Raw genomic sequence first — 72,089 nt, 5'->3', positions numbered from 1 at the left:
TTTTTAAAATCGGTTAACAAATGGCTAAGTTATAGTGGTTTAAGTCTGAAAGCCCCCACAAAAAAGCTATAACTGAATTTCTCACAATTTTCAAAATAAATATTGAACAAAACAAAAAAACATTATATTTTTGAAAATTGTGAGAAATTCAGTTATAGTTTTTTTGTGGGGGTTTTCAGACTTAAACCACTATAACTTAGCCATTTGTTAACCGATTTAAAAAAATAATAACTTTTTCGAAAGATATTATTCACCCCTTTAAAAAGGTAGAAGGATCACTAGAAATCCGTTGTGAGAAAAAGAAGATATGTCTGTTTAAATTTGAAAATGTAAGAAACCCAGATGTTCGCTACTTTTAGTGTTATAAAAAAGTAAAACGAAGTGATACAAACGAACTAAAGGCATTGCCGTTGTCCATGGATCCCAACACGATATAATTTTGCATTAAAACGCTTAAGTATTTTTCTGTTCAACTTTTGTAGCACAATGTCATTTATCGACACTTTCCGAAAAATTTGCACATTCTTAAGGCCAAAACTGCCTTAAGGAGCGTTCCAATGCTTTTGCGATGTATTAGAGAGTTTTCAATTACTGTCTTGGCTACAATTTTTGTCTTTGTGTTGGATCGAAAATCTCAATGGTTTGGCTGTTATATGCCAAAATATGTAAAAAACGTCACTAAAAAACTTAAAGTCAAAATCGGGAGGCTCGATTTTCACGGTAGATATATGGTCCAGTGGACTTTTTTGCTCAGTTCAATCCCAGGAATCAGAAACGCGAAGGGCTCATTAAGGTTTTCAAATCGCCCCGGCCTAGTATGTATACATATATGTATATATAAACATACATATACACATACATACATGCTTAAGTTGTTTTGATTGACGAATTGATTGAATTACAATTATCTTGTCGAGTCTAGAGGTAGAAGTAGTAGAAGGGTTGCTTCGTTACGTTTGGCAGGTTTAGCCGTCGGCAGTGGATCGGCACGTATATGGTAATATTCAAAAATGTTTTACAATCGTTGAAGTTGAGGTTCACCATTTAATAAGTCGCGAACTGTGAATATATTTTATACAATATGAATATATTTATATTAATTGAAGTGTTTTAGCCGGGGTCGCATAAAATGAACCATAACAAATAATTTATGTGGAAGCTGTGTTGGTGGTAATATTAAAAAATGTGTAAAAATGTGTTGAAGTTTACAAGTTTTTTTGTGTTCTTTCTTGATTTCTGGTCAAACCGCGGAAAATTCAGAACTGAGCTCAAAGAAAGAATTGAAGAACACCCCTTGGGCAACATGGTTCTAATGTATGACTTTTCGATTTATACACGGCATCCCCCTAAAATCGATGCTGACATTTTGAAGTTTTGAAATCTGGGTTTTTTGAATTTTTCTTATAATTGAAGGGCGCAACCAGATAATTACCAAAACTATTTATTGGATTGCAGAACTCGTGATTCCACGTCGTTTGATGTATATCTCATGAGTGTGCTTCATACAGCTCCCTAGTAATAGGAGTCCAAACTCGAAATTTTGGTGCGTAAATTTTCTTTAAAACCCTATTTTTTGGCTTCAAAAGTTACAACTGTGACTCAGGTACCCTTGAACCCCGCGTGATTTCAGTTTTTTTACGCGCCGGATCTAATGAACCCTTCCGCTTTCAAATCCATCCACTAAAACGGCGATTATAGATACCTTGAAAGTAGGAAATTCTGCAAAATTATATTTTGATGATTCCGCGCATTGATCCGCGATTTTCTTTGGTTATTTTTGCATAAATGGAATCCTTTATACGCGATTATATTATTTTCCAAGACCGTGTGGCATAAATTACCGAGATTCTTTAGTAATATTCGTATTTCGTATAAAATAGAATTTGGTAGCACATCCGCGGTTCTTGACGAATTTGTTTAAAATTTGTTATAATGACGTATTTTTTATAGGCGGTCACTGAAATCGGATGCGCCTTATAATCTTATGTACATCGCGCAATTTTTACCCACATAAAGGTTTTTTGAACAGTAAGATGCAGCTGACGGCACACTTTGGCCGCTGAAGGAAAAGTGGAAAAATCGCTACATATTGATAGAGATGCACTCGCTGTATCTGAAAAGCGCATGCGCCTTAATTGATTTTAACGAATTCGAGAATTTTACGTTTTTTAACTTTTATGTTTCTTCTTTGGTTGTAATTTCAATATTACTTTCTATTTCATAATCCTATTGTTTATCAAAGTAAGCAAGTACACTTTCGGGTTTGTCATCGCATTTCCTTGAAGAAGTTTCAGCGAAGTCCGTCAATCCTTGCATCGAAATTTAGCGAAGAAGTAGAATAACTCCCAAAAATGTTTTTTCTATTTTTACAGTGTTTTATTTAACTTGCTTTGGTGTGTGTTTAGTTCAAATCTGGTAACTCATTTCTAACACAGTTGCAGTTTACCAATCGAACTAAAACTTTGCACACTTTTCAGATATGAATGACAATACATGAATATGAAATCAAAACCAATATTGGTCCATTTTTACACTGTTTTATAGTGTTTTATCTAATTTGCTTTTCAAATCTGGTAACTCATTTTTCACATAGTTGCAGTTGACCAATCGAACTTAAAATTTGCACACTTTTTAGATTTGGATGACAATACATGAATATGAAATCAAAACTAATATCGGTCCATTCTTACATTGTTTTTACGGTGTCTAACTTGACCCCCTTTTCAAATCAGGTAACTGATTTTTAACACGGCTGCAGTTGACCAATCGAACTAAAACCTTACACACTTTTCAGATTTAGATGACAATACGTGAATATGAAACCAAAACCAATATGGGTCCATTGTTTCCTATAGCCCCCATATAACGGTAACACCCGATTTCCGGTATTTTGCTTTTCAAATCTGGTAACTCATTTTTCACGCAGTTGCAGTTGACCAATCGTACTTAAACTTTGCACACTTTTCAGATTTGGATGATAATACATGAATATGAAATCAAAACTAATATTGGTCCATTCTTACAGTGTTTTTACGGTGTCTAACTTGACCCCCTTTTAAAATCTGGTAACTGATTTTTAGCACGGTCGCAGTTGACCAATCGAACTAAAACTTTGCACATTGTTCAGATTTAGATGACAATACATGAATATGAAACCCAAACCAATGTGGGTCCATTTTTTTTCCTATAGCCCCCATTTAACGGTTCCACCCGACTTCTGGTATTTTGAGGATTTTGTCTTTATTTTTAGCCCGAATTGGCTGTAACTTGGCATTTGGAGTTCTCAATAGTTCAGGAACATCCCCACTAAAAAGTGTGGACGTAGGTCAAGGTTTTATATAGCCTCCATATAACGGTACCACCCAATTTAAGCATTTTAATCTACATTTTCTGCTCAAATGAACTGTAATTCGGCATTTGGGGTTCTCAGTGGTCAAACAAATTTATTTACTAAAAATTTAAAAATAAAAAATAATTTAAAAAAATAAGTTTCAGTGTTTTATTTCGAAATACACTTAAAACTAAAAAATAATTTGCCGCTTAGCCTCAATAAATATATTCTTTCTCATGATAGAATCTCTCAAAAAAACGCTTGCCGTTTAATTTTGCCACCATTTATAATTTAAATGCAAGCGTTTTATTTGAGAGATTCCATTATGAGAAAGAATATATTTATTGAGGCTAAGCGGCAAATTATTTTTTAGTTTTAAGTGCATTTCTAAATAAAACACTGAAACTTATTTTTTTTTAAATTATTCTTTATTTTTTTCGTATTGAACAAAAAATATATTTTTGAAATAATATTCCAACAATAAGTTTTCGTCTTTTGTTGTTGCTGTAATATGGCAGTTATAAATCCTATCGTTAAAATTTTGGTCTCATATTTTTCTACGCGTTGTCTAGAATCTGTACGTATTTTTAATTTATTTTTTTTCGAGTTTTATTTGGACTCTAAATTAGAATAAATTAAATTTACTCCAAGATTTTTTCAGTATTTCTTGATTTTCCGCGAAAATAAAAATACATTTAGTAAATATTTAGGCATCTACGGATAGATATTAAATGCTGTTAACGCTTTATATATACATTTTCTTATTACAGCAAAAATGGAATTTTTAAATATTTGTTCTTTATAAGGGAATAAAACCCCCCATAACTTTGGAGCGCAGCATCCAATTTTGTGAACGCGAACAGATTTGAAACCATGACTTTTTTCGTAATCTATGTTCCAAAAACTGCGGATGTGCTCGCAAAAAATTATTTAAAATTTCTTCCAATGGAATTGCAAAAGAAATTTGAAATTTACCATATACTCAAGGTGTCATGGTGGTCAGTGGAATGGTGGGAATAGTACGTGGTATTATTGTTATTATCTTGCCGAGCCAATTGAATTACTCATATCAGTGCCTGCAGTGAGCTGCTTGTTACAGATTTCGCGGGTGTGGGCGTATTGCTTTGCTAAACGGCTCAATGTTCTTGGAATTATTTTTTTAATTTGTTGTTATCAGTGTCAGGTTTGAGCATGGTATACATTTTGGGCTAGGTATGAATTAAGAGGTTGCTCTGCAAATGAAACTGTCTATTAATTTAGATCTAGCTATTAACTGTGATGTGACTATAAGCATGGACCTGGCTCGGAAATTGCTGCAACCTTGTTGCTTATGAGATTAAAGACAGCCAAAAACATAGATCAGGATATAAGTGTTTGCTTAGCGCAGGGAAAACTGAATACTTATTCACACATCAATATAGCAGCAAAAAGTCTACAGTTGTCTAGAAAAGACCTCAAGGGATCTTCTGTTGTTTCTATAATACCTCAGGATATCTTCCGTTCGCCATAGCAGATCCCAAAACGTCTTCCCAAGGTCTAAAAATTTCTTCTATTGACTTCACGATACCTCCAGAGAAGTCCCTTGGTCTAAAGGAGGCCTCGAGAGGTCGCCTGTCGTCCAAATAATGTCTTCTCTTTTATATAGCAGACAGCAAGAAGTCTCTGTTATCTACAGAATACTTCAAAAGTTCTTCTCTTGGCTACAGAATGACTTCAATAGGTCTTCTGTAAAAGTAATTCTATTTTGTCTATAGAACACCTCAATTAGTTTTTTGTTGGCTATAGCACAACTCAGGAGAACTTCTCTTGCCTATGGAATAGGTCTATGACATGTTGATCATAGCAGACCTCAAGAAGTCTTCGGTTGCCTATTAAAAAACGTCAACTGGCTTTTTGCCTCAGAAGTTCTAAAGAGATCTTCTGTTGAGTCTAGAAGACGTCAGAATATATTTTGATCAAGAAGCCTTCTTTTGGCTTCAGAAAAACTCAAGAAGCATTCCCGTCTCTATAGTCCTCTTCTGTTGGCCATAGCAGACCTCAAGAGGTTTTCAGTTGTCCACAGGAGTCCTTAAGAGGACTTCTGTAATCTATAGAAGATCTCAAAGAGGTCTCCAAGAAGAGGTTTACGTAGTGTACAAAAGATTTCAAGAGGTCTTCCTTTGTTTTCTATTGTTTATAGGAGACCTCAAGAGGTGTTCTGTTATCTACAGCATACAGCAAGTGATCTTCAATTGTCTACAGAAAACCTGAAGAAATCCTATTTTGTTTACAGAAAAACTGAAGAGGTCTTCTGGTGTGTTGTGGACCACAAAGCTACTTCTGTTGTCTATAGGAGATTTCAAAAAGTCTACGGATGTCTACAGTAAACAACATCCAGTTGTCGTTTGTTGGTTGTAGAAGACCTCAAAAGGTCTTCTGTTGTCTGTAGTACACCTTTAAATGTCTTCTGTTGTCTATATAAGCTCTAAGAGGGCTTCTGTTCACCATAGCAGACCTTAAAAAGTTTTCTAAACAGGCCTCGCTTTTCTCCTGGTCAAGAGGACTTCTGTTGTACTGAAGAACTCAAGAGATATTCTGTTATGTAGACTTCAAAAGGTCTTCTGTTTTCCACAACAGACCTAAAGAGATGTTCAATTGTGTACAGGCGACCTCAGGATGTCTTCTGTTGCGTATAGGTCTCAAAAGTGCTTCTGTAGTCTATAGGAAACTTCACAAAGTCTACGGTTGTCCTGGGGTCTTCTGTTGGCCATAGCCAGACCCCAAGAGGTCTTCTGTTGTCTATAAAGGTATTCTTTTGTCTACAGAGGGTCTGAGACAGAATATCCCAGGTGGTATTTTGTTTTCTATTGAAGACCTCACGAGGTCTTCTCTTGGCCATAGAAAACTTCAAATTATCTCAAAATACCGCACCATAGGAGATCGAAAAAGGATTTCTATTGTCTACAGAATACCTCAAGAGGTCTCCTGTTATATATAGAAGACCCCATTAGTTATTCTGCTGTTTATCGAAAATCTCAAGAGGTCTGCCGTTGTCCACAGAAAACATCAAAATGTCTTCTTTTTTATAGAAGACCTCGAAAGTAAAAAATCAGCAAAATCATGGCAAATTAAGATCTCAAAAAGTCTTCTGTTGTATACAGAAGGTTTTAATAAGTTTTTTGCTGCCTATATCAGACTACAAGTGGTCTGCTGTTATTTACATAAGACTTTATGATCTTCCTTGAACCTGATAAATGTTGACCATACCAGCCTCAGCTCATTTCAAAGAAGGTTGTCGTCGTTGACCATGTGTAGGTGATATCGCAAAAGTCGCACTCTTTATAATTTCTATTCATTGTAGTAAATGTTGGTCGGTCTCATCAATTTGTTCTTCTCTTTTTTACACCCTCCTCCATAATATGGAGGGTGTAATTAAATTTGTCATTCCGTTTGTAACACATCGAAATATTCATCGGAGACCCTATAAAGTATATATATTCTTGATCATGGTAAAATTCTAAGTGGATATAACTATCCGTCCGTCCGTCTGTTGATATGATCAAGATCAGCTCGCAATTTTTAAGACAGAGCTGTGTAACTTGTCTTCGTTGTCTTTGTTGGCTGAAATTTGCTATTTAATCTTCTTTGAAGGTACGAAATATTACCCCAAAAATTTGCAGTACAGGTCCACACCTTCATATAGCCCCCGTAGGAAGGTACCTCCCGTTTTTCTGTATTTTGAAGGTTATAGCCACAATAATCCAATGAAATGGCTGAAACTCGGTATTTAGTCTTCGTTGGGGGTATTCAACTTTCCCCTCTAAATTTGTCGATATAGGTCCACGCCCACATATAGCTCACATAGAACGGTGCCTCCTGATGTTCGGTAGCGTGAAGGTTGTTGCCTCAAGATTCATCTGAAACGGGTGAAATTTGGTAATTTGTTGGCACAGGTCTACGCCATAATACACTCCAATAGAACGATACATCCGATGTTCGGTATTTTGAAGGTTTTAGCTTCATTATCATACCGAATTGGCTGAAATTTGGTACTTACCTCTCGTTGGGGTATAATTTTCTTGGTATGGGTCACAGAATTTTATTGGTATGGGTCGAAGCCGTCATATAGCCCAAAAGGATCAGTATTTTGAAGGTTGTGGATTCAACATTCCTCCGAAATTGCTTTAACCTGGTATTTAGTCCTCATAAAACTCTCCGAATGAAATTAGTCGATATAGGTCCACGCCTTCATATAGCCCCCATGGAACGGTACATCCCGATTTTCGGTATAGGTCCACGCCTTCATATAGCCCCCATGGAACGGTACATCCCGATTTTCAGTATAGGTCCACGCCTTCATATAGCCCCCATGGAACGGTACATCCCGATTTTCGGTATAGGTCCACGCCTTCATATAGCCCCCATGGAAGGGCACTTCCCGATTTCCGTATAGGTCCACGCCTTCATATACCTCCATTGAACGGTACCTCCCGATTTTCGGTATTTTGAAGGTTATGGCCATAATAATCCATTGAAATGACTGAAATTTGGTATTTAGTCGTTGGGGGTGTGTAACTTTCCTATCTAAATTTGTCGGCATAGATCCACGCCTTCATATAGCCCCTTAGAACGGTACCACCCGATTTTCGGTACTTTGAAGGTTATAACCTCAATATTCATCCGAAGTGGCTGAAATTTGGTATTTGGTCATAGTTGGAGATATAAAACTTTTCCTCCGAAATTTATTGGTATAGGTCCACGCTTTAGTACATTCCCGATAGAACGATACCAACTGATGTTCGGTATTTTGAAGGTTTTAGCTTCATGATTACACTGAAAAGGCTGAAATTTGGTACTTAGCCTTTATTGGAGGTATAACATTTTCCCCCATATAGCCCCCAAATGACGGTACCTTCCGATTTCCGGTATTTTGAAGGCTATGACCTCAATATTCCTATGAAAGTGCTGAAATTTGGTATTTAGTCCTCATTTGAGGTATAACATTTTCTATATGAAATTTGTCGGTATAGGTCCACGCCTTCATATAGCCCCCATATAACGATTTGTTGGTATGGGTCCACGCCTTCATAAAGCCCCGAAAGGACGGTAAATTCCGATTTCCGGTATTTTGAAGGTTGTGGCCTCAATATTCCTCCGAAATTGCTGACATTTGGTATTTAATCCTCATTTTGGGTATACAATTTTCCATATGAAATTTGTCGGTATAGGTCCACGCCTTCATATAGCCCCTATATCGGTTCCTCCCGATTTTCGGTATTTTGAAGATTGTGGCCACAACAACCCACCGAAGTGGCTGAGATTTGTTATTTAGTCTACCCTTTCCGACTGAATTTCGTCAGTATAGGTCCACGTTTCGATATAGTCCCACAGAACCTCCCGATTTTCGTAATTGCAAAGGATGCGACGTTAATATCAAACCGAAATTACTGACATTTGTTACTTAGTCTTTCATGGGGTTGTAAAATGTTCCAGAAAAGAGTTATCAGTCTAGGTCCACTTCTTCCTATACCCCCCGTATAGGTTAGGTATAGAAGCGTACCTCATGATTTAAGGTATTTTTTAGGTTTTAACCACATTATCTCTCTGAAATATCGGAAATTTGATATTTAGTCTTCTTTGAGTCTAACAACTTTACGCCATAAATTTGTTAAATTTGGTAAATATCGACGTTTTGATGTAGCCCCCATAGAACGGTATCTCCGAATTTCGGCATTTTGAAGGTTAGCGACATTGTTTTACCGAAATAGCTGAAATTTGGTATTAAGTATTCTTCATAAACGAAAGGAAATTTTTTGTTCCATTTTACTTCAACAACACTCGTGGTGGCGAGTATGCCAATTTGGGCCGGCCGAACTTAAAGTAGTTTTTACTTGTTCTCTTTATAATCCTAACTAATCAAATTTTGTTTCCTTAGTAATTTCTTATTTTATTTGCGTGCTAATTGAAATATTAATGTCCGAATAATTAAATAAATAAATATTCGTTAACAACCATAAAATATAAGCATTTTAACCATTTATTCAAATCATCCAGAATGCTAATATTCCTTTCATATTGGCTTGCTAAGCAGCACGGCTTCAAAGTTATGCTTTCCGCAAAATGGCAATAATAATGATAATCATAAAAATAATTAATAAATTTTAATTACATATAAAGAGGAAAATGTGATTATATGATATTCTAAAATATTCACATAAAAGCCATAAACAACATGAACACATCACAACACAGCACATGTGAACAGATGAAGATTCAAAAGACCATACCGACCATGACCTACCACCCCCAACACGAGTTATCGAATGGAAAGCAAACATAAACACACCAGTGTATTTGGTTTTATTGTAGAAGTAAACTGTAAAGACAGTATAAGGATAATATTATCCTTATAAGCACATCATCAGCCAAGCAGAAACCGCAAAACATGCACATACCAACATACACTTCCACCCACAAACACAGCGGAATCATGTAGGTGGCATGTGGCGTAGGCAAGTTTTTTAGAAAGATGAATGAAATTATAGTTCGTTCCTCTCAGCTTCTTATTCGCTCTCCCCCTCTTTTCCTCTGTACTGCACACAAAGATCAAATCCAGTTACAAATAGTTTTCAACAAACAGCAAGTAGCTGCTCACTATTATGTATGACGGTCGCGTAACTTTCAGGTCATTAGATGTCATTGTTTTTTCAGTCATGTCAGTGGATTTTAACACATGATTAAATCAATTTAGACAGCTAGACAAAAGGGACACAAAGGACTTGAAAAACAACATAAAGATGTGAAATAAAACATCATACAAAGTGACAATTAAAGACAACCCGAGAAATGAAATGCGTTCATATTTGCTAATTTGTAAAATGAAATTATGTTAGTGTCTGAAAACTATTAGCCATAAAATATAATTTAACAATCACAAAAAGGAAGATAATTGAATTTGGACACATTGTTGGGTGATAAAAATTACAAAATGAATAATCAAGACAGACGACGAAAAATCTTAGTGATTCATGGGCAAATTATGTCCTTTAAGTTATGTTGGTGAACAGTTAAAGCTAGAACCGAAAAGGTTTCACCAATAGCTGTTTCCATTTTGTAAACTGTTTTTATTTCAATAAATAATTGACACCGTTGTATGGGGAGAGCACAAATACGTCTGCACTTTTCTCCAGGGAAGTTTTCTGACCACTGGAACTCCAAAATACAGATAAAAGCTGGTACGGCTAAATTAGCCTCCATATACCAATCATATTTTAAGGAAGTAATGCGACTATATAAAACCTCAATGATAAACTGCAACCGTTTTTAAATGGTTTTATTTAGCTCACCCCGTTTGTTTTATTATTTATTCTTGGGTCAAATTTAGTAATTCAAATTTCACCCTCTTCCTGTCAACCGATTAATCTGAAATTTTGTATACACTTTGGATTTTGGTGACAATACAATTATATTTATTCATTATCATTATAAATTCAAGATGGCCGCTACAAAATGGCGGATAACGTAGGTTTTATCAATCCCATCAATATGGGTATCAAAAGAAAGGGCTCAACAAGCAGAATACAATATACTACAAAAAATTGAAATCCAAGATGGCGGCCGCTACAAAATGGCGGATAACGTAGGTTTTATCAATCCCATCAATATGGGTATCAAATGAAAGGGCTCAACAATATACTATAAAAATTGAAATCCAAGATGGCGGCCGCTACAAAATGGCGGATAACGTAGGTTTTATCAATCCCATCAATATGGGTATCAAGTGAAAGTGCTCAACCAGTAGAATACAATGTACTATATAAAATTAAAATCCAAGATGGCGCCCTCTACAAAATGGCGGATAACTTAGGTTTTATCAATCCCATCAACATGGATATCAAATGAAAGGTCTCAACAAGTAGAATACAATTTACTATGCAAAATTGAAAGCTAAGATGGCCGCCGCTACCAAATGGCTGATAACAATTTTTTATCAATCCCACCAATATTGGTATCAAATAAAAGGGCTTGACAAGAAGAATACAGTGCACTATACGACCTCAATATTTAAGATGGGCGCAGCCACTAAATGGCGTACAATTAAGATTTAAATTTAGAAATTGAATCTGTAATTTAGGTATCTGATTAATCCAGCCTGAATCCACCACCACCACGGTACACCACCCAAGTTAAGGCGAAAGGTTAAAACGCGCCAAGAACTGTATGGCATTAGGGTGGATAAAAATGATATGTCATTAGCGTTTTCCCCTCAAGACTCAGGCGCATCTTGTACATAGCCCTGTCCCTTTATTGGACCTCTGGGGGAGGTCGACCGTTTAAATGTCCATTACTCGTGGGAACAAAATGGAAGAAAAAAAAATATAAAAAAATACAAACACAAATAAAACAGAAACTGCAACACACAAAACGAGCTAAAGAAAGTGAAGGTGATAGAAATAGTCGATTACAGAAACGACGGGAACAATTAGCGTCAAAAACAGCTGAGCAATATGAGGCCAGGTTAAAAGAGCAACGTCAGCGATATACACAAATGACTGCGTCAGAAACGCCTGAAGAATATGAAGCCAGGTTAACAAAGCAACGTGAGCGATACACACAGATGATAGCGTCAGAAACGCCTGAAGAATATGAAGCCAGGTTAACAAAACAACGGGAGCGATACACACAGATGTGTGTTGTCTTTAATACTGTCATGGGCTTCAACAATACATAAAATGCAGGGCAGCACAGTGGATCACGCAGTCGTATACTTAGGTGCGAAACTGTTTGAAAAGGTCAAGCCTACGTGGCTCTTAGTAGAGTAAGATCTTTGCAGGGACTACGTATAGAGGAGTTGGACTGCAATAAACTAGCGGGCAAGAATGAAGCACTAAATGAATTAAACAGAATGCGAAATAAAAACTAAAAACTAGAAAATAAAAATAGGTAAAAAAAAATTTTAAAATTTAAACGGTTTTATGTTAAACATACATTGCAATGTTTAAGATAAATGTACTAAAAACCAAAAAAAGTAATAAAATAGATACAGTCGTGGGAATTATAAACATATGCATAGACTAGACTAAAATAAAACCGTGGGGCATGTCAATTGTCTACAAATTATCGACTTAATGTGCGATAAAAGAATCGTTTAATTCGGCGTTAGGCATTTGGCCCGCAGACGGTGAGGATATTACTTACTATTTTCTTGCTCATGGAAATTCCAATAGTTATACACTCCATGTAAATAAAAGAGATGTTTCAACTAGTTTATCGTTGGACATTCACACTGCTGGATGGCGTGGAATCGTTTCACTTCTCGTAGTTTGTCTTTAATCGATAAAGTACTACTCGCTCACCACTATGAAACCCTAAAACTCGCTTATAATCGAGCTTGCTAGCTTGCTTGCTCATTCTATCCCTACTTATCACACGTCCATCGCTGTCGGTTGAACAACTGCCTAATTATAGTGTAACATTACAAAACGAACATTTTAATCAACGATTGTAGACAATTGACGTGCCCCACGGTTTTATTTTAGTCTAGTCTATGCATATGTTTATAATTCCCACGACTGTATCTATTTTATTATTTTTTTTTTGGTTTTTAGTACATTTATCTTAAACATTGCAATGTATGTTTAACATAAAACCGTTTAACTTAAAAAGTTTTTTTACCTATTTTTATTTGTATAATTTTGCTGAAAACATCAAAATATCAAAAATTGTGGAGCTATGGTTATATAGGGGTTTATACAAAAACCTAGACCGATAAAGTCATCATTGAACTTGACCTGTCCGCAAACAAAAGATATATTTGTCAAAATTTTAACCCCCTATCCCAATTCGATTGAATGTTAGGGTGAATGAAAGAATGAGGGTCACTGATAGAGAGTTAGGAAGATGTACCAAAGAGTTTTTGGTAATTCGACCTCTAAGTGTACGAAAAATACTAAAATTTACCAAATTAAATACCAATTGTATATTTTGAACGGATATAGCTAGATTCTTGGAATTTGGTATGGAAATCATGGTTGGGAAGTGGTGCTTCTAATTGGAAATGGTTTGGGAAATTCGTACTCGTGTTTACGAAAAGTACTAAATGGTACAAAATTTAGTATAATTTAAATTTGGGTGAACGGATAGAGGTGGAAACCTGAAATTTGGAATTAAAATTACTTTTGAAGTGTAGCTTTAATATATGAGGGAGGTTTTGGAAATTCGTACTTATGTGTACGAAAAGTACTAAATGGCACTAAATTAGGATTTGGGTGAACGGATACAGCTGAAAACTTGAAATTTGGAATTACGATTAGTGTTGGAGTGTAGGATTGAGGTAGTTTTGGAAATTCGTAATTATAGGTACGGAATGTAATAAATGGTACTATATTTGGAACAATCAAGATTTGGATGAAGGGATAGAGCTGCAATCCAGAAATGTGGAATTAAGATTAATGTTGGAGTGTAGGATTGAGGAAGCATTGGAAATTTGTACTAATGGGTACGAGAAGTACTAAATGGTACTAAATTTTGTACAATTTGGATTTGCGTGAACGGATAAAGCTGGAATCCTGAAAATTGGATTTACGATTACTGATAGAGTTAGGGATTGAGGAAGTTTTGGAAATTCGCACTTATACGTACTTTATGCGTAAGGAAAGTACTAAATGGTATTAAATTTGGTACAAATTGGATTTGGATGAACGTATTGAACTGGAATCGTAAAATTTCGATTTAGGATTACTGATTGAGTTTTGGATTTAGGAAGTTTTGGAAATTATAATTATGAATTTCCAAAACTTCCTCAATCCTAACTCCATCAGTAATCTTAAATCCAAATTTCAGGTACGAAAAGTACTAAATTTGTTACGATTTGGATTTGGGTGAACAGATAGTGGTGGAATCCAGCAATTTGGAATTAATATTAGTTTTGGAGTGTAGGATTGAGATAGTTTTGGAAATTCCTACTTATGGGTACGATTTAAAGCAGGTTGTCATAGGTGGTCATATTATGAATGAAGAAAATTCTATCTTTAAAATAACGTAATTTAAGTTGGCGTATGTGGCCAAATAACGGAGATATCGCAAAAGGCGGTAATACATCCCATTTTTTCATTTTATTGAAATCACTCTACAGGTCGCAATTTAGATCGGATCGTAACGAAATTTCGGGTGTTGATGAGGGTCCCAGAGGAGAAGAAGCTTATTGATATTGGTGATGGCCGGATACTATTCAGGGGTCAGAATGGACAAAAAACTTATTTGGAGAAAAGTGAAAGTTTTATTCCAAAGAAAATATCACAATTGAGATATCGCAATAGTCGGTAATGCATCCCATTTTTCTATTTTTTGTAATTACGCTACTTGTCGCAATTCTTATCGGATCTCCACGAAATTTTGTTAGCTAATGGGGGTCCCAGAGAGGAAGACGCATATTGGGTTTGATGAAGGTCGGACAATATGCCCTAAAAAATTTTGACCAGCTTATGCACAGGTGTAGTGGTGTAGAGTATCACATAGTCGGTCCCGTCCCGACTGTAGCCTTTTCTCACTTGTTTATATGTAATATTTTTAAGGTTTTACCTAGCTGTACGAAAAGTACTAAATTTGGTACAATTTTTTGCTTTTTTTTCGTGATGGAATCTCTCAAACGCTTACCTTTTAATTTTGTCACCATTTTTAATTTACATGCAAGCGTTTTATATGAGAGATTCCATCACGAAGAAGAATATTCTACTTGATGCTAATCGTAAAATTATTTTCTAGATTTTGGAGCATTTAAAAATAAAACACTGGCTTAATTATACCCTCAGCCTTTAGGCTAAAGAGGGTATTTACACTTTGATACGACCAAAAATGTGCCTCATCGAAATAATGGTTTTAGACCCCAAGTATGTTTGTACGATATCCGTTTCAGACAATTTTGAGTAGATCTAGCAATGTCCGTCCGTCTGTCCGTCTGTCTGTCTGGCTGGCTGGTGCGCACGATAACTCTCAAACGGATCAATCGATTCGGTTCAAATTTTGGGTATCGAAATATTTTGTCCAGATTCGATTTAAGTTCGAAGATGGGCCATATAGGTCCACTCCTTCAGGCACCTCCCCCACAAATGTTCAAAAATTGTCGCAAAACTTGTGCGCACGATAACTCTTGTAGGGAATAACTGATTTGGTCCATACTTTGCATATCGTGTAATTCCTACCAAACTAAGTTGAAGTTCCAATATGGACTCAATCGGTCCACTCCTTCGGGTAACTCCCACACAAAATTTCGGAAAAGTTCAGTTTAGGACCTGGTCTCGAATCGCTTTGATTTTTGTTTACTCAAGTTGTATTCGCTGTCCTCTATACGACGCTGTAAGTTTCATTAGGGGCAAGTCCAAAAATAGCCTGAAAGTTACAAAAAACCCTATGACACCGTGTGTAGTGGTTGGTGCGCATGATAACTCTCGAACGGACCTGCCGATTCGGTCCAAAATTTGGCTTTCGTAATATTTTGTCCAAACTTAGTTCAAGTTCAAAGATGGATTATATCGGTCCACTCCTTCCGGTACCTCCCCCACAAAAGTTCGAAAATGTTCGGAAAATTTGTGCGTGCAATAACTCTTGAAGGAAGTAACCGATTTGGTCCATACATTGCACATTATAAAATTCTACCAGACTTAGATGAGGTTCCAATATGGACTCAATCGGCAAACTCCTTCGAGTACCTCCCACACAACATTTCGGAAAAGTTCAGTTTAGGACCTGCTCTCGAATCGCCTTGGTTTTTGTTGTAACATTTTGTATTCAATGTCCCCTATACGAAGGTACAAGTTTCCTCAGGGGCAAGTCCATACTTCCTGAAAAAATAGCCTGAAAGTTGAAAAACAAACCCTATGACACCATGTTTATGGGTGGAAGCGAAGATAATTCTCGAACGGAAATGCCTATTCCGGCCAAAATTTGGCCTTCGTAATATTGTTTCCAAACTTAGTTTAAGTTCGTAGATAAGCCATATCGGTCCACTCCTTCAGGTACCTACCCCACAAAAGTTCAAAAATATTCGGAAAAATTGTGCGCACGATAACTCTTGATGGGAGTGACCATACTTTACACATTCTCATAATATTTACCAGATATAGATCAGGTTCGAATATGTAATATGGAGTGGATATTTGTCCACTCCATATTCCATATTCCGTACCTCCCACACAAAATTTTGGATAAGTTCACTTTAAGACCTGCTATTAAATCACTTTGATTTTTGTTAAAGCAACTTACATTCGCTGCCTCAATTACGATGGTAAAAGTTGTTTCAGGGGCAATACTTCTTGAGAAAACAGTCCGAAGGGTGTAAAAACCCCCTATGGCACCCCCATGGTCTATGTCGGTCCATTCCTTTAAGTACCTTTTCCGCAAAATTTTTGAACTTTAATCCTAATCAACATTTTTGTCGGTTCATACGACCAACATTTTGAAACCCCCTAAATACATATGTAAGTTTTTTTTTTTTTTGTTTAAAAAGTGTTTCAATTTGAACAGGCTGAGGGTATATCTCTGTCGGCAAAGCCGACTGATAACTTTTTAACTTGTTTTTTAATTATTTTATATTTTTAACATTTTAGTAACCAACATTTTTTTGACCACTGGAAACCCCGTTACCAAATTACAGCCAATTTTGGCCGAAAATGTTGATAGAAACTTTAAAATGTATGAAACCGGGTGGTACGGCTATATGGGGGATATATCAAAACCTGGACCTATATCCATAATTTTTTTGTGGGGCAGCGCCTGTACCATGGGAACTACAAATGCCAAGTTACAGACAATTATGACTGAGAATGAATATAAAGCCCTCAAAGTACCTGAGAAGTTTCACTCAGCGGCCAAAGTGTGCCGTCAGTAGCAACACACAATGCAATAAATCTTAAAGTGGGTAAAAGTCGCATTCCAGTAGCACCTATTAAAAATACATGAATATACCCCTATCTATTATATAAAACTCAAATGACGTTCGTACTCGAATCAAAAACTCGACCAATTTACAACCGATTTGTTACGCGTTTGTCACAAATGGTTCGTATTTATCCAAGGAAGGATCTGACGTATTTTATTTTTGAGATTTCGGGAAAAGTCCGCCGAAATTTGCAAAAATATATTTTGAAGAAAGATTTTCAGAGAATATTGTCTCAAAACGATCGAAATTATCCCAGAAAGGATCTGACGTATTTTATTTTTGAGATATTGCGAAAAATCCACGAAAATTTGCAAAAGTATGTTTTGAAAAAAGATTGTCAGAGAGTATTTTCCCAAAATGTTGGTATTTATCCAAGGAAGAATCTGGCGTATTTTATTTTTGAGATATCGCAAAAATTTGCAAAAATATATTTTACAGAAAGATTGTCAAAGAATATTGTCTCAAAATGTTCGTATTTATCCAAGGAAGGATCTGACGTATTTTATTTTTGAGATTTCGGGAAAAGTCCGCCGAAATTTGCAAAAATATATTTAGAAGAAAGATTGTCAGAGAATATTGTCTCAAAATGTTCGTATTTATCCAAGGAAGTATCTAGAGTATATTATTTTTGAGAGAAAAATCCGCTAAAATTTGCACATATATATTTTGAAGAAAGTTAATTGTTTCCTCACATTTCCTTTTACAATTTTTAGCGAAAAGTATATATGTACAAATTTAAAACTGTTTTGTTTCGCGATTGTTTATCAAAGGAAGGTTTTGACATATTTAATTTTTTTTCGATATAGGGAAAAATCCTCACATGTCGTTGGAGGCTCTTGCTGTCGACTTATTTATTTCAACCTGTTTTAATTTTTTAGTGAAAAACTTAAGTGACATTTTAAGACAAAATTTGTTAACAATTTTTAGTGGTTTTGTTTATTATTTGGGAAAGCAAATACCTTCCGGTGTCAATTTTGTAGCCGTAAATAACACAAAATGCCTTTTTTGCGGTTGTGTTCATATTCCAATAGCGTGAGTCTCGAAATTCGAAATTACCGCAATCAATGGTATATAGATGATCAAGAATACCTTCAGCTTTGTGCCGGAGGCTGAACTCCAAAAATACAGCTATCAAGAGGTGTCGTTCTATGGGTGCTATGCCGAAACGTGGAGCTTCGCCGAACATTTTCGGCAAGAAATGTTTGAACCTCGACCGAAAACCAAGATAAAAATTGCGCACGTTTTTATTGTTCAATGTGGCTAACACCAACAAAATATCAAAAATATGGAGATACTGTTTTACGGACACTATGTGTCTATACCAAAACTTTTCTACAAATCAAATTATCGACTTTGGACTCCAATTACTAGGATGCTGTACGGAGCACACTCATGAGATACACATCAAAGGACGCAAATTCACGAGTTCTGGAATCTTGTAAACAGTTCTGAATATTATGTATCTTGTTGCGCGTCCGGATTATTAAAGAAATCAAAAGACACAGAAATTCAGGCTTTAAAAATTTAAGAATCTTAAGTGGATGCGGTGGGTATATCAAAACATCATACACTACTCGTAGTATCACAATATGCAACACTGAAAATGCAAACAACTTCTAGTATGGATTTTTTAAAGTACACATTGAGACTAGAGTTGGGCAATCTCGTTCAATTGAACGATCCGGATCACTATCTCGTTCAATGGACACCGGTAATTTCTTTGACAAAACTGCGTATACTTAATTTCACACGTTGGTTTTTATGATGTTACTCATTCGTCTTTGAACGAGGACAGTGATCCGGATCGTTCAATTGAACGAGATTGCCCAACTCTAATTGAGACTACAAAAACCCAAATAGGGTTTTGTCCTGTCAGATCCAGTTCGGATTTTATGGCCTCATATATACCGGGCTAAAACTACAGTGTTTTGCATTTACTTGACCTGTATCTCAGAAACGATTATGAAATTGGCCTTGCTATCTTCGGCAATACTGTAGCGCTAAACTAGTAAAACTAATCTTCTGAACAGTCCACATAGAAAAACTGCATCTAGGAAAACAAAATCGATAAAATATAGAAAATTTTATATAATTGCTGAAATTCTGGTCTAAACTATTAAGAGTTGAACCAAGTAATTTTTGCAAAAGTGTTCTAAATGAAGATCTCAGCAATTCTTCAGAACATTCTGAAACTCTAAAATGCTTACATCATTTTGTTTCATAGGTATTTAGTACGAGTATTACATCTTTTATAACACGTATTTCAAACACAGTTCATACCAACAGTTTATTATCGCATTTCGGATTTCACCATATTATTGACATATTTATTAAATGGTCTTTGAAAAATATATTAGAGGCATTTTTCAAAAATGGCATGGTCAGAGGAAGTGTGTATCACATTCCAGCGAATATTTTTTTAAAAAAAACATAAAGAAAAAATTAACGATACGTCGCGAAATGTATAAAAATTATGGAAATTTTCGATATCTGAGGCAGTAAATGTAGGTTTTCGAGTTCATTATTTCTCCAAATATTTTATTCTTTCCCTTATCTACAAATTTTGCTTCAGAGGTATAGCCCCGAAAAGCTTTTTTTATTTTATTATGACATGTTTATAAACGTGTAACATATTATAAACTTAGTCTATATACAAAGATTCTCTTAGATGGCTTTTGTATTAAACAGAACGTCTTGTTCCATAAGCCGAACTAAGAATAGATTTCCAAACGCACCGATTTTTTACTTTACTTCTCCAATTTTGGATGCCATGTTCTGTGATATCTTCTTCAACTTGGTCCTTCCATCGGAGTTTTGGCCTTCCCTTGGGGCGTATATCGTCGAGTGGCTCGTATTCAAATGCCTTTTTGGCGGGGGCATCTTTATCCATCCTGCTGACATGGCCAAGCCTACGCAATCGTTGTAGTTTGATAAGTTTTACTATATCGATGTCGGTCGGCTGGTATAGCTCGTGGTTCATACGATGTCGGTATTCACCGTCAACGCATATTTGTCCATAAATCTTTCGAAGAATTCTTCTCTCAAACACACCAAGTTCTGCCTCATCTGCTTTCGCAAGTACCCATGCTTCAGATCCATACATAAGTACGGGTAGCATCAGTGTCTGTTAGAGCGTAAGTTTTGTTTGACGAGAGGTGGTTTTACTTTTAAACTGTTTACTTAGACCAAAGTAGCATCTGTTGGCCAATATTATTCTTCTCTTTATTTCAAGGCTTATATTGTTGATTTTATTTATGGCGGTGCCGAGGTAGATAAAGTCATTTACTATCTCAAATTTATAATTATCAACATCCACAGTTGGTCCGAGTCTACTGGACGACTTGCGTGTTGATAGCATAAACTTCGTCTTATCGCCGTTGACTGCCAGACCCACTTTGGCAGACTCTTTTTCAATTTTTCCAAAGGTGGCTGTTACGGCTCGCGCTGATCTACCTATTATGTCTATGTCATCTGCGTATGCAAGCAACATTACATCTTTATTGTATATCGTGCTGTTTTTGTCTCTGGCCGTATATATATTAGCATCTCGTATGACCTTTTCCAGTAGGATATTAAATAGGTCACACGATAGACTGTCACCTTGTCTGAAACCTCGTTTTGTGTTGAAAGGCTCGGAGAGGTTCTTTCCTATTTTAACCGCTGAAATTGTGTCAGCCAATGTCATCCTGCATAGTCGAATTAGTTTTGCAGGGATGCCAAACTCAGACATGGCTTGAAACACCTTTGCTCTAATTGGGCTGTCGAACGCGGCCTTATAGTCGACGAATAGGTGGTATGTGTCGATTTGTCTTTCGTGGGTCTTCTCCAATATTTGGCGCAGTGTGAAGATTTGGTCAATTGTCGAATTACCAGGTCTAAAGCCGCATTGGTATGACCCGATTATTTCATTGACCATGGGTTTTAACCGTTCACACAGTATGCTCGACAACACTTTATATGGGAGAAGATAAAAACAACTTTTTGGTTTCAACCCATTTTTCTCATTTTCCTACATTGAATACTATTTTATTGTTTCAGATTCCACGTGAATTTTTTTTAATGGTCGATATGAAACCCTCCTTAAACATTTCATTTAAAAAAAAAATTAATTAAAATTTCATTAATTTTTTCTTATTTTCTATCCAAAAAGCTGATATAGAATTTGTTGGTTTGCTGAGACAAAAACCACTGAGTTATCATGTCAAACTCCGGAGGCGTACAAGTGATATTAATTTCCATATACATTACACGTCCTCTTTCTACGGGAACAAACCAAATCAAAAAAAAATGCTCAGCCTAACTATGCCCATATCAGTTTTGTTTCCATCCTGGGGAGTGATGTACATATCTACTGTGGTGGCCAATACATTTGCAACAAAATTGCATATTTTAGGAAATTTTATTTAAAATATTATTTTGAAAGTAAAATTAAGTGTTTTTTTGCAATTATTTATAATTCATTGCTCTAATTATAAGACCATTAAATTTTAAGGTGTGTTATGTATTTCCATATTTCTTCAAAATTTTTGCTGCATAACGTATCAAAACTTTTTATTTTCTTGTATATGAAGCAATGAACTACTCGTATAAAAAATTGCAAAAATACTTAATTTTACTTTCAAAAAATATTTTAAAAAAGATTTCCTGAAACGTTTAATTTTGTTGCAAATGTATTGGCCACCACTGTGCATTCCACTACAACAAATTTTTTGCCAACAAATAATTATGTAAAGATTCGTTGTTCATACTGTTTTGGCATTTATGTTTTCCGTTTTTATACCCTACACCACTATGTGGTAAGGGGTATTATGTGTTAGTGCATTTGTATGTAACATACAAAAGGAAGCGAGATAGACCCATAGTTCCTTCTAGGGATATACATAGAATCACTTTCTGAGTCGATTTATGCATGTCCGTCCGTCCGTCCGTCCGTCCGTCCGTCCGTTCGCAACGTACAGGTCGCATTTGTTGACCGATTTCTCTGAAAATTGGGGAAAACTTTTTTTTTAGCCGTCGGAAGATCAAGTTCGAAGATGGGATATATCGGTCCACGTTTTGGTATAGCCCCCATATAACGGTACCCCCCGATTTACGGTTTGTTGACGTTTTTAGCTACATTTTCTGACCGATTTGGCTATAATTTGACATTTAGGGTTCTTAAGTGTAAATAAACATATATACCAAAACTTGTGGACATAGGTCCACGTTTTGGTATAGCCTCCATATAACGGTACCCGCCGATTTGCGGTATATTGACGTTTTTAGCTACATTTTTAAACCGATTTAGCTATAACTTGACATTTAGGGTTCTTAAGTATCAATAAACTTATATAACAAAAGTTGTGGACATAGGTCTACGGTTTGGTATATCCCCCATATAACGGTACCCCCCAATTTACGGTATTTTGACGTTTTTAGCTACATTTTCAGACCGATGAAGCTATAATTTAACATTTAGGGTTCTTACGTGTCAATAAACATATATAACAAAAGTTGTGGACATAGGTCCACGGTTTGGTATAGCCCCCATATAACGGTACCCCCGATTTACGGTATTTTAACGGTTTTAGCTACATTCTCGGACCGATTTAGCTATAACTTGACATTTAGGGTTCTTAAGTATCAATAAACTTATATAACAAAAGTTGTGGACATAGGTCCACGTTTTGGTATATCCCCCATATAACGGTACCCCCCAATTTACGGTATTTTGACGTTTTTAGCTACATTTTCAGACCGATGCACAGTGGTTCCGCCCGTGGACAAAAATCGAAAAAGTGATGGCGACAAATTTTATTGCGATTGAAATAAATATTCTCTAAACATATCAAATTTTTAACATCCAGCCGTATTTTTGTAAATTAACAGCGGTTATACGCCAAGTAAAGTCGAATAAGTTGTGATTTGTATGTGAGCCCTTAAAAACGAAAAATACATCCGCAAAGCATTCGTAGGTTATGAGTAAAATTATAAAAAATTGGAGAGGTAAATGTTGAATTTTCAAAATGAAACTTATAGGCGATGGCATTGGCAACATTTTTACGAAAAAACAAATTCATAATTCGTTTTCTAACTTCATTAAAAATAAATTCTTAATAAATGACTTTTTCTGCTATTTTTAATATAATTACTATTAATTTAGGTTGAGTTTTACTAATGTTGTGAGTATTTGTGAGTTTCGAAATTTATTTTAGAATGCAGGGAAAAGTCTCTAGTTTACGACTAAAAAAAGTCCAGCTGCCCCCATCTGCCACCCGCTATGTTAAACCTCTTATACCAAGTCCGTAATATCGTCAAAATTCCGAATATCGGGAGGTATGTTTATATGGGAGCTATTCCTAAACTTTGACCTATACTGAACATTTTTGGCAAGGAGGTATTTTGTTCACTCAGAACTCAAAATGCAAAATTATAGCCAAATCGGTTGGAAAATGTGGGTAAAATCGTCGAAATTCCGAAAATCGGGAGGTACGTTTATATGGGGGCTATACCTAAACGTGGACCTACATTGAATATTTTTTGCAGGGTTGTAGTTTATTCACTCAGAACTCAAAATGCAAAATAACATCAAAATCGGTTGGTTAATTTGGCCAAAATCGTCAAAATACCACAAATCGGGCGGTACCTTTCTATGGGAGCTATACCTAAATGTGGACCTACATCCACTAAAAATGGTTTTCTATCTTTTTGGCTTGTTGTAAACCTATGTTTAAATTTTGGAGGCGGTAGCTGGATTATAACTATTTTTGGCACTCTTTTACATACAAGTGGGACCACTGTGCGATGTAGCTATAATTTGACATTTAGGGTTCTTAAATGTCAATAAACTTATATGACAAAAGTTGCGGACATAGGTCCACGTTTCGGTATAGCCCCCATATAACGGTACCCCCCGATTTACGGTATTTTGACAGTTTTAGCTACATTTTCAGACCGATTTAGCTATATTTTGACACTTAGGGTTCTTAAGTGTCAATAAACTTATATAACAAAATTTGTGGACATAGGTCCACGTTTTGGTACTGCCCCCATATAACGGTACCTCCGATTTGCGGTGTTTTGACGTTTTTAGCTACATTTTCAGACCGATGTAGCTATAATTTGACATTTAAAGTTCTTAAATGTCAATAAACTTATATGACAAAACTTGTGGACATAGGTCCACGTTTTGTTATAGCCCCCATATAACGGTTCATTTAAGTTCATTTTTTCGTATAGCCCAGATACCTCCGAACTAGCTGTTAATGACATTTGAAGTTCCCACGTTGTGCACCGATTTTCGATATTTTGAAGATTCTATCTAAATTTTTAACCGAATTAGGAGTTATTTGACATTAAAGGCTCCCATCAAAAACTGTCAACATAGGCCCATGTTTTATTATAACCCCTATATAACAGTACCTCCCAATTTCTAGCCCACCAAAAATTGTCAACATACATAGTTAGATATAGGCACCATAAAAAAGGGCCTCCCGAATGAAGCATAAATGTACATAAACATTATCTGACATTTTAACGTACCCACTTAAAGTTGGGGACAGGAATGAAAAGTAAGTATTCCATTTAAGTTCAGAATATTTTATGGTGTAGGGTATGAAAAGTTCGGCCCGGCCGAACTTAATACTTTTTTACTTGTTTTGAGTTGTATGTGTTTTTTGCCATTCTTTCTGGGAATATCATAAGCCTGTTCATTCGGCAGCGTTCTACTATTTTATGATAATGAACTTTTTATGTTGTATCTACTATTTTTTATTTACTGGTTACAGTGCTCATCTAAATGTTCTGAAGTTATTGGGTGAATGGGCGGAAGGAAATTGCTTAGGAAGCTATAGTCATAGAATAGACGATGTGACTTAAATGAGTAGGATGTGTTATTATGGTACTTCATATTATGGTATGTACTTCCATTCATATCATAAATGACAAAAGTTGGGTTTTAATGCTCCTATGCTGAAGATAGATTTTTCGGGGGAATATATATTAGCGTTGTTTGCAAAAAAGGGGCATGCAGATAATATTTATATAAATTGGATTTGTATTCCTAATAGTAAGTTTTTGAAAGCAAATAATCTAAAAGCGTTGATTTTTGACAATATTTTGTATTGTTTTTGAACCCCAAGTATCTTTGAACTTAATCTGTTTCAGACAACATCGTCTGTCTGGCTCGTGTGCGCAATAACTCTCGAATGAATCGACCGATTGGTCCAAACTTTACTCCTCGTAATATTTTGTCCAAACTTACATCAAGTTAGAAGGTGGATTATGTCGGCCCAGTACTTCGGGTACATTCCACACAGGATAAGTTAGGTTGAGAAGAGGGGCGATATCATCGACGTATTTCCACATGAACATACACTTAAGCTGGAGCAGGCCTGTTGTTGTTCTTTACGGTGGTCAAGGGGAAGTACTTCTTCATCAGAAGGCGTTGGGTTTCAATTGTATCCTTCTTCTTACCCATTTTCAATTTTGGATGGAAACTTCTATATAATATATAATTCTTTTAAGGAGGTTGGTGCATTTCCTATGTTAAGAGTTGTCAGGCTTTTATACCCTCCACCATAATATGGAGGGTATAATTAAATTTGTCATTCCGTTTGTAAAACATTGAAATATTCATCGGAGACCCTATAAAGTATATATATTCTTGATCAGGGTAAAATACTAAGTCCGTCCGTGTCCGTCCGTCCTTCTGTTGAAATCAAGATACAGCTCGTAATTTTTAAGATAGAGCTTTGTAATTTTGTATAGAAGTCGTTTTGATATACCCCCATAGAACTGTACCACCCGATTTTCGGTATTTTGAAGGGCTTAGCCACATTACCATACCGAAATCGCTGAAATTTAGTACTTATAGCGTATTTTTGTAAAAAGTTTTTGCCCATTCGTTCGTCGATTTCATGCACGAAGACACAATTTGGTTTTCATAGCGATTGACGTTGGTATTCGTGTGACAAACAAATGAAAGCTTTTTTATTTTCGTAACAAAATCAGACGAACGAATACGTCAACAATAAACGGATGGAAAAGACCTATCATTTTGAATGACAATTAAATAATTTGAGTAATAAAAGGTACAAAACACACGAACACTGGAGGGAATGCAATTTTATTTATTTCCGTAGAAGCACACGCGTATATGTACATCCGTTTCTTTATATTATCACAATTATTTTTGGACTAATTTTTTTAATTTTTTTTTTATTTTTTTGCTTGTCATTTGTTTATCAGGGTTGCCATCAAGTAACACATATTACATACAGATGCCTATGCAAAATTCACGAAATAAGTGTTATGGAAACACTGAGATGTAAAAGCTTTTCTGAAATAGACGGAAGCTTTTAGATAAAAACGAATGGTTCGTAAAATTTGACAAGATCCAAATTTTGAACGTATACGTTTTAGCACGAACGATTCGTGTGACAGACAAGCATTTTTACAAAAACAGACTGTTAGTCTTTGTTGGGAGTATAAAACGTTTCCTCAGAAATTTGTCGGTATAGCCCTCATAGAACGGTATCAGTCGATTTTCGATATTTTGAAGGTTGCGGCCACAATAATCCACCGAAATGGCTGAAATTTGGTCTTCATTTGGGTTGTTTAGCATTACTTTTGAAATTTTTGGGTATAGGTCCACGTCTTTATATATCCCCCATAGAACGTACCTCACGATTTTCGGGTTTTGAAGGTTTTAGCCCCAATATTCCTCAGAAATGACTGAAATTTGGTATTTAGTCTTCGTCGGTGCAGGTCTCGCTTTAGTATAGCCCCCATAAAACGTTACCACCCGGTTTTCGGTATGGTGAAAGTTTTAGCCTCATTATCACACCAAAATGGCTGATTTTTTTTTTTACTTAGTCTTCGTTGGGGGTATACAACTTTCTCCCAGAAATTTGTCGGTATAGGTGATGTAGCCCTCATAGAACGGTACCTCCCGATTTTCGGTATCTTGAAGGTTGTTGCCACATTGACGCACCGAATTTGCCGAAATTTGACATTTAGTCTTTGTTTGAGGTAAAAGCCATTTTGACTGAAATTCGTCGGTATAAGTCCACGTTTCGATATAGCCCCCATAGAGCGGTACATCCCGATTTTCACAATATCCCACCAAAAGTTTGAAATTTGTTATTTAGTCTTCCATGGGGTTATAAAATATTACAGAAGAGAATTAGCAGTACAGGTCCTCGGGTTCCTATATCCCGTACCTCTTTATTTTCGGTACTTTGAAGGTTTTATCAATTTATCGGAAATTATATATTTAGTATTCTTTGAGTCGTAAAGCTATTCGCCAGAAATTTGTAGGTATAGATTGATGTTTTGATATAGCTCCCATGGAACGGTACCTCCCGAATTTCGGTATTTTGAAGGTTAGCCACATTGCTTTATCGAACTTGCTGAAATTTGATATTTAAGTGTTTCATTTTAACCCAACACAAATCATGGTGAAGGGTATAACAAATTCGGTCGACCGAACTTAACGCCGCACATACCGGTAATACAGACCAAAAGTTGATCAAAACTCAACATATAAAAACCGCGTTTTTAAAAGCAAACTATTGGTAAACAGTCACCTGACCCTTTTCCCCATTCGCTATGACCATCCGTAAATATCTGCAGTTAACCAATCCAAAGCAGCAGCCGATTGAACTCAACTATAATGAAAGCAAAAAAGTACATGTTCAAATATTATGTTCACGTTCGTGAAACGCCGTTAATTTCGGACGAGCGGGCGGCGGGACCGATCTGGTAACCCTGTGTCGAAGGATCTATTTTTATATGGCAACACCCTTTGAAGATGTCACTGGTAGCAGTTTTTGTTGTAATAATTGAAGTTACAAAATATACTTGTTTTCGGTTTTTAGCGCAAAGACGCTTTTTGATTAAAATAATAATAATTGTTGAATTCGTTGTTCGAGCCGCAATTGTGTCTGGCGCTATTTCTTAAAAAGATTAATTAAAATATTTGGACACTTTTATAAATAATAAATAATTTGAATTTGTTGAACTTTAATATTTAATAAAAGAAAAGTGTTTTATTATTACACCCGATATTGCTCGGAAATAAAAAAGTTTTTTTATTCCTTTTATTTATTTGCTGTTCGCTATTGTGCCTTTTTTCCTCTCCTTTGTTGGCTCCAGTTTTGCTCCCCAGCCTGCCGCTTTATTTTGTTGTTGGGATTTTGCCCAAATCGTTTCGACGATAAACATTGTCCTTCGAGCCGGATCCGGAGCAAGAGGAGTAAATTTGCCTTATATTGGAAAAAGGTATTTATTTGCACTAATTTTAATATAAATTTCATTTGTTTTATTGAAATTTTATTAAAATTAATATTTAATACATTTGCAATAATATTGTATTGTTGGCCGACCACCTAATACTGCCGATACGTGGTTGGCAACGCGGCTCAACTGATCGTCGTTGTGAGAGAAAAGCACTAACAACTATCACTGTTGTGCTTCTTCTTTTTCTCGCTCTTTTAGTTTTGTTTTGATTTTTTATTCCGTCGGGAGTATGAGTGCAGAATAAATTTTAATTATGTATATTTAAATTAAAAATAAAAGAATGAAATTAGTGAGATCATAAAGAAATAAAGTTATTTTTTGAATAATGTTGTGATCCTCATTTAGTGAATATAAATAGTGGAAGTAAATTTTTTTAAGCTTTGTTGTGTCGCTTTCTCGCTTGCTACTGTGGAGGTTGTTGTTGCAGTGGACAGACAAAAGATTTTGTTTGTATTTATTTCGATAATTTCAATAATATTTTGTGCTTTTCATTGAAGTTTTTTGAAATAAATAATTTAATTTATTACACATTTTAAATTGTTTTGTTGCAATCTGGATGTCTGCTGTGTTTTGTGAATAAATATTTGTCGGGATTTTCGCTGCTCATATTTTGACGTTCACAAAGGAGACTTGCAATAAAAAGGCGTGTCGTGAAACTCCTTTGGATTTTTGCTTTTATGGAATTTTCTTGATAAAAAGTTATTATTTTCTAAGGAGAACGTACTTTTTCGGGTTTTTGCTTATGAAAATTACTTCTTATTCAAATTATATGAAAAATTTGTTTGGTTTTTTGATTTTGTTGCAGTCTTCTGCTTACGACAGGGGCAATAGGGCAAAAGGAGACTTACAATTAGAAGATCTGTCATATTGCTTCCAGGGATTATAACCTGTTTTAAGTGTATTTCTCTTTTTTATTGATTAGAGTGTCGCAAGCAAATATTAATTTTAAATTGGCATTTTTGGTTGACATTTTTTGCGTTCACGTCTTCTTTTTTTTTGCGAAAATCGCGTATTGCTACTAACTGGGTGTTTACTGTTAACAGATAAACACTAACAACTAACGTTTGTCTACTTCTGGTTAGTTGGTTGTGTGTTTTGTTCTTTTTCACGTTTTCCTTATTGTTTTTTTGCACATCATTTTTATTATTTTATTAAATTAAAATATTTTTAAAAAGTGAGCAAGCAAAATTGATGACTACGCAAAATAAAAATAAGTTCTAACAGTAATCGCTAGTGCTTTTGTGGAATACTTAGCAAATATTTCGGGTTGAAAACAGACGGACGTACATTTGTTTATTTTTTGATCGGAATTGTCAACTCTTTGAAACAAAATGCCACAGCCAAAAATTATTGTGAAATTTAGAAAGCTTGGCGCTCTATTCCTTGATTTTGAAAAGGAATATAATGCTATTCTTCCAAGTAACCATACAATGTTCACTGTTGGAGCGTGATGGATATTTAATTTTGGTTTTTATTTTGAATTTTAATTTCCCTTTTTATTATTCTTTTTGTTTATTTATTTTTTTAATTTTAATTTTGCTGCTTTTGTTGATTTATTGCTTTTTATTGATTTCTTTGTTTTACATTTTAATTTGAATTTTTTTTTTTTTTTTTTTTTTAATGTTAACGTAGCTTAATATGGATTCCTTGGATGCAAATTAACGTAGTATATTAGTATGTAAATCTCCATTAAGTTAGCTGTAAAGAAAACAAAATAGAATTAAGAAAATGAAGTAATAAAATGAATTCAGTTGTGTTGATCTTACCCGCCAACTAAAAGCGTTTTTCTTCCTCTTCTCTCGCCGTCCGGAAAAATCCCTAAAAATAAATAAAATTAATTTTCAAATTATAAATAAATTAATTATACAAATTGTCAATACTTCCCTTAAAATAAAGGTGAACATTTTGGTGCCGAAACCCGGGATTATTAAGTGTCGGTGGTGTTTGTTAAAATATTACAAACATAATTTGCTAATTTTCTGCAAAAGGAAGAAGAAGAACAATAAAAACTTTTTTGTTAAATATTTCCAAAATATTCTTGTGGTCAACTCCTCTATTGCTGCTGTGTTCCAGACATCATCAATGCCCCGGTTCTGTGATTGCCGTCTATGCAAGAGCAAACATAATCAGGAGAGTGATTCTGATTCACAGGTAAAAGCGTTGTAATAATTTGTGTGAATCCTAACCTGTAAATTGTTCAGGTTTAGAGAATTTGTAATTTACTCAAATTTTTTTGTAATTTTGTTACACTTCACACAAATTATCACTTTACGCTTATTTATTCAATATATACATTTTGTGAACCACTTTGGTAATATTTATTCGCGGCAAAATAACACAAACTTAATTATCGTTTATAAATTAAGTTTGTTTTTCTTTTCTTATTCCGCTTTGCTTGTCAGCCATTCCACTTGGTTTTTGTTGTTGCACCACACTAATCCGCGATAACTATTGATATTAATATTACGCGAGTGAAGTTAATTAATCATAAACATTTTTCATTAATTTGGTTTATTTTTGACAAATTATTAAATTTACAATTTAATTTGTTGCAATTTCACTAAAATTCCATATTTCTTTGTTTTGATATTGAACTTCATTAGTGCCACATACTTTGTGAGTAATTGAGTACCCATATTCGGTTATTCAATTTGATCAGTTGTGTTATCGGTGTTTTCGATATACACAAAATACTTAAGGGTGCATTATACTACAGGATTTGACAAAATTTCTAATTTACTGAAATTTTTGTGTTTTCAATTGTCCAATTAAATTTAATTAATTGAGATAGTATTAGTATACTATTTTAAAGCTGACAATTTATATTTTATTAAAAAAAAAAAAGCGAGAGTTTATTTGATAATAAACTTAAAGTTTCCTACCACTAAGAAATATTAAAGTGTGTAGAGTTTTTCTGTTGTTTAAACTCCTTTAAACTTATTGATATATATCAAAATGGCTGGTGGTAAGAAACACCAAAGTAATCCTGATACGGAAATAGCCAATTTGAAGCAACAACAGGAAAAAATAATAAAAAATATTGAAAGAATTAAGACTTCTTTCCGAGAAAAGAAAATATCCTTCAATTCATTTGAATTAGAATGTCGATTAGACATTTTAAACAAATATATTGATGAGGCAATGCATTTACAATCCGAACTAGATATTCTAGATCCCGATAATGATGATCGTGGTGAATTGGAAGACTTATGTGTATCGGTAAAGTCCCTATTTTTAGGAGTTTTATCTAAAAATAGGAGGAGTAGTATGCCTGAGACTTCTTTTTGTGCTCAATCGCATCAATCTAGATTGCCAAACATGAAGTTACCAAAATTCAGCGGAAAATATTCCGAATATAAAAATTTCATAAGTCTTTTCGAAAACTTAGTTCATACAGATCCGACATTAACAGACATAGAGAAGTTTAACCATTTAATTTCATGCTTGTCCGATGAAGCACTTGGCACAGTCAAAGCTTTTCAGATTTCTGAAGAAAACTACCCCAAGGCATTAGCCAGTTTAAAGAAGGTTTATGATAATGATTGCTTGATATTTTTTGATAATATTGCTAAGCTTTTTGATCTTCCAGAGATCACCAAACCTTCGGCTTCTGCTTTGCGAAGCATGATTGACACTGTTTCTGCCATTTATGATTCTTTGTTGTCTATTGGTGACGACAAGAAGATTACGAACGCAATATTAATCCACTTAGTTATGTCAAAGGTCGATCCAATCACTAAGTCCAAATGGGAAGAACAGCTTGACTTCGAAAAGCTCCCATTATGGTCTGATTGCGAGGCTGCATTAAATAAAAGATACCAGCATATTTCTGCTGAGGAGTCTTCTGGTGCAAGACCCAAATTTAATAAACCTAAAGTTGAAAACCAGCCTAGGAGGAATTTCAAGACTTCACTTTCTGTTTCTAAACAGAAACAATCTCCAGAAAAGTGTGTCTTCTGTAGATCTTTGCAGCATAACATAACAAATTGTTCTTCGTTTACTGCTGTACCAGTTCTTCAAAGATTTGAATTTATTAAAGCCGTCCCTGCTTGCATTAATTGTTTGAAGAAAGGTCATACTGTGGCCAAATGCAATTCAGGAGTGAAGTGTAGAGTATGCAGTGGTGCACACCATTTCTTACTGCATCGATACGCTTCTGATAATCCAAATTCAAATCTGTATCAAGAGCAGCCATCTACTTCCAGTGCTTCAGTCAACCATTCGGCGTCGAGTGAAGGCGTAATTTTGGCTACAGCACTAGTTCAGGTAAGAAGTAGTTCTGGGAAATTTATTATGGCTAGAGCTCTTTTGGATTCCGGTTCTCAACCTAATTTGATTACTGAGGACCTGGTACAGAGGCTTAAAGTAAAACGAGAAGGTGGCAGATTAAATTTAAGTGGCATTTCTGAAACATCTTCATTTTCAAAGAATAGTGTCCAACTGTCTATAATGTCGAGACTCAATCAAACCCAATTTTCTTCTAAGTTCTGGGTGTTGAGTTCCATAACAAATATTCAACCCGATAAAAGGATATCAATTTCTGATTGGAACATTCCTAAAAATATTGAACTGGCTGACCCTAGTTTTAATGAACCTCGGAGAGTTGATTTGTTAATTGGTGCTGAAGTTTTCTTCGAACTTCTTTGTGTAGGCCAAATCAAACCAAATCCGAGTCTTCCAGTTTTACAAAAAACTTCGCTTGGCTGGATCGTAGCTGGAAAATACGATGAGTCAAAGGGGTCCACTTCTACTATATGCCATTTAAATAGTTCAATAGGGAATAGTGAAACGATTGATGCAATTGTTAGAAAATTCTGGGAGTTGGAAGAGATTCCAAATAATTCATTAAAGATTTGGTCTGATGAGCAAAATAAATGTGAGGAACATTTCCAAAAATATGTGCGACGTTTACCGTCAGGACGCTTTCAAGTGTCTTTACCTTTCAAGGAAGATGTGAAACGTTTGGGTTCGTCATTTGAAACTGCAAAAAGGCGGTTTCTCTCTTTAGAAAGGAGACTTTCTCGTGACGACACATCTAAGGAAATGTACAATTCCTTTATGAAAGAGTATCTTGACTTAGGTCACATGGAAATGACAAATAATAAAATTCCTAATACGCCACATTATTTCATTCCTCATCAATGTGTTTTCCGACCACAAAGTACAACTACTAAACTTCGCGTCGTTTTTGATGCTTCGAGCAAGACCTCTTCTCATGTTTCGCTCAACGATCTCTTGATGGTTGGTCCTACCATTCAAGAAGAGTTGTACTCCACTCTACTTCGTTTTCGTCTACATAAATATGTAATTACTGCAGACATTGAGAAAATGTACCGTCAAGTTTTACTTGACGAGAAAGATAGAGATTTTCATTTAATCCTTTGGAGAGCAAACGATAGTGATCCGTTACAAATTTTCAAATTGAAAACGGTCACTTATGGCACATCTTCTGCGCCATTTTTGGCGATACGTTGTCTTAGCCATTTAAGCGATTTATCCAAAGAGACTTTGCCAATTGGGGCTAAAGTTATTCGCAACGATTTTTATGTGGATGATTTATTGACTGGTGCTGCTGATTTGAGTAGTCTGATCACAATTCGTGACCAAGTGACTAACATTCTTAGTTCTGCAGGGTTCAAACTGACCAAATGGTTCTCAAATCATCCTGACTTTAATGAGACAAGTTGCAGTGAAAAATTATTGCACTCAGATTCAGAAACTGCAAGAGCTTTAGGAATACATTGGGCTCCAAGAAATGATGTGTTCAAATTTTATATTGAGGGAGGCTTTCAAGATATGAAGGCTACAAAAAGACACATTTTGTCCATTTCGTCAAGATTATTCGATCCCCTCGGTCTCTTGTGCCCTATAATAACCAAATCCAAAATGCTCTTGCAAGAACTTTGGATAAATAAATTAGACTGGGATGAATCGATTCCTATGCGTTTGAATTCAGCATGGGAAGACTTCAAATTTAACCTTTCAAAGTTAGATACGATTCAAATCCCAAGATTCGTAAACACGACCACTTCCTCGAGGATCCAAATTCACGGATTCTCAGACGCTTTGATGCGAGCCTATGGCTGCTGTTTTTATGTGCGTGCTTTGGACTCCAATGGAGTTTCTTGTCGACTTTTGACGGCCAAATCTAAAGTAGCACCGCTCAAAACAATGTCTCTTCCGAGGTTGGAGCTATCAGCAGCACATTTAATGGCGAATATGTGGTTACGAATTAACCCAATGATGAACTTTGAAGTCGAAAATATATACTTTTGGTCCGATTCAGAAATTGTACTGTATTGGTTAAAAACCCATCCTTCGACTCTGGCCACTTTCGTCTCGAATAGAGTCGCAGAAATTCAAGAGTGGTCAGAGAGCGGGATTTGGCGCCATGTGCCCACCAAACAAAATCCAGCCGACATAGTGTCGAGAGGATGCAGTGTTGAAGAACTTAAGTCTTCAATATGGTTCGAAGGACCTAAATTTCTATTAGACGATATGTCTAAATGGCCAGTCAATAAACACTTTGAATTGACTGAGGAAGAAAAATCATTGGAAGTAAGAAAATCCAAAGTTTTATTGGCGTCAGATAGTAAGACAGATAAGGAATGTTCTGAGAGCATTCTTCTAAAATTAATAAATGATCACTCATCTTATAAAAAGCTTCTTAGAGTGGTCTCATATATCTTTCGATTCGTTGATAGAGTTAAGAAGCGAAAGATTCCAAATTCTATCTGTCTTACAGCTCAAGAGTTGAATTGGTCTTTCCTGAAATTGGTCGAAGTAGTTCAAAAGTCCAGTTTTTCAGAGGATATTTCTAAAATAAAGAAATCAATCTGCCTAAAATCAAATCTTCAAAAATTGACGCCATTTATACACGATTTATCTGAGTGTAAAAGAACATTTTCTCTCTTAAGAGTAGGTGGAAGGTTACTTAATGCGAAGTTACCACATAATACGAAGTTTCCCCTTTTACTCCCAAAAAAGCATCATTTTGTTTCAATATATTTGACAGATTTACATTTCAAAAATTGTCACGCTGGTACAAAGGCCCTAGTTGCTTTGTCCCGTGAACAAATTTGGCTAATAAATGCCCGAGAAGAATGTAACAGAATAGTTCGGAATTGTATTCATTGCTATAGATATAAGCCAAAGCTGATGACCCAAGTAATGGGAAATCTACCCACTGATAGAGTGAGAGCTTTACGTCCTTTCTTAATAGTAGGCGTAGACTTTTGTGGACCCGTTGATATTACATTAAAAATACGCGGGCGACCACCTACCAAAATGTATATTGCCGTCTTCGTTTGTTTTACGTCCAAAGCGGTTCACCTAGAATTAGTATCTGATTTATCCACTGATACTTTTATTCTTTCATTTAAAAGGTTTGCCGCACGCCGTGGGCTCCCAAAGAAGATGTACTGCGACAATGCGACGAATTTCGTAGGAGCCAGCCGAGAGCTGAGGGAACTGCAAGAGAGGTTCCTAGCAAGCCACAAAGCCGTGGAGGAATACGCAGCCTCGTGCAGCGTGCAGTTCAGCTTCATTCCTCCGAGGGCTCCTCATTTCGGGGGCCTGTGGGAAGCTGCCGTAAAACAGGCGAAGTTCCTGCTTCTGCGAGCTGTCGGCAAAGTGTTGCTGACACAAGAAGAGATGGTGACGATGCTCGCAGAAGTAGAGGCGGTGCTAAACAGTCGCCCCATAGCACCGCTGTCTCCAGACCCCAACGACGTGGAAGCTCTGACACCCGGGCATCTACTAGTCGGAGCGGGTCTGCGTTCGCTGCCGCCAGAATACGACGTAGAAGACAGCGACAGCAAGGTGAGGTACTGCAAGCGTTGGCAGATGCTCTCCGGTCTCAAGCAGAGGTTCTGGCGGGCTTGGTCCAGGGACTATATCCTGGGTCTTCAAGGCAAGGCGAAGTGGCATCATCCTCAGCCCAATCTCGAGGTCGGGCGCCTAGTGCTGGTCCACGAGGACAGTCTGCCTCCTCAGGAGTGGCTCACCGGCAGAGTCGTCAGCGTCACCGAAGGAAAGGACGGAAGAGTCAGGGTGGCGGAAGTAAGGACCAAGACCGGAGTTTATAAGAGGCCAATTGCGAAGCTAGCTCCACTACCAATGGTTTGAAGTCCTGCGGCCATTCAATGGGGCCGGAATGTTGGAGCGTGATGGATATTTAATTTTGGTTTTTATTTTGAATTTTAATTTCCCTTTTTATTATTCTTTTTGTTTATTTATTTTTTTAATTTTAATTTTGCTGCTTTTGTTGATTTATTGCTTTTTATTGATTTCTTTGTTTTACATTTTAATTTGATTTTTTTTTTTTTTTTTTTTTTTTAATGTTAACGTAGCTTAATATGGATTCCTTGGATGCAAATTAACGTAGTATATTAGTATGTAAATCTCCATTAAGTTAGCTGTAAAGAAAACAAAATAGAATTAAGAAAATGAAGTAATAAAATGAATTCAGTTGTGTTGATCTTACCCGCCAACTAAAAGCGTTTTTCTTCCTCTTCTCTCGCCGTCCGGAAAAATCCCTAAAAATAAATAAAATTAATTTTCAAATTATAAATAAATTAATTATACAAATTGTCAATACTTCCCTTAAAATAAAGGTGAACAGTTCACCATTGAACTGCGAATGGAAGAATTTAAGGGTCTTTGGCAGAAAGTCAAGGCAGCTTATGAACAGTTGTGTGTAGAGTGTGACGAAACAGATGAGGAAACAGAAGCATCATCACTTTTTAGACAATGTAGAGAAGCCTACATCGTATGCGCCGCTCAAATGGGTCAATTGTCGCAAACATTCATGAACCAATCTGCTTTGGCGTCGACAAGGCTTAATGCTAACCAGACAACTGAATCTTTGGTAAATAGAATACCAGATCATTGTTTGCGTTTACCGCCATGTACTACAGAGATTTTCTATGGTGACTATCTCTCTTGGCCGTCCTTTAGGGACATGTTCACTGCGGTGTACATCGACTGTAGGTCTATCACGCCTGTCGAAAAGCTTTTCTATTTGCGGCAAAGTACGCAGGGTGAAGCCTTGGAAATAGTGAAAAAATCCCCACTGACTAATGATGGTTTCCAAAATGCTTGGGCGAACCTCAAAGACAGGTATGAGAACAAGCGAATTTTGGTGAATAGTCAATTAAAGATCCTTTTTAATCTGGGAGCAGTAAGGAATGAGTCTGCGTGTGAGATTAAGCGTATCCAAAGGGATATCAATAATTGTATTACATCCCTTAAGTTGCATGAAATAAATGTAGATAATTGGGACCCAATTTTTGTATTTCTTTGTTCCACTAAGTTGCCTGCCAACACATTATCGCTATGGGAGCAAACAGTCAGTAGAAAGACTGACATATCTAAGTGGTACGATTTAGATAACTTTTTAACTGCAAGGTTTCAGTCGTTGGAGACAGTATATGATTTGATGAATACAGAGTCTCCAGATTGCAGTGACGAACTTACCTCCAGTAAGAGATTGGACAGGTGTGATTCGAAAGTAAATAAAAGATCTTGTTTTGTTTGTTTTGAAGACCACATCTTGAAATATTGTCCAGTATTTTTGAAAATGAACCGAAATGAAAAGTTTCGAGCTGTAAAGAAGAGCAATCTTTGCATAAGATGTTTTGGCAGCAATCATTTGTTGAAAAATTGTTCAAGTACGTCTTGTTGCTCCATATGTAAAGGAAAACGTCACACAATGTTGCATAGGGAATCACTTGATTCGAATTCGGATTCCAATGCAGGCGTGAATGTTAGGGCTAATACCAGCCAACCTTCTAACATTCAAAATTGTTTTGCTAGTACTCGCAACCAAGTTCTATTGGGTACGGCGATCGTTAACATTGATGTTAATGGAAATATTTATACTGCCAGAGCACTTATCGATTCTGGCTCGCAGGCTACCTTTATTACACAGAAATTGCAAAAGCGTCTTAATTTGGAAGTTAGAAATGCCAATGCTCGAGTTTCGGGAATAAATAATGTTTCAGCTGGATCTTCATTTGAAAAATGTAAATTAGTTTTGAAATCTCCACATAATGATGATTTCAAAGTTGACGTTCCCGCCTATGTTTTGAACAAGCTAACTGGGAATTTGCCCAGTTGCCCAATAGATTTTCCTAATTCGTTTTCGTTGGAAATTGCGCCTTTAGCTGAATTGGGAAGAAGCAGCAACGTTGATATTTTGATTGGAGGTGATCTATATCCACAGATATTATTAGATGGCGTGCGAAGAAATGTTTTACAGTCACTGGTGGCCCAAGAAACTGTTTTTGGTTGGGTCCTAACGGGACCAATTACTGAGTCGAATTCGCTTTTATCATGCTGCACTTTAGTAGATAATGACGTGCCTCAAATTCGCAAATGCAGTCCACAAACTCATTGTTGTGAAAGAGAAAGTTGTATAAGATTTCCAAATTTACGATCAGTTTATAAAATGCCGCATTTAAAGGGAATGGGACCTAGTTCGTCCGTATCCCAATCAATGAAAGGACCTCGTTCGTCCGAATCTTTTGTAAATAATGGACCTCGTTCGTCCAAGATTAAGTCGAATAGTTATTTGAAAGTAGTTTCTCAAAATGGGCCTAGTTCGTCCAAGGAGAAAACCAAAAGTGGACCTAGTTCGTCCAATGATATTGCCAAAGGTGAAGCACATTCGTCCAGAGGAGTATATGGAATGGAACCTAGATATCCTGAGGTCGCAAATACCAGTATGCCAGCCATTTACAGAAAGAGGACTTCTACAAATGAAGACAAGACGAGTCTTATGATGTCAAATAATGGTTCCTGTGTCAAAAGCCAATTGGTTGATAGCAGTCCTAGAAGGTTGCATTGAGGTCCAATACGGAATCTTGCTGGTTGCTGAATGTATAAATTGATATTGGTAATCGTGGCGAAGAGCCACATCATTTATTTTAATTTCTTTGTTTCTTTTTGTTCGAGTCGTTTCAGAATTTGTGATTCCGAAACACTGAACGGGGGCCGGGATGTTCACGTTCGTGAAACGCCGTTAATTTCGGACGAGCGGGCGGCGGGACCGATCTGGTAACCCTGTGTCGAAGGATCTATTTTTATATGGCAACACCCTTTGAAGATGTCACTGGTAGCAGTTTTTGTTGTAATAATTGAAGTTACAAAATATACTTGTTTTCGGTTTTTAGCGCAAAGACGCTTTTTGATTAAAATAATAATAATTGTTGAATTCGTTGTTCGAGCCGCAATTGTGTCTGGCGCTATTTCTTAAAAAGATTAATTAAAATATTTGGACACTTTTATAAATAATAAATAATTTGAATTTGTTGAACTTTAATCTATGTATATAAAAGAGCTTAGTGATGAGTGAGTGAGTGAGTGAGTGAGTGACTGAGTGACTGACAGATCATCGCCCAGACGAAACGGCTGAAGCTAGAAACTTGAAATTTTGAGTGTGGGTTGCTGTTGGTGTGTAGGGGTGAGATAAGGCTGGGTTTTTGGAAATTCGAACTGGAAGGGCACGAAAAGTACTAAAAGGTACTAAATATGGTACCCTTTGTATTAGACAAACGGGAAGAGCTAGAATTCTGAAATTTGGAATGAGGGTAACTGATGGAGAGTTAGAAAGATGCACCGAAGGGTTTTTGGAAATTCGACCTATAAGTGTACGAAAAGTTACTAAATTTGGTACCAATTGTATATTTTTGAGCGGATATAGCTAAAATCTTCATATTTGGTATGGGAATCAAGGTTGGGAAGTGGTGTTGATATAAGGAATAGATTTTGGAAGTTCGTACTTATGTGTACGAGTAGTACTAAATGGTACTAAATTTGGTACAATTTGGATTTGGGTGAACGGATAGAGCTAAAAACCTGAAATATGGAATTTAGATTACCGCTGAAGTGTACGATTGAAATATGGGGGTAGTTTTGGAAATTCATACTTATGTGTACGAAAAGTACTAATTGGTACCAAATTTGGTACTATTTGGATTTAGATAGACACGAAAACCTGAAATTTGGAATTAATATTACTGACGGAATGAAGGATTTAGACAGTTTTGGAAGTTCTTACTTATGGGTACGAAAAGTAGTAAACGGTACTAAATTTGGTACGATTTATATTTGGGTGAACGGATAGAGTTGGAATCCTGAAATTTGGAATTAAGATTACTGATGGAGTATAGGATTGATTTAGTTTTGGAAATTCATACTTATGGGTACGGAAAGTGCTAAATGTACTAAATTTGGTAAAATTTATATTTGGGTGAACGGATAGAGTTGGAATCTTGAAATTTCGAATTAAGGTTACTGTTGGAGTGTTGGATTGAGGAAGCTTTTTGCAATTCGTACTTTTGGGTACGAAAAGTACTAAATTTGGTACAATTTGGATTTGGGGGAACGAATAGAGCTGGGATCCTGAAATTTGGAATTATGATTACTGTTGGATTGACTTAGTCTTGGAAATTCGGAAAGTACTAAATGGTACTAAATATGGTATAATTAAATTTAGGTGGACGGATAGAGCTGGAATCCTGAAATTTGGAATTATGATTACTTATGGAGTGTAGGATTGAGGTAGTTTCGGAAATTCGTACTTATGGGTACGGAAAGTACTAAATGGTACATGTTTGTTTGGTACATTTTGGATTTGGGTGTACAGATAGAACTGGAATCGTGAAATTTATAATTAAGATTACTTATGAGTGTTGCATTGAGGTAGCTTTGGAAATTCGTACTTATGGGTACGAAAATTAATAAATGGTACTAAATTTGGTAAAATTTTTATTTGGGTGGACGTATAGAGGTGGAATCCTGAAATTCGCAATTACTGTGGGAGATAGTTATTGAAATTCGTACTTTCATACGAAAAGTATTAATAGTATTATGAATAGAAGTGGAATTCGGAAATTTTGTATTATAGCCGTTGTTGGTGTGTAGGGTTGAGATATGGATGTGATTGTGGATATACATACAATAAGTGTACGAAAATTACTAAATGGCACAGAATTTGGTCCAAATTGTTATTGTGTAAAGGGTTAGAGCTGAAATTGTGAAATTCAGTATTAGTATAGCAGTTGACGTTTAGAGTGGAGATAGAGGGGAAGTTTTGCAAATTCGTACTAATGTATACGAAAAATACTAAATCGCGGTTTGAATATAGTTTTGGATAAAAGGAAGTAATTTTTGGAACTTATACTTACTATAAGTACTAAATTTGGTACCAGTTTGGTGTTGCATGATGGAATATAGGTGGAATTTCGAATTGTTGTATGAGGGATTGCGTTGGTGTTTAGATACGGATTTTTTGAAATGCATACAAATTTTAAAATTAGGCTGAGGGCTGGTTGATTTATTGAGAAATACGAAATGTACTAAATGCTATTAAATTTGACGTTGGGTGTAGCAATAAAGATGGAATTATATCATTAGTGCGTGAAAAGTACAAAATTGCAATAAATTTGGTATACAAGTGAAATTCTGATATATTATTAGATTGGATCAGAATGTTTATTTAAATCCGCCTTTAAATGTATGAAAGGTTTCTACATGTAATACCATTGACATTGAATGAACAAGTAGAACAAAAACTAACATTTGAGCTAAGGTCCTGGATTTTAAAAATTGTACTAAATTATGTTCTATTGTTTCTAGGTTAACACGAATTAGGTTTTTAAATAATGTACTGAAATCAAAAAGTCTAACGTACCTTTTCAACAAAATTGTTTTTATCTTTGTTGTCTATTCTGAGCGTTATAGTAAGTTCATTTGAAAAGGTAGATTTATGCGGATAATGTTATACAAGAAGGTTTTTAAATCCTGAGGAAAAAGGCCTAAAATAAAATTTCTCAAAAATTAACTGTTATAGAAGATGTTACCCTTCTGAATAATGGTTTTCTACATGTTGATATCACAAATTCCAAAATTGGGTTGGAAAATGTGGATAAAATTCTCAAAATACCCATACCGTTCTGATAAAACATGGACTGGAATTTAAAATGTAGGCCGCTGTTGAAGTGTAGAGGTCTTTTTTTGAAATTCGAGCAAAACGTATACGAGCAGTACTTGAAAGAAATTAAATATCAATTCAAATAGGTAGTAGTACATCAACATTTTCACTGTTCTCCATATTAAATATTGTGTATATTATTCTTTTTCCGCATACGAAGTAGCGGGCTTTTTGCTAGTATTTAATAAAAGGAAAGTGTTTTATTATTACACCCGATATTGCTCGGAAATAAAAAAGTTTTTTTTTTATTCCTTTTATTTATTTGCTGTTCGCTATTGTGCCTTTTTTCCTCTCCTTTGTTGGCTCCAGTTTTGCTCCCCAGCCTGCCGCTTTATTTTGTTGTTGGGATTTTGCCCAAATCGTTTCGACGATAAACATATTATAAAATGAAGTGAACATTGAAATAAAAATATTTTCGCGAAAATTTATAATTTTCAAAATTTTTTGTTTTTGTATATTCTCCGTACAAGATAAGCTTATAAAAGTTCCAAATTGTTTTTGCAGCTTCACTCTTTAATAATGGTGGTACGTCTCTTCCTTCATTCATATTTTTTAAGATAACTAAAATTTCAAATGTGAAAAAGTGCATGATGCGAACTTTTGCGGACCATAATTAATTTTGGTGATTTATGCACTGAAGTCTCCAACATTAGATCCAATCATAATATATTGCGCATATATGCGCCATTCTGAAAAAATCTCATTTTTATCAACTAAAACCATTGAAATATTTAAATATGGAAGTATTTAAGAAAAGCATTCACGAAATAGAAATATATTTTGGTTCCAGCGTTCGCCAAATCTACTTATTTTATGTGTACTCATGTGTGATAGAGCTCATAAAAATCGCCAAAGATAATTGTTTTTGCATCTTCACTATTAGTTTATTGTGATACATCTCGTCATTCATAGACATATTTTATGATAACAAAAATTTTAATGGTGAAATACTACATGATGCGAACGTTTGCGGACCATATTTACTTTTGATGTTTTATGCAAGATTCTGCGGAGTATGCTGATTCAAAGATAATACCCTACGCATAGTTGCGCCAATCTGAAATAATCATATTTTTCTCCACTGCAATCATGAAATCCTTTAAATTTGTTTCTGCAGTTAAATTGGAATAATTTATGTAAAACAATTTAAAAAAATTAACAAAATATTTTGACAACCTTTGCCAACACTAATTTTTGATCTGTCTTAAAGCCGGGGCTCTTATTTATCAGACTAAATCAAAAATTATGATAAATGTTTGCGCCATTCGGAAAAAACACTGGTTTTTCTGAAGTAAAATATGGGTAAGACAACAAGTGCGCACTAGGGTTATAACTATTTGCACTTTTTTGCAAATATCAAAAATACCACCACATAGCCGTGTAGAAATAAGGTAGGTAGGTTTGTACCAATTTTCAGCTTGATCGGACCTATACTACGCTTTTAGTGCATTATTTACCTCATATCCGATGCTAATATATATGGGAACTATATCCAAATCTGGACCGATTTTCATTATTTTCTACAAAACTAGTCCTTGGACCAAAGATATGATTTGTGCAAAATATTATATCAATCGGATTATAAATGAGGTTTTTAGGAGTTTTAATCAACTTTTAACATACATTACTCCTATGTGCGCCGTTCTTATTTGTTTTGATTACACTGTGAACCAAAATTTTGGGGGGAGGAAAATTCCTATTGGAGATGAAAGCCGTTGGTGAGAATATACAGAACCCCGAAGGACAGATACGCCGTGAGTCGAACTTTCGCGATATGGCGTGATGAATATTTTGCTGGAGACCCTAAAAGCCATCTGGAATCAGTGTTATATCTTTGTTCGCTGTTGTTTAAGCTTATATTTAAGATGACATGTCTTCAGTCAAATCAAATGAAAATTTTTTTCGTAGAACATTTTGACCTTCTAACTCGCTTCCTTCAATGTCCTTTTCGTCCTTTATTTCAAAAACCGTAATAAAAGTGTCACAAGATGACATTTTTCAGCTTCGGAATATTCTACAAAAATGTCGCTCGGAAGATTTTAGGTACGGTTCCGGTCGGTCGTTTTTCACTTTTATCCGAATCTTGCTCAGACAGCCCTATATCTATTTATTTCAATGTATTATTGTTAACCTATTGATTAAAACAGTTGGATCTCGTTTTACTAAGCACGTTAATTTCATTATTTTTTGGAATAAAGATCCGGATATCCGAATTATGGAACCGGTTATTCTGATATTAATACCGAATTTTTATCCGGTTTTTATGAACCGATTAACCGTATATGTATATCATTAGAAATCTATAAAAATTGTCCATCAGATATGATTAATATGCATTAGACTTTTAAAGCGGCTTTAGTGCTGGAACTAAAAACCGTATTTTTGAACCGTTTTTTAACGTTTGTGAGGATACATTTCTGTGCGTGAAAAAAATTATGATCATTATCTGGGGGTGGAAAATTCTTTTTGTTGGTGAAAGCCCTTGATGAGGACATACAGAACCCTGTAGGGCAGATCCGCCGTGAGTCGAACCTTTGAGTTATGGCGGGTTGAATTCTGGGATGGTGACCCATTATTGCAAGTGTAAAAAGTTACGTAACTGAATTTCAAGAGGGTTTAGTGTACTACTGGGACAGTATGTGCTAAGTCAAATCGATTTAAGACGATTTCTGTAGAACATTTAGTGTCTTACTCTTATCCTGCCTTGTTGTTTATATCCTTGTTGTTGAAAAAGGTATAAATTTCGGGGGTAAAATATTAAAACAAAAAAATTTCATCCGATTTGGCTAGGGCATATCACGAAAATAATCTAACGCCGACATTGCACATATTGTCCCAGTAGAACCCTAAACCCACTTAAAATTCAGTTACGTAACTTTTTACACTTGCAATAATGGGTCACCATCCCAGAATTCAACCCGCCATAACTCAAAGGTTCGACTCACGGCGGATCTGCCCTTCAGGGTTCTATATGTCCCCACCAAGGACTTTCACATACAAAAAGAATTTTCCACCCCCAGGTCAGGATCATAATTTTTTCACGCACAGAAATTATCCTCACATACGTTAAGAAACGGTTCAAAAATACGGTTTTTTTGTTCCAGCACCAAAGCCGCTTAAAATGTCTAATGCATATTAATCATATCTGATTGACAATCTTAATAGCTTTCTAATGATATAAATATACGGTTAATCGGTTCATAAAAACCGGATAAAAATTCGGTTTTAATATCAGAATAACCGGTTCCATAATTCGTATATCCGGATCTTTATTCCAAAAAATAATGAAATTAACGTGCTTAGTAAAACGAGATCCAACTGTTTTAATGACTCCGAGAATTCTAGATCATCAATACGTTAACAATAATACATTGCAATAAAAAGATATAGGGCTGTCTGAGCAAGATTCGGATAAAAGTGAAAAACGACCGCTTGAACAAGATTTTATCGATTTTATGTCTTTGGGAACCGTACCTAAAATCTTCCGAGCGACATTTTTGTAGAATATTCCGAAGCTGAAAAATGTCATCTTGTGACACTTTTATTACGGTTCTTGAAATAAAGGACGAAAAGGACATTGAAGGAAGCGAGTTAGAAGGTCGAAATGTTCTACGAAAAAAAACCTCATTTGATTTGACTGTCATGTCATCTTAAATATAAGCTTAAACAACAGCGAACAAAGATATAACACTGATTCCAGATGGCTTTTACGGTCTCCAGCAAAATATTCATCACGCCATATCGCGAAAGTTCGACTCACGGCGAATCTGTCCTTCGGGGTTCTGTATATACTCACCTGCAAAATATTTTCCACCCCCCAGACTTTGAGCACCATTTTGTTGCACAGTGTTATTTGTGGTTCTAACCTTCCGTACATTCCCACTTTCAAACTGAATGTTAAGTCTCTTTCATAGAAAAATCATATTCACATTGTCCGGTCATTGTATATTTCCCATTGAGAATAGACAGGCACCTGCTGTTGTTCTATACTTTGCTTCGCCTTTCTCTATTTTGATTTATTCAGGGTTTGTCGGCAGGTCGCTTTATTTGCAAATGAGTGCAAAAACATTTGTTCATTCCAAAAAAAAAAAAAAACTCCAAAATGCAGACAACACCTACCCCTAAATCTACTAGTATGTTGCAAAATAAATGGAAATATTCAGCATATCAAAACCAAACCCAGAAGGTAAAGGGGAAGAGATGTTATGAGGAGCTTTAATAAATTATATTAAATAAAGAGGATAGACTTTATGTCCCATTTTTTGCCTAACACTTATGTGAAAAGTAATTGAAGAGGAAGGATAGATGGAAACACAAAAGACTGTGTAAACATATTCAAAGTAAAACCAGTTTTTGCGGAATCAGTTTTAAGTTGTTCTTTTCAAATTTCTACATTCAAATCCTTTCTTTTTCTCTTTCGTGGAAAGAAAACAAATTCAAATCTCCTAGTTTACTCCCTCTTCTGCATCGTCTATAAATGGTGTTTAACTAAATTTAGTAAACATTTTGCTTCATCATTTTAAACCACAAATCAATCATGGATTTGTCTGTGTTATTTAGTTTGTCACCGCATCTTTCTTTTCATTTTCTTTTAAAACAAAACAAATTTACTTTTCATTTATTCCTTTATACTGCAATTTTGCAAATCGTTTGCAAATACCATAGTAGTGTATATGTTTGAAAATATATGTGTGTACACGTTTTCTTTTGTCTGCTCACTTGCCAGTTTGAAAAAATAAAGGATTTTCTTTGTGATGAAAGGATGTAGCTACGAGTTTGTTTTCTATGATTTCTTTTTTGGGCTTTCTCTCTGGGTTTTGCAAATGTGATTGAAGTTTGGTTTTTGTTTTGCCTAAGTCTGTACGAGTATATCGTTTTATCCTTACTTTGTAGGTGTGTGTGTATATGTGACATTCTTACTATAAAGTTTTCTTTGCTTTTATTATTTTATTATTTTTTGCTGCATTCATCATCAAACACGAAGTAAATTTTGTTTTGGCCAACAAAGAAAGTGAGATGTTTGTTCTACGGTTAGTGACACAAAGAATGTTTACAAAGACAAATATCTGTTGTGCTAAATTTGATTTTTGTGATTAATTTTGTACTTAAATTTTCAAGGAATTTTAATTAAAATATAGTATAAATTTTTATCTATAACAACATTTAGACAGTAGCAATGCAATTTTAAAGATATTCAGCTGCACAATTTTACAAAGATAAGTTTTCTTGGAAACTACAAATGTTGAAAGGGTCAAAAGCTTTTTTTCTTTCAAATAATTCTAAGCATTTATGTTTGCATTAAAGGAGAGGTCAAGAGTTGGTTTGGAAGTTTCGTGTTCGTAATGCCCCAGAATTTAAAATAAAAATGATATGATATGAATTTTGGTCCATCACAATCCGGTCTACGACGTATATTTCGCGGTGTTACACGAACAGGTTGTCATTTTTTGTATATAGTTGTTAGTTACTACACATATAAATAATACACATTTACTTAAACACGATATTGTTATTTGTATACCCTCCACATGAAAAAACTCTACAAAACTCGCTCCGATTTTGTTCGAATTGTTTTAAAAGATATGTGTAATTTCGCTCTTATCATATGCTTTTAGAACGGCTATGTCTCAAGAATAGTTTCTTCTAGGGAATAAATATAAAGACAAATCTTGTAGATAATATATCTGTCTACAATATTTACTCGTACCTTAGTCACTTTTTGATTAGATCAACCGTTTTTAGTTCGGCCCGGCTGAACCTAACGCCGTTCTTACTTGTTTGTTTTCTTTTACACAGGTAGACGCAATTTCATACAGATATTTGTCTGAATTTTTTATCGGTTCGAGCTAAGTTTATAAATGAGATTTGAACACAATCTTAAATTTGTAAAAAAATAAATAAATAAATGATATTTGTTTCTGATTTAATCATAAAATATATACAATCAAATTGATTTTAATTCAAAAAATTTATGTTTAAAATTTGTTTATGAATTGAATGCCACAAACATCTAATGTGATGTAGTGACATTCGAAATCTCCTTTTGGAAGATTTGGTGTTGTGATACCAAGGCTGCCCACCCCATATGACTTCTTCAATCATCCATTACATTTTTTGTAGCCGATATAGTCATGTTGACGTTTCTTGTTGTAAATTTGAATTGATACAGTTTTTACGAAAAAAAGATTAACCTAATTATTATAAAACATTCTCCTAAACAGATTTCTAAGAGAAAAATCAACGTAATTTTAATATATTTATCTAATAAATTACACAATCTAAAGAAAACCGAACTATAAATACCAAAATTCTTCGACATGTTCTGAGATTCTTCATGAACAAATAAATTCAATTAATGTCAAAGTTATCATATTAATTTTTGTTCTGCATTTATATAACTTTTGTTTGTTTGTGGTTTTAAAATAATGGCATTGGCTAAGTACGATTAGAAAAGTTTTGCAATAACCTCGTAAGTACGAGTGTGTGTTGTATAGTTTCCTTTTTTTCTTCAGTGGTTGTGGTGTTGTTTTTATGAATTAATGGCAAAACAAATAGCCATCAGTGGTACTGGCAAATATGAAAAACATAACAGCAACATGAACAACTATACAAATCGTACGGAAGGAAACAAACAAGTTTGCTATAGTTAATACTCTAAAGATAACTTGCAGTTCTATTTTTTTTAAGTTTTTTTTTTAAGTTTATGATGGGAGCCTTTAATGTCAAATAACTCCTAAATCGGTTAAAAATTGTAGAATCCTCAAAATACCGAAAATCGGAACATAACGTGGGAACTTCAAATGTCATTAACAGCTAGTTCGGAGGTATGTGGGCTATACGAAAATATGAACTTAAATGAACAATTTTTGTTTACTTTCAAATTTCAAATTACAGAAAGTTCGTCCAAAAAATAAAGCAAAGGTACGGAAAATCGGAAGGTTTGTTTTGGGGCTATACCAAAACATGGACCTACGTTCGGTTAAACATTTTAAGTAAAATCCTCAAAGTACCAAAAATCGGGAAGTATCGTTATATTACGGCTATGTTGAAAATTTTTGATGCAGATGTGTGGTGACCACTACAACCATTAAATGTCAAATTACAGTTAGTTCGGTAAAAATTTAGCTAAAATTGCCAAATTACTGAAAATTGGGAGTTACCGTTATATGGGAGCTATATCCGAACATTGACCTATGTTGACAATATTTATGGAGAGGTGTTGTGACCACTAACAACTTCAAATGTCAAATTACTGCTAGTTCGGTTTAATATTGTAGCTAAAATCATTAAATTACTGTAAATCAGGATGTACTTTTATATGGGGGCTTTATCAATACATCGACCTTTCTTGACAATTTTTGGTGGAGAAGTGACCACTAAGAATTTCAAATGTCAAATGTTCAAATTACAGTTAATTCGGTTAAAACTTGTAGGTAAAATTCTCAAAAACCGAAAATCGGGAGGTACCGTTATATGGGGCTATACCAAAACATGGACCTATGTTCATAACTTTTTCGAATATAAGTTTTTTGGTCACTAAGAACCCTAAATATCAAATTATAGCTAATTCGGTCTAGAAATGTGACTTAAAACGTCAAAATACCCGAAATCGGGGGTACCGTTATATGGGGGCTATACCAAAACGTCGACGTTGCCCACAACCTTTGTAATATAAGTTTATTGACACTTAAGAACCCTAAATATCAAATTATAGCTAAATCGGTCTGAAAATGTAGCTAAAAACGTCAAAATACCATAAATCGGGGGGTAACGTTATATGGGGGCTATACCAAAACGTGGAACTATGTCCACAAGTTTTGTTATATAAGTTTGTTGACACTTAAGCCCCCTAAATGTCAAATTATAGCTAAATCGGTCTGAAAATGTAGCTAAAGACGTAAAAATACCGTAAATCGGGAGGTACCGTTATATGGGGGCTATACCAAAACGTGGACCTGTGTCCACAACTTTTGTTATATAAATTTATTGACACTTGAGAAACCTAAATGTCAATTTATAGCTACATCGGTCTGAAAATGTAGCTAAAAACGTCAAAATACCATAAATCGGAGGGTAACGTTATATGGGGGCTATACCACAACTTTTGTTATATAAGCTTATTGACACTTAGGAACCCTAAGTGTCAAATTATAGCTAAATCGCTTTGAAAATATAGCTAAAAACGGCAAAATACCGTAAATCGGGGGTACCGTTATATGGGGGCTATACCAAAACGTGGACCTATATAGCCCATCAACGAACTTGACCTGCCTGCACACAACAGACGCATTTTCTCAAAATTTTAGCGTTCTATCTCCATTTTTGTGGATGCTAGAGTGATTACCACAGACGGATGGACGGACGGACAGACATGCACAGATCGACTCAGAATTTTACCCTGATCAAGAATATATATACTTTATAGGGTCGCAGATGAGTAATTCAATGCGTTACAAACGGAAAAACAAACTTAGTATACCCTCCATACTATGGTGGAGGGTATAAAAATGTGTTCAGCAAGGTGAAAGGTACCACCTACGGTGCTATATCAAAGAGTCAACCTATCTTTAAATTTTTTTGCGGAAAAATTTTATCGTATTAAAAACAATGTCGACCCTCAAAAATGGACCCATGTTGACGAATTTTAGTGAAGAAATTTCGTGACCACTGAAAATTTCCGAATATCGGGAGGTACAGTTATATGGGGGGATATACCAAAACATGGACCTATATTGACGATTACTTATGAATAGACAAAATTGTAGCTAAAATTCTCAAAATACCGATTATTACAGCTAGTTCGGTTAAAAATTGTAGCTAAAATTCTCAAAATACCGAAAATCGGCAGATACCGTTATATGGGGGCTATACCAAAACATGGACCTATGTTGACGATGTTTGGTGGAGATATTTCATGACCACTGAGAACCTCAAATGGCAAATTACAGCTAGTTCGGTTAAAAATTGCAGCTAAAATTCTCAAAATACCGAAAATCGGCAGATACCATTATATGGGGGCTATACCAAAACATGGACCTATGTTGACGATGTTTGGTGGAGATGTTTCATGACCACTGAGAACCTCAAACGGCAAATTACAGCTAGTTCGGATAAAAATTGTAGCTAAAATTCTCAAAATACCGAAAATGGGGAGGTACCGATATATGGGGGCTATACCAAAACATGGACCTATGGTGACGATGTTTGGTGGAGATGTTTCATGACTACTGAGAACCTCAAATGTCAAATTACAGCTAGTTCGGTTAAAAATTGTAACTAAAATGCTCAAAATACCGTAAATAGGGAGGTACGTTTATAAGGGGGCCATATCAAAACATGGACCTATGTTGACTATGTTTGGTGGAGATGTTTCATGACCACTGAGAACCACAAATGTCAAATTGCAGATAGTTCGGTTACAAATTGTGGCTAAAATTCTCAAAATACCGAAAATCGGGAGGTACCGTTATATGGGGGCTATACCAAAACATTGACCTATGTTGACGATGTTTGGTGGATATATTTCATGACCACTGAGAACCTCAAATGGCAAACTACAGCTAGTTCGGTTAAAATTTGTAGCTAAATTTCTCAAAATACCGAAAATCGGGAGGTACCGATATATGGGGGCTATACCAAAACATGGACCTATGTTGACGATGTTTCGTGGAAATGTTTCATGACCACTGAGAACCTCAAATGTCAAGTTGCAGATAGTTCGGTTAAAAATTGTGGCTAAAATTCTCAAAATACCGAAAATCGGGAGGTACCGTTATATGGGGACTATACCAAAACATCGACCTATGCCCATATCCTTTGAGATATAAGTTTGTTGATCACTAGGAACCCTAAGTGTCAAATTATAGCTAATTCGATCTGCAAATGTGGCGAAGAACGTCAAAATACCTCAAATCCGGAGGTACCGTTATATGGGGGCTATACCAAAGAGCGGACCGATATAGCCCATCTTCGAACTTGACCTGCCTATGGAAAAAAGACCCTCGGGTGCAAAATTTCAGCACTCTATCTCAATTATTGCGGACGCTAGAGTGATTACAACAGACGGACAGACGGACATGGCTAGATCGTCTTAGAATTTTTCCTGATCAAGAATATATATACTTTATAGGGTCGCAAATGATTAGTTCGATGTGTTACAAACGGAATGACAAACTTAATATACCCTCCATACTATGGTGGAGGGTATAAAAAGTGGCAGTGGTTAATAGGTATGTTACCGGCAACCAAATGCACATGTGCCATCGTAAAAGTAAGTGAGAAACACCGCGCAAAAACGAATAATTTTTGGGTTATTCCGGACAATTATACTCTCTACCATGAAATATTCTGAACTAACATGGAATAATTAGTTTTCGTTCTGTTTTAAATCTACCAATATCCATAATTTGTAATGGGGACGCTTTGCGATCACTGGGAATTCTAATTTGGGCCAAAAATGTTATCTACATTATTAATATAAAATATCATATATTCTTGATCAAGGTAAAATTCTGAGTCGATATAGCCCCAATATAACGGTACCACCCGATTTCGGGCATATGGAAGGTATTATCTACATTTTCGGATTAAATTGGCCAAAAAACTTCTCTACCAAAAATTTTATACATAGCCCCACTTGAGGTGTTTTGCAGTCTTTCGGTATATTTTCAGACCGCCTTAACTGTAATTTAGCATGTGGGAACTAGTGGCCAGAAAACTTCATCAATAAAATATTCTGGTATATCCCACTTACTACGCCGCTACCCAATATCGGTTAATTTGAAGATTTAGTCTACGTTATCTGCCTGAATTTGATGTCATTTGAAATTTAAGGTTCAAAAAGTTTCTCCCAGTAAATTGTAGACATATGTAATTCCAGGTTTTGTAATAACCCCCATATAACGGTACCGCCCGGTATAAGGTATTTGGATGTCATTTTTTATATAGGATTCAAAGATGTTAAAAAATTTCCTATTGGTCAAAAAAATTAAATATACATAACAGTACCGCCCGATTTGGGATATTTTAACAATATAGATAACATGTTTAGCCCACATTTTGATTTGAGGGTGTTATGATATTTTCCCCAGACCATGGGAAAAGTGTTAGGAGATGGCAACCCTGCTAGGAGAACAAATGAAAATTTTTCCAAAAATTACACTAACATGCCTTAAACAACAAATTTAAGTCAAAAGTACAGATAAAAACCGATAAGACTACAATTTTTAATAATATTCCGTTGTTGCATTTCCAATTCCCAAGGATCAGTCAATATTGTTGTTGATGTTATCCCATCCAACTACAAAGTACAGAAACAACTTGTTGAAAGCTCTCTATACATAACAAAGAACAACTGGACACAAAATATTATATTTTAAAAAATTTTAACGGATCCAAAAATTTGAATTATGTGTAATCCTTGATTTGTTGCTTTTGATATGCTCTACACTGTATGTATGATTGCTACACATTATATATTATTTTCATTGTTTCGTAATTTTGGCTACATACACATACATACATATTTCTTCAAAAAAATTGTTGTTGGCGTTAGAAATAAAAATTTCTATTAAGAAAGAAAAAATACCAAACGCGTTACAAATAGCATTTGGTGACTTTATCCGATTCGATCAATGAAAGAGATCAATATAGAAATAGCTCTTGGTGACTTTATTCGATTCGATCAATAAAAGAGATAAATATTTCGAGGTATTACATTACTTCTAATCAAAGGTAGCATAAAAACTCCAAAACTCCCGTACAGCATAGTAATTTGCATTATTTAAAAAAATGGGAATCCTCTATCTTGATTTTAATACTTTTCTATCATGGTTGCGAAATTTTGTAGCATGGAAGGTAAACGTAATTCTTTATAAACAAACCAAAACTATAAAGGAAAGCACATTTATATACCACAGTACGCCTGAACCAACCTTAAATGGAAATTTAGGAAATTTTTACGGAATCTGAAAATACAATGTTCAAGATGAGAAAATGAAAAAAAAAAACGCTGGAGCCGGATTGGGACAATGCACTGTCTGTATCACCTTCTTATAAAACAATATCATGTACGGTGCGCCCTAATTAACTTTAAATGAAAACCTCATTCAATAGGGCTTGTGGTTTCCATGCAAAATCCTGAAATCCTAAAAAACCTAATAAACCTTAAAAATGTGAACTTTTACCGCCATTACCTTAAAAATCCTTCCAGCGATTATTATGAACAATGATATTTCAGAATCTAAAAAAACTTCCCAGGTGTAAGCGGTTTTTATTTAAAGTTACCGTACCGTACGTGACATTTTTTTATAAAGAGGTGATACAGTCAGTGCATTGTCCCAATTTGAAAATGGTAAAACCTACGATAATATCATAAAGGTCAATCTTGTAGAGAATTTTTTACAGCTATAACATTTGCTCTAATCCCATTTCAATAGGACTTGCGGTTTCGAGGCAAAAACGTCCAAGGTGTAAGCACTTTCCACATAAAGTTTGTTCGGGCCCATCGTTATGTTAGACAGTAATTCCTTTATCTAACTGCTACATTGATGTAACTTGCACAAGTGAGATGTCAAGAGTTCGTTTTCAAGTATAGTTTTTGTAAGTTGTCCGAATATGCCCCAGAATTAAAATTACTGATTAAAAATTAAATTTGGATATTTTTCCCACAAAAGTTATGACCAATTTTACACTTTATTTACTATCCGATCATTACTAACAATAATTGGCACTATCCTTGACCAAAACTATTACCTCGTGCAAACATTTGTCAGTATTGAACTATAATTGTGATCTCTAGCTTGATTAAGGTTACACTTTCCACAGTTAAATCTTACGGATCCCTGTATATACTATACTGTAACTCTGTTATCTGACCATGTACATCAACGTAATTAGCATCAATGGAAAGGTCAAGCGTTCCTCTTCTAAATATAACTTACATTGGTTTAACATAGTTTCCAGGAATAAAGATAAAGTCATTTCACTACCAACTTTACCAATTTGCACACAAAAGTTCTGGTCAATTTAACACGCTAAATATTATCTGATCATCAGGTTAAATTGCAATCTACTTCTCTGTTGTAAACCCAAACCTTACATAAAATTTCGCGCTAATCAGTCTACCATTGCAGAGCCGCTACAAAATTGGAAGGGGTCTATTTTGGTCTGAAAATTTCGTAAAGATTGGTCCAAAATTGCTTCCTGTAGCGTGCGTACAATTTTTAATGGCTTTATCTCGTCGAGATATGAATTTTTGTATAACACATAGGGGGATATACGACGAATATTTCGCGGAGTTACATGAGTTTTTCGCAAAACAAACATATAATACCATTTCTACACTTTGCTGTAAGGTATAAAAATAAAATTCTGAGTCCATCAAGCATTGTCCGTCTTTGTAATCACTCTAGCGTCCACAATAATTGGGCTAAAATTTCTTTTTCTTTTTTCCATAGGCAGTCAAGTTCAAAGACGGGTTATATCGGCCCACATTTTAGTATAGCCCCCTATAATATTTGAAGGGTTTATGATACGTTTTTTGACTGAATTACCCGTAATTTGACCTTTCAAGTTCCCAATGGTCACAAAATTACTCCCTCAGTCTCTGTCGTGCCTTCAGAGTGTCAACACATAACAGCGGGGTTTTTGTTCATTCGTTCTTTGTTCATAAACAACGTATGCGTCGTTAAAAACTGCAACAACAATATATTAAAACATATATGTTTTTCGTCTGTGCATTGCACTAATAAATCGGGGAGTGAGACTTTTGCTCTCCTCCAAACATGAATGCGAAATTGAAAAAACTAAAAATAGTGGAAGAAGTAAAAGATAATGTTGGACCGGTGATGCAATCATCCACAAATTATTTCCAACCACTGCAATCTCTGATCAACGACGGAGAGCAGAATGATGATATGGATAGTGAAAATCCAACAACACCTGTTAAGAAGCATATTCCACAAATAATAATATTGAAATCTACTAAGGATGCGATTCATAAAGCATGTAAAGAAGCTTTAGTTACAAAATACGGAATAACAAAAATTTCGATTGGTCATACAATCGTTTGTGAGATTGAGTATGATTACAATTCTATGATTGATTATTTGAAAAAGAGCAATTTTGAGTTCTTCTCTTTTTCATCAAAAAATAACAGACCTTATAAAGTCTTCCTCTCTGGTCTCGACAAAATTGAAGCCAACGCTCTTAAATCTGAACTTCAGATGACTGGTCTTCAAGTCTTAAATATTAAGCCTGTATTTAAAAAAGGCCAATTTAATAGAGAAATTATACTCTACATCGTATACCTAAAGAAAGGCACAATAACTCTTCAAGATTTAAGAGAAAAATACCGCTATGTTAACTCAGTACGAACTAAATGGAATTATCAATCAAGAGAACTAACAAAGTCACTCAATGTTACAAGTGCCAGATGTATGACCATGGATCTGAATACTGCAACGTAAAAACCTTTTGTTCCAAATGTTCTGGACCTCATTTTACAACAGAATGTAAATCTAGCGAAGTTAAGTGTGCAAACTACAATGGTACTCACACCTCTACCGATTTAAATTGCCCAAGTAGAATGGCATATCTACAAATTAAGAGCCGATATATGAAGCCGAAAGCGCTGCCCAGAGCTGTCCATCATGTTCGCATGCTCGACCATCAACAGAAACACAAAATAGTTGGGAAAACCCACTATTCAATTATAATAATATTAATAACTAGCTGAACCCGGTGCGCTTTGCTGCCCCGACTACGATAAAATATAATGGAATGCCATAATTATATTAACGTTTTTAATATTTTAACGAATAAATATAGGAGATATGAAGGCTTTATATACTTATTCAGGGTTGTTATGGAGCTACTATGTTATTTTTTGTATGTTTCAGGAGGTAACACTCCTCCGAAAGCCTTTCTGCCAAGTATTCCTAATGATTTAGATATATCATAATAACACATAAATCTTAAGAAGTCTCTCAAAGATATGATACTTAATAGCAGTATCCTTGGTCAATTCCTTTCCAACTATAAGTTCTTGTGTATATAATGATGAGTTCTACTGACTGCTAAGTCTTCAAAATTTCATTGAAATTGAACATATGTAACAAAAACATGCCGAAAATATATATGGGAGCTAAATTCAAATCTGAACCGATTTCGATATAATTTGTCCCATTTATTTCTAGAACGAATGCCGTCACGCTTTCCAAATTTCAGTGAAATTGGACATATATAGTGTGTCCAAATCTGAACCGGTCTCGATATAATTTGGCACATTTGCTTTTGGAACAAATTCCGTCAGACATTCCAAATTTCAGCGACATTGGACACATATAGCTTGTTTGATGCATCAAATACACAAAATCGGACGAAAATATATATAGGAGCAATATCTAAATCTGAACCGATTTCGATATAATTTGGGACATTTATGTCTAGACCAAATCCCGTTTCTTTTCTTTCGTTTTTTCATAGTATGCTGGGGAGGGTTACTAACCCGACGCCCAAACCCAAGTTTTTTACGTTCTTATGGGAGAACGCGCGGCACATGTTAGCTCACTACCTTTAACGGGTGTTAAAGGCAGTCCCTAGGTGACACCACGGGGAGGTCAGTGTCCACTTGAGATGAAAGAGGGACCAAGATAAATCCTGGGCTTTGCCATGTTAAAACCGGTCAGGACCGTTGCTTGCTGCCTACGTCACCCAAATCCCGTTATGCGTTCTAAATTTCAGCGAAATTAGACATATATAGCGAGTTTGGTGCATAAAATACAGGAAATCGGCCGAAAATATATACAGGAGCTATATCCAAATCTGAACCGATTTCGATATAATTTGGCACATTTATTTCTAGACCAAGTTCTGTAACACATTCCAAATTTCAGCGAAATTGGACATATATAGCGTGCTTGGTGCATAAAAAACAGGAAATCGGCCGAAAATATATATGGGAGCTACATTCAAGTCTGAACCGATCTCGATATAATTTATCACATTTATTTCTAGAACGAATTCCGTCAGACCCTCCAAATTTCAACGAAATTGGACATATATAGCGTGTTTGGTGCATCAAATGTCGAAAATCGGCCGAAAATATATATTGGAGCTATATCCAAATCTGAACCGATTTCGATATAATTCGGCACATTTATGTCTAGACCAAATTCCGTTACACATTCCACATTTCAGCGAAATTGGACATGTAGAGCGTGTTTGGTGTATCAATTGCGGAAAATCGGCTGAAAATATATATGGGAGCTATATCCAAATCTGAACCGATTTCGATATAATTTGGCACATTTATTTCTAGGCCAAGTTCTGTAACACATTCCAAATTTCAGCGAATTTAAACATATATGGCGTGTTTTGTGCATCAAATGCGGAAAATCGGCCGTAAATATATATGGGAGCTACATCCAAATCTGAACCGATTTCGATATAATTTGGCACATGTATTTCTAGGCCAAGTTCAGTCACACATTCAAAATTTTATTGAAATTGGATATAAATAGCGTGTTTGGTGCCTCAAATACATGAAATCGGCAGAAAGTATATATGGTGCTATATCCAAATCTGAACCGATTTCGATATAAATTTTCACATATATTTCTAGGCCAATATCCATCACACGTTTTAAATTTCAGCGAAATTGGATATATATAGCGTGTTTGGTGCATAAAAAAAGGAAATCGGCCGAAAATATATGTATGTGGGAGCTATATCCAAATCTGAACCGATCTCGATATAATTCGGCACATATATTTCTAGGCCAATATCCATCACACATTCTAAATTTCAGCGAAATTGGAAATATATAGCGTGTTTGGTGTATAAAATAAGGAAGTCGGCCGAAAATATATGTGTATGGTAGCTATATCCAAATCTGAACCGATTTCGATATAATTTGGCACATATATTTCTAGGCCAATATCCATCACACATTCTAAATTTCAGCGAAATTGGACATTTATAGAGTGTTTGTATATGGGAGCTATATCCAAATCTGACCCAATCTCGACATAATTTAGCACATTTATTTCTTGAACAAATTCCGTCAGACATTAAAAATTTCATTGAAAGTGGTCATAAATAGCATGTTTGGTACATAAAATAAGGAAATCGGCCGAAAATATATGTATGTGGGAGCTATATCCAAATCTGAACCGATTTAAATATAATTTGGTAAATTTATTTCTACATTAAATTCCGTCACACATACAAAATTTGGAGATTGTATCTGTAATAGTTCTACAAAATCTAAATTTTTTGGAGGTACCTCCGGTTTTGATGCTATATCTCCAGATCAAAGCGAAATTTCAAACAATTATATAGCCTATTTTCATTCCAGGCCATGTAGCAATGTACCCTAAAAATGTCAGTAAGATCTGTTCAGCGGTTTTCGAGTCTATAAGGCACAAACAAACGAACAAACAAACAAACAAACGTACAAACAAATTTCAATTTTATATATATAGATATCGCTATACATGCTTTTCGAGACGAGAATTTGTGTTTTGAAGATTTTTACCATGGTCAAATATTTTGTTCTGGTGTTTTTTTTTCTTGGAAACCGAAAAGTGAGCACCATTCTCATTAACATGAGAATACTCGATGCTTAAAGAGTTCAGGTTTTGTCGTTATATGACCACGCCTTCATATAGCCTCCATAGAACGGTACCTCCCGATTTTCGAAATGGCTGAAATTTTGTATTTAGTCTTCTTTAGTACGTACAGATCCACGCGTTCGTATAGCTCCCATAGAACGGTACCTCCCGATTTTCGATATTTTTAAGGTTGTGGCCGCAACAACCCACCGAAATGGCTAAAATTTTGTGTTTACTCTACGTTATAGGAATAAGTCCATGTTTCGATATAGACCCCTTATAACGGAACCTCCCGATTTTTGTAATTCTGAAGGTTGTGACGTCAATATCCCACCGAAATGAATGAAATTCGTTATTTAGTCTTCCATGGGGTTATATAATATTCCAGAAGAGAAATTGAAATTTGAAATTTTGTATTTAGTCTTCCTCATAAACAAAAGAAACAAATTGTTCCATTTTACTACTATACAACTCGCGGTGGAGGGTATAGCAAGTTCGGAATTTAACGCCGTTCTTACCTGTTATACCCTCAGCATTTATGCTAACGAGGGTATATGGTAAATTTCAAATTTCATTTGCAATTCCATTGGAAGAAATGTTAAAAAATTTTTTGCGAGCACATCCGCAATTTTAGGAAAGAAGATTAAGAAAAAGTCGTTGTTTCAAATCTGTTCGCGTTCACAAAATTGGATGCTGCTCTCCAAAGTTATGGGGGGTTTTATTCCCTTATAAAGAAAAAATATTTAAAAATTCCATTTTTGCTGTAATAAGAAAATGTATATATAAAGCGTTAACAGCATTTAATATCTATCCGTAGATGCCTAAATATTTACTAAATGTATTTATATTTTCGCAGAAAATCAAGAAATACTGAAAAAATCTTGGAGTAAATTTAATTTATTCTAATTTAGAGTCCAAATAAAACTCGAAAAAATAAATTAAAAAATACGTACAGATTCTAGACAACGCGTAGAAAAATATGAGACCAAAATTTTAAAGATAGAATTTATAACTGTCATATTACAGCAACAACAAAAGACGAAAACTTATTGTTGGAATATTATTCCAAAAATATATTTTTTTGTTCAAGAAGAAAAATAGAAAACATATTTTTGGGAGTTATTCTACTATTTCGCTAAATTTCGATGCAAGGACTGACGGACTTCGCTGAAACTTCTTCAGGGAAAATGCGATGACAAACCCAAAAGTGTATTTGCTTACTTTGATAAACAATAGGATTATGAAATAGAAAGTAATATTGAAATTACAACCAAAGAAAATACATAAAAGTTAAAAAACGTACAATTCGCGAATTCGTTAAACTCAGTTAAGGCGCATGCGCTTTTCAGATACAGCGAGTGCATCTCCATCAATATGTAGTGTGCCGTCAGCTGCATCTTACTGTTCAAAAAACCTTTATGTGGGTAAAAAATGCGCGATGTACATAAGATTATAATGCGCATCCGATTTCAGTGACCGCCTATAAAAAATACGTCATTATAAAAAATTTTAAACAAATTGGACAAGAACCGCGGATGTGCTACCAAATTCTATTTTATATGAAATACGAATATTACTCCAGAATCTCGGCAATTTATGCCACACGGTTTTGGAAAATAATATTATCGCGTATAAAGGATTCCATTTATGTAAAAATAACCAAAGAAAATCGTGGTTCAAAGCGCGAAATCATCAAAATATAATTTTCCACAATTTCCTACTTTCAAGGTATATATAACCGCTGTTTTAGTTGGTGGATTTGAAAGCGGAGGGGTTCATTAGATCCGGCGCGTAAAAAAACTAAAATCACGCGGGGTTCCAGGGTACCTGAATCACAGTTGTAAATGTTGAAGCCAAAAAATAGGTTTTTAAAGAAAATTTACGCACCAAAATTTCGACTTTGGACTCCTATTACTAGGGAGCTGTATGAAGCACACTCATGCGATATACATCAAACGACGTGGAATCACGAGTTCTACAATCCAATAAATAGCTTGGGTAATTATATGGTTGCGCCCTCCAATTATAAGAAAGATTCAAAAAACCCAGATTTCAAAACTTCAAAATGTCAGCATCGATTTTAGGGTGATGCAGTGTATATATCGAAAAGTCATACATTAGAACCGTGTTGCCCAAGGGGTATTCTTCAATTCTTTCTTTGAGCTCAGGTCTAAATTTTCCGTGTTTTGACCAGATATCAAGAAAAACACAAAAAAAAACTTGCTAACTTCAACACATTTTCGCCCATTTTTATACCCTCCACCATAGTATGGAGGGTATATTAAGTTTGTCATTCCATTTGTACCACACCGAACTAATCATTTTCGACCCTATAAAGTATATATATTCTTGATCAGGATAAAATTCTAAGGCGATCTAGTCATGTCCGTCTGTCCGTCCGTCTGTCCGTCTGTTGTAATCATTCTAGCGTCCGCAATAATTGAGATAGAGTGCTGAAATTTTGCACCCGAGGGTCTTTCTACCATAGGCAGGTCAAGTTCGAAGATGGGCTATATCGCTCCACTCTTTGGTATACCCCTATATAACGGTACCCGATTTTGGGTATTTTGAGCATATTAGTTACAATTTTGTCTATTCAAAAATAATCGTCAATATACATATGTCCATGTTTTGTTATATCCCCCCCATATAACTGTACCTCCCGATTTTGGGTATTTTGAGCATATTAGTTACAATTTTTAACCGAACTAGCTGCAATTTGACATTTGAGGTTCTCAGTGGTCATGAAACATCGTCAACATAGGTTCATGTTTTGGTATAGCCCCCATATATCGGTACCTCCCGATTTTCGGTATTTTGAGAATTTTAGCTACAATTTTTAACCGAACTAGCTGTAATTTGCAATTTTAGGTTCTCGGTGGTCATGAAACATCTCCAACGAAACATCGTCAACATAGGTCCATGTTTTGGTATAGCCCCCATATAACGGTATCTCCCGATTTTCGGTATTTTGAGAATTATTTCTGCAATTTTTAACCGAATTAGATGTAATGATCGGTATTTTGAGAATTTTAGCTACAATTTTGTCTATTCAAAAATAATCGTCAATATACATATGTCCATGTTTTGGTATATCCCCCCATATAACTGTACCTCCCGATTTTCGGGAATTTTTAGTGGTCACGAAATTTCTTCACTAAAATTCGTCAACATGGGTCCATTTTTGAGGACTCTTGAAGTTTTCTGCAGCTATAAAAGTTTTCCGCCAAAAATTTAATGATAGGTTGACTCTTTGATATAGCCCCGTAGGTGGTACTTTTCACCTATCTGAACACATTTTTTTAGATTAGATGGAGGTGAAAGTCTGGGGCACGGAAAATTCCTCTTGGGGAAGAAAGGCCTTGGTGAGTATATTATGAACCCCGAAGGACAGATCCGCCGTGAGTCGAACTTCCGCGTTCTTTCGTGATGAAATTTTTGTTAGAAACCCTGTGGGCCATCAGGAATTAGCGTTATATCTTTGTTCACTATTGCTTAAGTGCTCTACAAAAACAACAAACAAAGATATAATGCTAATTCATGATGGCTTACCGGGTCTCTTGCAAAAATTTCATCACGCCATAACGCGGAAGTTCGACTCACGGCGCATCTGTCCTTCGGGGTTTTTAATATAAACACACCAAAGGCTTTCATCTCCAAAAGGAATTATCTCTGCCCCAACATGTGTGTTCACAGTGTAATTTAAGCAATAGTGGGAGGCAGTAGGAGTCTATCCATTGTCGAAAAGTTGTTACACCTAAAATTGTGAAAGGACCCTAATTATTCCATTTTAATTAAGACTATTTTATGGTGGAGGGTATAAAAAGTTCGGCCCGGCCGAACTTAACGACTTTTTACTTGTTTTATATTACCACCAACACAGCTTCCACGTATTTTATTTATTATGGTCTATATTATGAAACCGCGGCTAAAACAGTTCAATTAATATAAATATATTCATATTCTATAAAATATATTGACAGTTCGCGACTTATTAAATGGTGAACCTCAACTTCAACGATTGTAAAACATTTTTGAATATTACCATATACACTTTCATACGGGCAAAATGTTCCTCATCGAAATAATGGTTTTAGACCCCAAGTATGTTTGAACGGAATGTCTTTCAGACAATTTGGTGTTGATTTAGCCATTTCCGTCCGTCTGTCTGTCTCGCTGGCTGGAGCGCACGATAACTCTCGAACGGATCAACCTATTCGGTTCAAAATTTGGATTTCGTAATATTTTGCCCAAATTTAGTTTAAGTTCGAAGATGGGTTATATCGGTCCACTCCTTCCGGTACCTCCCCCACAATGGTTCGAAAATGTTCGGAAAATTTGTGCGCCCGATAACTCTTGAAGGGAGTAACCGATTTGGCCCATACTTTGTACATTGTGAAATTTCTATCAGACATAGACGAGGTTCCAATACGGACTCAATCGGTCCACTGCTTCGGGTACCTCCCACAAAAAGTTCAGAAAAGTTCAGTTTAGGACCTGCTCTTTGATCGCCTTGATTTTTGTTGTAACAACTTGTATTTACTGTCCCCCATACGACGATGGGGAAGAAAACCTAATGAGAACAAAACCTGAAAGGTGCAAAAAAACCCTATGACACCGCAAAATAAATCTCGAACGGATCTGCCAATTCGGTCAAAAATTTGGCCTTCGTAATATTTTGTCCAAACATAGTTTAAGTTCGAAGATAAACCATATCGGTCCACTCCTTCAGGTACCTCCCTCACAAAAGTTCAAAAATGTTCGCAAAAATTGTGCGCCGATGTAATCCATACTCTGGAAATCCTAATATATCTACCACATATAGATCAGGTTCGAATATGGACTATATTTGTCTACTCCTTCTGGTACCTCCCACACAAAATTTCGGATAAGTTCACTTAAAGACCTGCTCTCGAATCACTTTGATTTTTGTTGAAGCGATTTGCATTCGCTACCTTAATTACGACGGTGGAAGTTGTCCATATTTCTTTGGAAAACAGCCCGGAAATTGTAAAAACTCGTATATCTCCATATGCAGCTTTCTAAAATTTGGTCTTTGCCATATTTTATCCAAACTTAGATGCATGGGACAATACCGGTCCACAACTTCTCCCCAAAATTTAAAAAATCTCACTAAAATGCTAGGACGATATAACTTAAATGGGGCAAGCCATTTGGTCCAAACTTTGGATCTCCTAATATTTTGTCAAAATTTAGTTTAACTTCTAAAATGGCCCATATTTGTCCTCCCTAAGGGTACCTCCCACACAAAAGTTCAACATTTGTGTCTTTGTGCAGTTAATTCATAATCCACATTTTTGTCGGCAAGTTCAAATGTCCAAAAAGGGCCACAAAATTCTGAAGAGACCCTTAATATATTCCATCTGTCCGTAGATGTAAATTTCACTTCATGATGGTATATCTCTGTCGGCAAAGCCGACTGACACTTTTTTACTTGTTTTAAATACAATTTAATTCAGTTTGGGATAAGGTTATTTTCTTACCTATCTTTACCTGAGCTACAATAAACTAAGTTCTATTGCATAGTTGAAATAACATTTCTATACAACTGGATGTGTGTAACCTTAAAACTTAATATTTGTACTTGAACAATAACATAAAGAAAATCAAACGAACACTCAGATCCGAACATGCACATATCCCCAAAGATAACACAAACAAATAACTATTTGTATGTTTTTATAATAAATAACAAATAAAAGGACCAACAATACATACACACACTCAAACGCAACGAAAGTGGAACACATACGAGTACAACTACTAAAACAACAAATGATAGACAAAAAAACTCTAGTGCCAGAAAAAGAATAAGCACAAAATTTCTTTACATGCAACGGTTGGAAGGCCAGGGAATGATGAAGAAGAAGCAGAAGAAAAACTAACGGGCAAAAGTTTTTAATTAAAATTTTACGCACGTTTTAACAACAAGTAAATTCCCTACAAAACACAGCGTCATACTTCTTTGTAAATATATAACATACATATGCACACATAGGGTTTCTACAAAACAATCGAATACATTTATGTGAATTTAAGTAAGAAATACATATCGTCGGTGTCATGCTTAAGTGTTCCATACGCCATTTGCCTGATTCGAGAAAAACTCAAATTAATGTTTAAGGATAAAAATAATGCAATAATCCAATACTTTAAGAGCTCAGTTCTACTTAACTAAACGCATAGAATATATCAGTAGTTTACATTAGTCAGATATCTGTGATAGTCTAAAAGTTATGGTCAATTTTTATACCCTCCACCATAGTATGGAGGGTATATTAAGTTTGTTTTTCCGTTTGTAACGCATTGAAATACTCATTTGCGACCCTATAAAGTATATATATTCTTGATCAGGGTAAAATTCTAAGTCGATCTGAGCACGTCCGTCCGTCTGTGGTAATCACTCTAGCATCCACAAAAATGGAGATAGGACGCTGAAATTTTGGGAAAATGTGTCTTTTGTTTGCAGGCAGGTCAAGTTCGATGATGGGCTATATCGGTCCACGTTTTGGTATAGCCCCCATATAACGGTACCCCCCGATTTACGGTATTTTGACGTTTTTAGCTACATTTTCAGACCGATTTGGCTATAATTTGACATTTAGGGTTCTTAAGTGTCAATAAAAATATATAACAAAACTTGTGGACATAGGTCCACGTTTTGGTATAGCCTCCATATAACGGTAGCCCCCGATTTACGGCATTTTGACGTTTTTAACTGCATTTTGAGACCGATGTAGCTATAATTTGACATTTAGGGTTCTTAAATGTCAATAAACTTATATAACAAAAGTTGTGGACATAGGTCCACGTTTTGGTATAGCCCCCATATAACGGTACCCCCGATTTACGGTATTTTGACGGTTTTAGCTACATTTTCAGACCGATTTAGCTATAATTTTACATTTAGGGTTCTTAAGTATCAATAAACTTATATAACAAAAGTTGTGGACATAGGTCCACGTTTTGGTGTAGCCCCCATATAACGGTACCCCCCGATTTACGGTATTTTGACGTTTTTAGCTACATTTTCAGACCGATGAAGCTATAATTTGACATTTAAAGTTCTTAAATGTCAATAAACACGTTTTGGTATAGCCCCCATATAACGGTACCCCCGATATACGGTATTTTGACGTTTTTAGCTACATTATCAGACCGATGTAGCTATAATTTAACATTTAGGGTTCTTAAGTGTTAATAAACTTATATATTAGAAGTTGTGGACATAGGTCCACGTTTTGGTATAGCCCCCATATAACGGTACCCCCCGATTTACGGTATTTTGACGTTTTTAGCTACATTTTCAGACCGATGCAGCTATAATTTGACATTTAGGGTTCTTAAATGTCAGTAAACTTATATAAGAAGATTTGTGGACATAGGTCTACGTTTTGGTATAGCCCCCATATAACGGTACCCCCGATTTACGGTATTTTGACGGTTTTAGCTACATTTTCAGACCGACTTAGCTATATTTTGACATTTAGGGTATTTAGGGTTCTTAAGTGTCATTAATCTTATTTAACAAAACTTGTTTACATAGGTCCACGTTTTGGTATAGCCCCCATATAACGGTACCCCCCGATTTGCGGTATTTTGACGTTTGTAGCTACATTTTCAGACCGATTTAGCTATAATTTCACATTTAGGGTTCTTAAGTGTCAGTAAACTTATATTACAAAATTTGTGGACATAGGTCCACGTTTTGGTATAGCCTCCATATAACGGTAGCCCCCGATTTACGGCATTTTGACGTTTTTAACTGCATTTTGAGACCGATGTAGCTATAATTTGACATTTAGGGTTCTTAAATGTCAATAAACTTATATAACAAAAGTTGTGGACATAGGTCCACGTTTTGGTATAGCCCCCATATAACGGTACCCCCGATTTACGGTATTTTGACGGTTTTAGCTACATTTTCAGACCGATTTAGCTATAATTTTACATTTAGGGTTCTTAAGTATCAATAAACTTATATAACAAAAGTTGTGGACATAGGTCCACGTTTTGGTGTAGCCCCCATATAACGGTACCCCCCGATTTACGGTATTTTGACGTTTTTAGCTACATTTTCAGACCGATGAAGCTATAATTTGACATTTAAAGTTCTTAAATGTCAACAAACTTATGTGACAAAACTTATGGACATAGGTCAACGTTTTGGTATAGCCCCCATATAACGGTGCCCCCCGATTTACGGTATTTTGACGTTTTTAGCTACATTTTCAGACCGATATAGCTATAATTTGACATTTAGGGTTCTTAAGTGTAACTTAACTTATATAACAAAAGTTGTGGACCTAGGTCCACGTTTTGGTATAGCCCCCATATAACGGTACCCCCGATTTAAGGCATTTTAACGTTTTTATCTACATTTTCAGACCGATATAGCTATAATTTGACATTTAGGGTTCTTAAATGCCAATAAACCTTTATAACTAGTGGACATAGGTCCATGTTTTGGAATAGCCCCCATATAACGTTATCGCCCGATTTCAGGTATTTTGAGAATTTTACCTACAAGTTTTAACCGAATTATCTGTAATTTTAACATTTGAAATTCTTAGTGGTCGCCACACCTCTCCACCAAAAATTGTCAAGAAAGCCCCCATATAACGGTACCTCCCGATTTTCAGTAATTTGATGATTTTATCTACAATATAAAACCGAACAAGCAGTAACTTGACATTTGAAGTTCTTAGTGGTCACAACACCTCTCCATCAAAAATTGCCAACATAGGTCCATGTTCGGATATAGCTTCCATGTAACGGTACCTCCCAATTTTCAGTAATTTGGCAATTTTAGCTACAATTTTTAACAGAACTAACTGTAATTTGACATTTGAAGGTTGTAGTGGTCACCACATATCTGCATCAACAATTTTCAACATAGCCCCAATATAACGATACTTCGATTTTCGGTACTTAAAATGTTAAAATGTTTAACCGAACGTAGGTCCATGTTTTTGTATAGCCACAAAACAAACCTCCCGATTTTCCGTACCTTAGCTTTATTTTTTGGACGAACTTTCTGTAATTTGTTCATTTAAGTTCATATTTTCGTATAGCCCAGATACCTCCGAACTAGCTGTTAATGACATTTGAAGTTCCCACGTTATGTACCGATTTTCGATATTTTGAGGATTCTAGCTACATTTTTTAACCGAATTAGGAGCTATTTGACATTAAAGGCTCCCATCAAAAACTGTCAACATAGGCCCATGTTTTATTATAACCCCTATATAACAGTACCTCCCAATTTCTAGCCCACCAAAAATTGTCAACAGTTAGATATAGGCACCATAAAAAAGGACCTCCCGAATGAAGCATTTTATGTACATTATCTGACATTTTAAAGTACTCACTTAAAGTTGGGAACAGGAATGAATATCTTATGGTGGAGGGTATGAAAAGTTCGGCCCGGCCGAACTTAATGCTTTTTTACTTGTTATAATTGCAAAAAGTTGCTGAATTGTTCCATGGAATCTTTTTTTCATGTTTTTGGCAGTTTGTGTCACATGGAACACGTTTTGTCACTTCCCTTATATGAAGTGCTACTGTGTATATATATACAATAAGGACCATAATTATACCCTACACCACTATGTGGTAAGGGGTATTATGTCTTTGTGCATTTGTATGTAACATACAAAAGGAAACGAAATAGACCCATAGTTCCTTTTGGGGATATACATATAATCACTTTCTGAGTCGATTTATGCATGTCCGTCCGTCTGTCTGTCTGTCTGTCTGTCCGTCTGTCCATGTATTTTTGTTCGCAACGTACAGGTCGCATTTTTTGTCCGATTCCGCTGAAAATTGGGGACTACAACTTTTTTAGCCATAGGAAGAACGCTATTGCTTTTGGTGAAAATCGGTTCAGATTTGGATATAGCTCCCATATATATTTTCGTCCGATTTCACGTATTTGCTGCACCAAACACGCTATATACGTCCGATTTCGATAAAATTTGGAATGTGTGACTGAATTCAGTCTAGAAATAAATGTGCCAAATTATATCGAAATCGGTTCAGATTTGGATATAGCTCCCATATATATGTTCGCCCGATTTCACGAATTTGCTGCAGCAAACACGCTATATACGTCCGATTTCGATGAAATTTGGAGTGTGTGACTGAATTCAGTCTAGAAATAAATGTGCCAAATTATATCGAAATCGGTTCAGATTTGGATATAGCTCCCATATAATTTTTTGCCCGATTTCACGTATTTGCTGCACCAAACACGCTATAGACGTCCAATTTTGATGAAATTTTGAATGTGTGACTAAATTCCGTCTAGAAATAAGTGTGCCAAATTATATAGAAATCGGTTCAGATTTGGATATAGCTCCCATATATATTTTCGGCTGATTTCACGTATTTTCTGTACCAAACACGCTATATATTTCCGATTTCGATGAAATTTGGAATGTGTGACTGAATTCAGTTTAGAAATAAATGTGCCAAATTATATCGAAATCGGTTCAGATTTGGATATAGCTCCCATATATATGTTCGCCCGATTTCACGAATTTGCTGCAACAAACAAGCTATATAAGTCCGATTTCAATGAAATGTGCCAAATTATATCAAAATCGGTTAAGATCTGGATATAGCTCCGATTTATATTTTACATATTCACAGTGGTGTAGGGTATCATATAGTCGGCCTCGCCCGACTTTGATCCTTTCCTTACTGGTTTTAGGTTTCCTTAACACTTATTTAAAGGATTGCTTCCACTTATCACTACTTTTTTGTGGTAAAAATTTCGATCGGACAAAACGGATTGATATTTTGCATTTCTAAGGTAACATAAAACATCTAAACACGTTTTTCTTATAATACCATTTTTGTAGTCGGTGTCCACAGTAGCTTCAAATCGAATGAACGTGTGTGCGTATATTTTTGTGGACTTGCATCAGAACTTTGTTTTTAAACTAGGGATTTTTTGTTCAAACGATTGATAAATTTTCGTTTATATATAAAATATTCAAAAATATTTGGATTTAGAAACTATTATTCTTCAGTTTTTAAACCAAGTCCTTTAAAGCAATTTGTTCCATACGCCACATTATTCGTAACTTGGCAAAAATGGGCAATTTTTTGTTCCAAACGCCATCATTTTTGATGCGGAACAATTCGTTTTTGTCCCTTCTTGTTATATACGCCAAACGACATGGATATGGAACTAAAAAGTTCAAAGTTGTTTTGTTCCATACGCCAGGCTTTATGGATAAGGAACAAAACGACAAGATTTTTGGGTCACAAAGCGGATATGGAACATAATGGCATCTGAATATCTCAGAAACTATAAGAGATAAAGAAAAACCGACCAAAAAATCTGAAAGAGCATTTTTTAAAACCTTGTACGGTACCTTTATCTCAAAATATCAAAAATGGCGTATGGAACACTTAAGCATGACACCGACGATATGTCTATGACAATGACAGGGAGCTTATGTATGTACAAAAGTGCGTGTGTGGCACAAAAAAATAATACAACTACACGCATACACTCGCCTAACTGCAGGCCTATGCAGCAAAGTGTGCATGTGGTTTATTTTTTGTGTGTGTACTGCACATGCAACTATTCGAGGTTTGCTAAGCACTAAGAGTCCTTCTATGGATAAGGTAAACAAATCCTTAAGAGATATAAAGAGTAATATAAAGATATACGCATATTCCAACAAACCGTAGAATGCACACATTTTTACACGCATACACATACATATGGATGTGTATAGGCTGCGGCACCTAAGGATACATGTTGTGTTGCATTGCAGCTTTACTACAATGCACATTACTAACAACACTACTACCACAACAACTACGAGTTGTTATGTTCTTAACTTTTTCCCTACATTTTGTTTTCGGGATTTTCTGTTGTTGTTATTTGTTATTGCAATAACATACTGCCAGTTT

At 35.4% G+C, this 72,089-nt stretch overlaps 1 protein-coding gene and 1 long non-coding RNA gene across 2 annotated transcripts; one reads left to right on the top strand and one right to left on the bottom strand.

The window, feature by feature from the left end:
* Positions 1-30,123: 30,123 nt before the first annotated feature.
* Positions 30,124-35,917, bottom strand: LOC141392788 (uncharacterized). Its single transcript, XR_012409871.1, has 3 exons — positions 30,820-35,917; positions 30,293-30,505; positions 30,124-30,224 (listed from the first exon to the last, which is right to left on the bottom strand). It is a non-coding gene; the product is annotated as an uncharacterized lncRNA (long non-coding RNA).
* LOC141392787 (uncharacterized) lies at positions 30,299-37,018 on the top strand. The gene is made up of 3 exons (XM_073965752.1): positions 30,299-30,346; positions 30,413-30,677; positions 35,912-37,018. Exons 2-3 carry the CDS (start codon positions 30,609-30,611, stop codon positions 36,611-36,613), a joined length of 771 nt encoding a protein of 256 aa, XP_073821853.1. The 5' UTR covers positions 30,299-30,346; positions 30,413-30,608; the 3' UTR covers positions 36,614-37,018.
* The last annotated feature ends 35,071 nt before the right edge of the window (positions 37,019-72,089 follow it).

Source organism: Musca autumnalis, unplaced genomic scaffold, assembly GCF_047663935.1.
Source record: "Musca autumnalis isolate F117 unplaced genomic scaffold, ASM4766393v1 scaffold_2, whole genome shotgun sequence".
NCBI lineage: Eukaryota > Metazoa > Arthropoda > Insecta > Diptera > Muscidae > Musca > Musca autumnalis.
Note: the sequence above shows the minus strand (reverse complement) of the source record. Positions and strands in the feature narration are given on the sequence as shown.

What these genes read in the sequence shown, in the direction of transcription:
- LOC141392787 (XM_073965752.1), top strand. Translation starts at nt 30,609, where the DNA reads ATGCCCCGGTTCTGTGATTGCCGTCTATGCAAGAGCAAACATAATCAG. An exon ending in AGAGTGATTCTGATTCACAG is followed by an intron (nt 30,678 to 35,911) that starts GTAAAAGCGTTG and finishes TTCATTTAAAAG; the next exon opens with GTTTGCCGCACGCCGTGGGC.